Consider the following 70619-nt stretch of genomic DNA (forward strand, 5'->3'; position numbering starts at 1 on the left):
TTCTCCGAGTGACTGGCAGACCCTGCTTGGGAAGTGGCTCACCAGGGGGTGACCCCGGACCTAAACTGGGGACATGACCATCAGAATAGCATGATTTAGACGTGGCTTCTCTGCATTGCCCTGACACGTCTCAGTCTGCCTGAAAGGCTCTTGGCGTTAGCGTCGGGGTGGACGCGGACGACTCAGACCCCAGGGAAGGGGGAGGCGAGGCACTGACCGAGCATCTCGGGGCGGAGGTCTGGGGCAGCAATATTCGCAAAACTGCCGCCCCCCTCCCCACTCCTTGTCCCTGCTCAGCATGTCGGGGACACCCCATTCTGCCCACTGACCCAGGCCCTGAGCTCCTGGAAGTCATCCCGGGTCCCACAGGGCTATCATGGGGTCCATGGGACAAGGGTTCGGTTCCCCCTTGGAACCCGGTGTTCTCCTCCCGCCACTCCGGCCTCTCCGACCCCTGCTGCTGGGCCTCCGGGCGCCCCCGTGTCTGCAGGGAGCAACTCTGCCCCGGCCCGCCTGCTGCTCGCTGGGCATCCGGGAGTCCAGCAGCCCCTCATTCCGGGCCGCAGCCCCTTCCCTGGGCACCCACCCATCTCCTGGGCACCTGTCGGTGCGGTTGCCTCTAGGGCCGGTGCCCTGGACCCTACATGCCTGGATGCCCGTGCGTCTGCGGGGGTACCTGGAGGCGCTCACACTTCCTCTGTCACTCCGCCCCAGCCGCGCCGTCTTCCTCTGAAACCCGAGGGCTCCTCGTGAGTCCCTGTTCCAGGCTTCTTCCCAACTCTCGCAGCACTTTGGATGCGGAGTCCAAGACCCGCTAGGTGGAGCGCTTCCCCCGGGGACCAAGGGTCGGTTTCAGGGATGGTTTCGGGGTCACGTCTGACAGGCGGGCTCCCCATCCTCCCTGAGGAAGGGCCTTGGCCCCTCTTGTAAATGAGCGGCCCAATCGGCCCACGCGTGTGCACAGGCGCAAGCACACACCCCACGCCCCACACGTGCAGACCGTACATACACACACGCACACATGTCTGCAGAGAGAGACACTTTCAGGCAGTGGAACTAATGTCTCCAGTGCATTTGTAAGCACTGAGTCCTGACTAATGGGCTTACCGCCCCCACAAAACCCCCATTAAGTAACGTCCAGCCCCTTCTGGTTCTGAAAAGCACGTGGTGCTTACGGGATGGGAGTTGGTGACCAGCCAGGGCAGAGCAGAGGCCACGCAGCCGCTTCGCTGAGCACTCGGGCTCCTGGCCGCGAGTCTCCCCAGAGTCACACCTAGCACCTGGGGGGCGGTGTCGGGTGTGAAGTCAGGCAGCCACGACCCCAGGTGACTTAGGAAGGAGGAAGACAGGCAGCGAGACTGTGGGAAGTGGGAGGGGCCGCACCAAGGCTACAAACCCGCGTGTGAGCCTTCCGGGGGGGGCGGGGAGGAGGATGTAGGAAGGCACTTTTCAAACAGGTGTGCTCTGCTCTGCAGTCCTAGGACGGAAAATCAGCGTGTAACAGATCTGAAGCGAAGCGGCCTGGAGGCCAATGCCCGCCCCCTGGCCCTTAGCAGCCGGCGGCCTGGCCTGTGTCTCCACTGCCCCCACCCCGCCCCGCAGGGCCGACTGCTCTGGGGTTAAGCGAGCAGGGCGGAGGGCGCCGCGCCGCCGGGCTCACACGGCACCCCCGGCAACCTGCCTGCGTCGTCTCCCCCCTCCGCAGACGCCCGACCCGGGTCTCCCTCCCCGCCTAGCAGACCAGGCGGCATCCCGCGCTCCCCGCCCTGGAGGAGGACGGACGCGCCCGCTCCGTCTCCCCCTCCGAGGCCCCCGGTGCTTTGTTCCGGCCTTGAAACCTCTGCCCGGTGGGGCACCAGCGGGGCAGGGGGCGTCACGGAGGTGCCCACTGAGCGCCGACCCGAGGCCGGCGCCTCCGCCTGCTTCCTGCACCGCGGCACAGACGGTGACCGCCACCCCGCTACGCACCGCCTACACAGCCCCCAAGTGCAAGGGCCTCCTGTGCTTCTGCGAACACACAGCAGTCACTGTTAATCGGGAACGAAGTAAAATGCAGGATTTAGGGAGCGTCCGCCGGAACGCGGGCCGGTAGCCAGCGAGGGCGGGCTGACGCCCTGGGTGTGTCGAGTCGCCCGCTGTCCACGAGGGGGCGGGCCCCGCTAAGGGCCCGCGGGAACGGAAGCCGGGAGAGCGAAGCAGGGCGCCTTCCCAGCGGCGCCGGCAGGGGTCTCTGCGCGACCACACATGCCGGCGCCGCGCCGGGGCGGGCAAGCCCGCGGCCGCGCGCCTCCGCCCGGCTCCAGGAGCGCGGCGCTCCCCCGGGACGGACGGGACGCCGAGGAGCTGGGTGTCCTTGACCGCGAGGGACCGGCGGCCGTGCTGCAGCCACCCAGACGGAAAGGGGGCGCGGAAACCACGTAACTAGAAACGAGATTTCGAGCACAAGTGACTGGACGCGAAGTGCATCTCACTGGAAGCTGCCCCCATGTTAAGCTGGGTTTTCCGTTTGGTGCTAAATACGCACCAAACGGGGCGCTTCCTACATGGACAGCACTGGAGCTGGACAGACACAGCCCTGCGGCTGGGGGCGCAGCCGCTGCTGCCCTGGGAACACGTGGGAAGGACCGGGCTCTGTCACACAGCACCAGGACACCTGACAGCACCCTTCCCCGGGGGTTTGCACACACACTCACACACACTCATGCTCACACTCACCTCGCTGAGCGGACACACTCGTGTGCATTGAGGTGGACGTGAGTTACAGCCACGTCCCCAGAGGAAAGGGACCCTCCCTGTGATGCAACTCAGAATAGAGGAGCAGAGTTCTCCACCCGCTGACGGTTCCCCTTTTATACGGGGAAGCGTTTGTTCCCAGATCATCCTAAAACAAATAGGGGAAGAGTATTCAACATAATCCGCAGGTGGAGAAACCCAGGTACTAAAGGAAACATTCATTTCTCTTTTAGCGGTTGGTTGACTTTATCTGAAGCTGAATTGGATTATGAATTAGGACTACAAATACAAATACACACACACACACACACACACACACACCTGCATACAAATACAGATGCACACAAAAGCATGAGGACATCACATGTCATTCGAACTTCAAAGTCACACCCAAGAACCACTTTGTTACTATCTAAATAGTTAAATTATTAGTTCTGCCCTATAATGTTCTCCAGACATCACAGTCAAACCCACCGCATTCCACGACTGCATATCTTTCCAGGGAGGTCATCCCTCCCCCGCCTGCTCTGGGCGATGGAGCCACAAACAAGCAGAAAAGACAGATTCCCTGTCTCTGTGAAGCCCTGGGTTCTCCTGGGGCTGGACACGCTGTATTTCCTAACTTGGCTGTCAGTATCCGCCCGGCCTCTCGCATCCTCAGTACCTCTGTGTCCACAAATCTCTGTGCCAAGAAAACAAGCCTGAGGTGCAGTCCCTAATCTCATGAATCTGACCCGTCCCCTCTTTGGCAAGGCGAGAATATGTCTTTCACGGGAAAGACCAGGGCCAGGAGAAATCCTACCAGCACAGGGACCTGCGGGGAAGGCCGGCCGTCCTGCGAGGTCACAGACCTTTCGTTTACCAAGTTGTCCACAGACCATCCTTGTCAGCCTCTTCAGAAACCAGAAACCTGCACCCCTCCTCCACCAGGGCTGACATCTCAGGACCAGCGCCTGCCCTCACCAGCCCAGCGAGCCTGACTATATCAACCCAGGACTGGCATCTTCCACGACAAAACCCACTTGGGTTTGCTTTGCCCAAATGAAACACTTAGGCCGAGATCCTGCCTTGGCACAGGTTTCTGTCCCCAGGAAGGAGCATCTTGAGTCAGCAACCCAGGCCAGCTTCTCCACATGGCCCCTCTGCCTTGTGGGGCAAGAACCTTCATCTCATCTGAGCAGGGCCCTTGCTGCTAGCCTGTGGGTGGGGACCTGAAGGCCCTTCACTTGTCCCTAACAGCATCCTGGTGTCACCCACCCAGGGCTCTGAGCTGAGCCCCTCCTGGGAGCAGAGCAGACCTCACACAGGCCTCTAGAGACTGAGAACAGCACAGACCTGCATGATGACACACCTCAGACAGGACCCCCAATGCTGTCCCCTCAGGCCAGCAGGCATGGGAACATGTTCTGACTCTGACTCCTGTCTGTGTGATGAGCTCCCCTGGACATGCATCCTTAATCCAAATCCAAGGGTTTTTCCAAGAGTAGTGAATGACTGTTAAACATGAATTGTTCAAATACACTTTAGCAGGTGATCTTGTGTTGTAATTACCATCAAAGAAACACCAAAATGTCCTCCACTCCTCACTGCTGTGAACAGACTCCGTGGGGAGCAAAAGGGAGAAATGAGAGCCCCGGGCACCTGCGTTTTCTCAAGTGGGTCGCATCTCTAACAAGAAGTGCCTTCTGCAGGAAGCAGGCAGGCGGGACAAGGCAGGCTGCCGCTCCAGTAAACTGGGCGGATCCGCGCGAGCCCTGGGGACACCAGGCGTGGAAATCTTGCTCTGAGTTGTACCCTCCAGGGTACAGTTTGGGGAGGATTCCCACGCATATTCATATGAGCCTACAAATTCTGTTCCTTTTAGCATAGAGATGCATCTAAATTCCTTTCTCTGGCGTTTAAATTAGTGACTTTGGGGAGGTGAAAAAAAATAGGACCATTGAAATGAGCCAGGAAGCCTGGCGCCCGCCCTCCCCAGCTCACTCCTCCCCCCTCCCGCACCCCCAGATCAGGGAGCTGTGCAGCCCGACATGCGCTTCCCTCCTACAAGTCTTGACTTCGCACTGTTATTTTTTCATTTTTTTTTTCTCCCAGCACCTGTTAGAATCAAGGGCAGGGCTGTCTGATTGCAAATTTGTTCCTTCCTTAATCTTTAAGCCAAAGTGAGGGAGGAAAAGTCTGGAAGGGACAGAGATGCTTGAAAATACGGTTGAAACTTCATCTTTTAAGTGAGCCCCCTTGGTGTCTTTTAAGATTTAATACCCCAGAGACGAAATCAAAGTATTTTTGCTGGTTACTAGACTAGCTCAGAACTTGAACCAAGCAGTACTCAAAGCTGCGTCGTTTCATTAAAAACCCCAGACAGACACCCAGGTGAGTTTTGACGACTTTATGCTGAAGCAACACCGCCGCATAAAAGCAGATAAATACCGACATCGTTGCCTCTAAAGGCCCCTTCACGCTTTTTCTCCATAAAAATACATCGCGATGCGGGAGAAGAGACAGGCCCTTATAGATGCCTTTGTGGCCAGCTCTCCGCCTTCCCGGTGACATCAACCCCTCCTTCCTTCTCATCTCTGCAGTGGCCCGGTTCTCCCCACAAGCGGGTCTTTCAGGGGCTACAAAGCGTTTCTTTCAAGCACCATGGCTAATATGGTGACAGGACCGCTTCATTTCCAGAGGAAGTGCCGCCCCCGGCTGTGCCGGGCCTCTGGGCGTGAGCGGGTCCCCAGCGTGTGGCGCCGGGAAGCCCCCTGCGGGGACCACTCCTCACTCACTGGGCTTTGTCTTGGCCGCTACCTTCCTTTTCCAAAAGCCAGGAGTTAATTGTCCCGTCCCCGTGCGAGCAAAATCTCTCCAAACCCCAGGGGCTGGCCGGGATCCGGGGGACCCCCTCTCCTCCCCAGCGCGCACGGAGCCCACATCTGGAAGCCATGCCCGGTCCGACGGATCCAGCTCTCTCCCTCCGAGAGCGCGAACGACCGGCGAGCTCAAGAAGGAAAACGGCCTCTCTTGAAAATGCTTAAGCACTCTTCCTCCTCGCCACTGAAATCCGGAGAACTACCCATTCTGAACCAGAATAATTTAGTCTGACAACAGATTCTTCCTCTGTTCACAGCTGTCCCAGAGGGAGGAGCTGAAATCTGAACCTCTCGGCTGTGATTGGACCCTTCTTGCAAAAGGGAGGAAAAAAAGGCCTCCCCACCACCGCGGGCTCAGTCCGCGAGGAGCCCGCGACCTGGCGGCGCCGTGCGCGCACCTGCCGGGGCCGCGATGCTGTAGGACCGCGCGCCCCGCGCCCCCGCGCCCCGCGCCCCGCGCCCCTCGCCGCCGGCAGGATGCCGCGCTCCTTCCTGGTCAAGAAGCATTTCAACGCCTCCAAGAAGCCCAACTATGGCGAGCTGGACACACACACAGGTAAACAGGGACCTTTATCTGCCCGTAAATAGACAAATACTGGTGTCCGCTGCAGCTCAGCTTCGGTTCCGAAAGAGCGAGAGGCTGAGCTGTCTGCTGCTAAACGGCGGCCGGAAAGAGCGGGCGTTCCTTTGATCATCTAGGCCGTTTTAATTCAAAACTTTTCAAACTCCTAACTGGCAAGGACGACTCCGTTCTACTCTTGCAACGTCATTTTCTGAAGCGTGTGCGTACTTGCATAATGAGTACGTGGAGGATGAGTGAGGCGATGCGTAAAGGGTGAATTGTTGCCTTTTTTTTTTTTTTCATGTACTAAGGCCCCCTTCCTTTAGAAAGCAGCTTGATTCACGCACATCTTTGTGCTCACGGTCGTTAAGTCCTGCCAGCAGCCCACGCAGAAAATGGAAGCAACTTTTCCGTATCTTACAAAAGGGTGGGAGGCTCCCCCTCGCCTGGGACGGCGAAGGCGCGGGCCCGGGCGCGCTCGCTGACCGCAGGGCCAGGCCGGCCCCTGGGACCCTCCGCAGACGTGCCTTAAGCACAAGGACCGCCAGCACTGGGGGAGGGAAGGGAATGCTCTCCCCGCGCGCGTCCTCCCCACGAGCGCGCCCCCCGGTCCTCAAGTCCTGTGCGCGTTGCCCAGTCGCCTCCTAGGGTGTTTCCACGTTGTGTTTCACCTTGCTCTCCTCCCGCCCCACCCCACCCCGCAGTGATCGTTTCCCCGTACCTCTACGAGAGCTACTCCGTGCCCGTCATCCCGCAGCCGGAGATCCTCAGCTCGGGAGCCTACAGCCCCATCACCGTGTGGGCCGCCGCCGCCCCGTTCCACGGCCCGCCGCCCAGCGGCCTGTCTCCTCTATCCGGATACCCCTCATCCCTGGGGCGCGTGAGTCCCCCTCCTCCGTCTGACACCTCGTCCAAGGACCACAGCGGCTCGGAAAGCCCCATTAGCGATGAAGAGGAAAGACTACAGTCCAAGCTCTCAGACCCTCACGCCATTGAAGCTGAAAAGTTTCAGTGCAATTTATGCAACAAAACCTACTCCACCTTCTCGGGGCTGGGCAAGCACAAGCAGCTGCACTGCGGCGCCCAGGCCAGGAAGTCCTTCAGCTGCAGATACTGCGACAAGGAGTACGTCAGCCTGGGCGCCCTTAAGATGCACATTCGGACCCACACCTTGCCTTGTGTCTGCAAGATCTGTGGCAAGGCGTTCTCCAGGCCCTGGCTGCTGCAAGGACACATTAGAACGCACACTGGTAAGAGGAAAACGGGGACGGGGCGTTGCTGTCCGACAGGAGGAAGCTCGGGGCTGCCTGTCCTGTCTGCATGAAGCAGCGACACAGTGCTTTCCATGATGGGTGACCATCTGTAGCTTCTTCCTGCCGACTCAGAAAGTGGTCGGGGCACGAAGGGCTGGCTCACAGCCTCTGCCCCAGAGGCCGCAAGCAGCACTGAGGCTTTGGGAGGTAGACTCGGAGGGTTTGGTCTCAAAGATCAGTTAGAAAGTCAGGAAGGCAGTCCGGGAACGTGGCTTCTGTGAAGCAGCTCCCTGAAGTCAGCAATACATGCGTGGCTAGCTGAACTGAGGGTGCAGACAGGCAGATGAAGGGGACACCTGTCACCCCCCAGCGAGCTGGGTGGCAAGGCTGAATTTGCTTCTGATGGTCGGTCTGGTTTGGGTTTTGCTGCTGAATTTTCTATTCCTAGCACAAAATCACCCTGCAGGGTGTCAAGGCATCTGTCCAGCCTCGCTTATAACACGGCAGGAGGGGAAAGGAGAAATGCTGGGAAGCTCGGGGAGGAGCTTGCCCTCAGCTGCACCTGCCAGTGCTCTACCAGTGAAGCCCCAGAGCTGCAGGAATTATTTCTGCGTGACTGGCAGCAGGCAGAATATTCTCTCTCTTTTTTTAAAATTTGCTGTTTTTAAGGCAAAGTGCAAATTTATCTTAAAGGGCCAGACGTTGAAATAAGAACGCACTCTGGGGAAATGTAATCAAGTTTTGCTGTTTCTCATTCTTTTGGCAAAATGTAGCTGTTACTCATAAATGTGACCTGGCTTTTTGTTTCCTCTGAAAGCACTGACCGTCTTTCTCTCTCCATCCCCCGCCCCGCCCCCAGGGGAGAAGCCTTTCTCCTGCCCTCACTGCAGCAGGGCGTTTGCAGACAGGTCAAATCTGAGGGCCCACCTGCAGACACACTCGGACGTCAAGAAATACCAGTGCAAAAACTGCTCCAAAACCTTCTCCAGAATGTCCCTGCTGCACAAGCACGAGGAGTCTGGCTGCTGTGTGGCACACTGAGTGACACAGCCAGTGTTTACTCGAACACAAGGCATTTCTTCACTCCGCCTCCAAACAACAAGTAAAAGTCCAAAGGCATTTTCTCTTGTGCTTACCGACCAAACAGTACGTACACACACACACACACACACGTACACACACGCACACGCTGCGCAAGCACGGAATCCATGCATTTAGAGTTAATCCTTTCCATGTGAAGTTTAAAATTACTATCTATTTCCTGACAGCTAGATCGAGGGGATAAAAGACAAGGATCTTTGTCTTCAGAGATGAAGCAAAAAGCACATCACATCTTCTTCTCAAGAAAGAACGCAAAGATTTACACTGCTGCCAAATCATTTCAACGGAAAGTGTTGCCTCGAATGGAGTTTGTGATCAGATTTCCCATGGGAAGAGAATTCGACCAGACACTCTCTCAGGTGCCTTACAGAGTGTTCCAAGTTTACTTTATCACATGTGTGATGTCTGGTCACCATCCTTGAACGAAAGCCTGGTTTGATTACCCACCCGTGATGCTTTAAACTGTATTTTTTTTAAGACAGAGGGAGAACAAGTTTTACAAAAAACACAGGAGAATGTATTAAACGTGTTTTTTGTCCTTTCTTCGCCAATACACATTCAGTGCCTTGAGGGATACGAGGAAGACTAGCTTTGAACATTCCTGGTGCATACTCCGTGTCTTCCTTTTTTTTGATGGATTTTTTAATGATTTCTATTTTTTTTTTTTTTGCAATTAACTAAAGATGGGACTATGTGCAACAAAGGATTTTTTAGAAAATGTGTCATGTACTTAAACTATGTGAAATGCAGACCACAAATGCAACTCACACAGCCCCTTCCAAGTGCCTTTCTAAGGAACGGCAGCGTTGACGAGTCGGTGTAAATTCATGTTTATTTTTCTATGATTGAATGAGTTTTGTGTGACAGTGAGATGTTGTCTAGAGCTGCCGCCTACATACAACCTAAAGACTTGTGAAATCAATGTCTCTTTTTTAAAAAGCAATTTTCAAGGTTCTTTTTTTTACAATAAACATTTTTGATTTAAAAATCTCTCGTTTGTATATGACTTTCAGAGACTTGACTGACTTTATGATGAGTGCCAAACTGTTATACAAAGAATTGTCTCTTTTGTTCATAAGAGAAAAAGTGAATAGTGTTTACCATGAATATCAAGTGTTATTTTTTGATAGATTAGAATAAGCAGCCCGTATTTTTTCTTTACTCTTAAGATAATACTGTTACAGTCAGAAAGGCAACATCAGAATAGGAGTTTGTTAGCATATCTCTGTAACAAGAATCACGCTTTCTGAATGCTAAAAATATTCACATTGTTAATAGTCAAGAATGCTTTTCAAAACTTTTTTGGGGTAGGTAATTAGATCTGTTTGTTTTGATGGAGGGACTGGGGATTGAACCCAGGACCCTGCACACGCTAAGCACACACTCCACCACCGAGCTGTACCTTCTGCTTATTTTTATTTATTTATTATGTTTGCTATGAAATCAAATTCCTCTCACTTGTTGTAATGAGTGCTTATCATATAGGCCACTAGAACAGCTGAAGGTTTTGAAAAAATGTCAGGTAATAGGAAAAATAGAAAATCTGCATGAAGTGTTCAGGGAAAAATGGATTTATTATCAATTACACAAGTTGGAAAATTAAACTGTGAAAAGAAAACCCCGTATCTAGTGACTGATACAAAAAGAAGCAGTCTGATGGGTGCAGGGCTCAGGGAGAGAACATCAAGGTGGTTCTGATGGCACCTGGAAGAGGCCCCCACCCAGACCCCACGTGCACCTGATGAAGCAGCGGAGCCAGCCAGTCCACACAGCAGCACATGCTCCCTGGACGCGGTGAACTCACTCACAGGTACATGTGCGGTTGTGGGCACTGTGACAGCCACCGATCTGTGCATTTAAATCCAGATTCCACACTCACGTGATGACAGCTCCGCCACTCCGAATCACTTCTCTCTGGTTGGCTCAGGACTTGCAGAATCATTTTGCCTTCCAATGTTCTTGTGATACAAATGGAAGCCAGAGCTGGCATCTCAGATTAGTTGCGGGCCACAAGCAAACCAGGGCCATTCCCTCAACGCTCACACGCACTCCTCTGTGTGTTACATCTCAGTTTTAGCCGACGTAGAAAGCAGGTATGCTATTTAACTGAAAAAAAACACCCTTCAATTGAATATTCTACATCTAACTTTCTTTTCACATCTCAGGACATATACCTCAAAGGCAAAATTATTTGGAAAGCAGTTTATAAATGTAAAAGAAATGGCTTGTCTGGGGCACTCTAAAGTCATAAAAAGACCACTTTAGTTGGTGCATTTGGTGTACAAATGATGCCTGGAAGTTTGCAGCCCAGGTGATACATGGAAATACCCCCACAAGGGCCCGTGTGAGTGAGTCAGCAACCCTGCAGTGACCTGGCTGGTTCTCCCAGGGACCACGTCTGCTCACGTTCCTTCTCTCATCTGTGCATCTGCAGGCAAGTCCGAAGTGCAAACATAATTTTCTAAAAAGAAAAATCTCTTCATTTGTCTAATTTCCTAAAGAAGAATCGGTGGCAATATTTTTGCAATGTATTTCCGCTTTGTCCTCACCGTTCTCGGTGTATTTGTGATACAAATATTTTATTTTCACATGGTACATCACATGTTGAGATTTTGTCTAAACACAGCTCAGTGATTTCTTAGACTTCAGCATTTTCACAAGGCTTTTGACTACATGTCCTATAGCACATAAGACCTGGCTTGGATGTCACATAGTTTAAATACTTTTCCAGATTCACTCTTTCTGGGAGCTTTATATCATTTACAATGGGGCGTTTATCTTACAATGTGGCAGGTTTTTTGGGGTTTTTTTTTTTTTTGATACCTTTCTTTTTCACTGGACAGAGCGTCTTAACATATAAGTTCCTGGTACCCAGGCACGTCCTCTGGAACACACACATCCACAAATGTTTGCTGAATGAATAAATGGAGAAAATAAGAGAAATTAGTGAAAAATAGCTTGCAGGTCTAAAATAAATTCCACATATTCCCCTTTATTGCAAAGAGTCTTGATAATTTTTGAGAAAAGCAAATTCACTGGTGTCTCCCAACTTAGTGATGACAGCCTCCCACGAATAGGTAAGATGCTCAGAATGTGAATAAAGGCAAATCCAGGGCAGGTGAACCAGGTGTGATAGACACTCTGAGAGCCGGAGCTCTGAAAACTGGTTTTAATAACAGATCCACGTTCTAATAAGCATTCTCAGTAGCCTTAATTTGTTTCCTATAATACGAGACAGGGCGGCATTGTAGGAAAAGCACCAGCTTTTAAATTCAACATACGTGTTCATATTACTGGCTTTACATCCTTAAGCAGCTTACGTAACCCCTCGGGGCCCGGTCCCTGAAGTGTAAACGAGGAACAGCCCCAGCGGCACAATGCGGGACGGGCGGGTCCCCGCACTGCCGGCCGGCACGCCGTGGCACCCGGGGCGCGACGCTGTATTCTACCGGAGCTACGCCTGCCCCCGGGTCGCCTCGGCTGGCCACGGCTTCTCCGCAGCTGGTCTTTCCGGTTAGAGATACTGAAGACAGCAGAGGCCCTGAGCTGCAAAATGGAAGCCCAAACCCGAATCCTTCCTGCTTCGCCCCCTGCAGGGGAAGGGAGGGCCTGGGACGCGCAGGCTGCAGCGCGGCGGAGGGGAGATCGCGTGCCCTGAGATTAAACGGTTAACAGCCGAGGGGTTCACTTAGGAAGCAGCACAACTCGGGGGTTACGCAGCACGTGTAGCAGTCTGCAGAGCCGCTCCAGCGCCGTCCTGGAAACCCGTTGGCCCTGCTTCCTCCAGGGCCGCGCCCAGCAGGACCCGCTCCCCCGGCTCCCCCGCGCCCCCCCCCCGGGGGGGGCGCGCCAGCCCCTTCCTCTCTCGCCGGAGCTGGAAAGCAGCTGGTCTCCATCCTCTGTCCATTAACACTTCGTCTTCTGAAGACCACCGTGGCTCCCTCGCACCCCCGCAGCCCTCGCCCGGCTTTTATCTTCCGAGACGGAGTCCTCCAAGCAGAACGGCCGCTCCTCTCACCACCAGAGACGTGGGCACCGCGGGGTAACGAGGCAACTACAACCTGTGCGACGTCTAAGGCTGCTCCGGCCAGGGTTCGCATCCCAGGGGGTGTCCCTCGTTTAGACGTGGGAAACGTTCTGGACAAAACTAAGCTGAGCGTTGTCATCACGCCTCTTCGTCCTTCTCGCCTTTTCACCAAAGGCAGGCGAGACGCAGCAGCACCGCCTCGCCGGGACGGCCCGCGAGGAGGCAAGGCCCGCGGGGCAGCCGTCCGCGGTAAAGGCGGGCCGTCCACGGCCAAGGGCAGGGCCGCGGGGACGGCCAGAGCGACCCCCGCGGCCTGCAGGACGCTCAGAGGAACGCCGGCCCCCCCGGGGCGCCCGCGGGGGTCCCAGCCGCACGTGGGGGGCCGGGCGCCTCTGGTCCCCGCAGCCGGGCCTTCCAGAAAATGCGCAGCGGCGACCGGGGGGCGCTTTGAGTTTTCACCCACTCGCTTTCCTGGACAACCGCCGAGGGGCGGCCAGGACGGTGGGCAAAGACAGACGGCCTCCTCCAGGGGTCATTCGGGGCTGGAATTCGCCCCCACCCCGAGCCCGGAAGGGCTTCTTCCACCGCGTGCTTAGGAGGTGGCCGCAGCTGGTTCTCAGGGGCGAGAAGGAAAGACGGGGATTAGGTGAAAACGCGACACGTTCTTTTAACAAGGCAGTGAGTGGTAATTACGTTTCTCATGAGTCCCAGCTCCGGCCCGTCTCTCCATCGGATGTGCTGGGGCTAGGCCCTCCGTGATGGGGTCAGTCTTCTACTTAGATTTGGCAGAAAGGAGACAGGTCACCACTTGGCCACACTCAGCCTCGCTGAGCTGCAGGCCTGAGGTGGTCAGTCCCCCGTCTGTCAAAGCCCACATGCACAGGGTCACCTGTGGGCCTTGCTGGCGTCTCGGTGCGGTGGGTCCGGGGCAGGGCCTGGGAGTCTGCATTTCTACCCGGTTCGCCGGTGACCCGTGTACCGCTGATCCTGAAACCTCGCCCATGTAGCCCAGCCGTGAGCCTAGCTCAGTTCTGGCCCTGTCCCACACCCCCCACACCCGCAACACAGCCGCGAGCTAAGGGCGGTGGAGACCAGGCCACACAAAATTCCACCAAAGCAGCTCCTCCGCTCCTGACCGCCTGCCCCCATCCCCTGACCTGTGTGAGCCCTGATCTGCACAACGGGGGACTGGGCTGTGCTTCAGTGTTTGCACGTCTGCTCTAATTTTCCAAGCACGCCTCCTGTCTTCCTCAATCCTCATCCACTTTTTGGGGCCAGAAACATACCAGCTCTTTCTACTCACCCCACAGAGGGGGACCTGCTCGCTGCAGAGATGCTTCTAAATGTGATTTCACCCCAAAGGGAGAAAAACCAGCCACACTGTCGCAGCTGGCTGTGAGGTGTCCCTGCCGAGAGGCAGGGTTCAGCGCCCAGCCCCTCAGGACCCGGAGGCTCCCCTGGGAGTCAGGTGGGCTCCTAACTGGGCAGCCCCTGGCTTCCTCCCGAGATGCTCGTCGCCCCTTCGGGAGCAGCCGTGCAGATTTCCCTGCTTGGTTACCCTGTATCATTTTAAAATACGGGACACTCTGCTAAGTGGAATTCAGTCTTAGTGGGTGTATTTTTTCTCTAGTTCCCAGGCTACTTTCACTGTGTCACTTCAGTTTAATTATGTGTTACTTATTAATGTTTATGTAAAGTTGCAAACAAGCTTTCCTAGGAGAAGATTATTCTCTCTGAATTGATGACAAGTAAGTCTTCCCTCTCTTTTAAATGTTTTTATCTCATAATACCTAAACTTAGCCCAAACACAATAAAAGGATAAGAGACAATTATATTGAGCATCATTTTACTTCACAAGCACATTGTTGAGTAAATAATATGTAATAATATACAATTGACCCTTGAACGGCTCACATCTGAACTGTGCAGGTCCATTTATATGCGGATTTTTTTCACTGCTAGATGCACAGTTGGTTGAATCCACAGATACAGAGGCCAACTGTAAAGTTACACAGATTTTCAACAGCGGGGGATTGGGCACCCCTAAACCCTGCCTGCATTGCACAAAGACCAGCTGCAGGTGTAACGAAGGGGTCTCTATTTCTTGTATTAAGTAACTTTTGGTGAGATTTCACATTGTCGACAGTGTACTGATCACTTTGTGTTCTCTTATCTTATAGAGTGAACTTATTTTAAAACCATGTTTGTCAAAACAAATAAAATGGAGGCCACCACATCTTAAGCCGACAGAATCTAAATGAAGTAAAGGTTTGAGGTATAACCAGGCGAATTCTGTGGGAATTAGCTAACGAAGTAGGGGAGGAATGGGGTCAGGGTTGGGGTCAACACAGTTAAACATGCCACAAAGCATCACCACGTGCTAATGGTGGACGGGTGTGGACGTCCTTTCTAAGCAGCCATCAGTCGGGTCCCACCTGCTTAACCCGGGCACCTGGGTGTCTTCCTGGCCATGGAGCTGCCTGTTTCTGCCCTTCTCCTGGTGGTGTTTGTCCAGGGTGTGCTTTGGATAAAGACATTCCCCTGAGCACAGGCCTGAACACACACATGGGCCCCACAGAAGCACCGATGGCCACTGGTCCCTCTCGCTGTCCCCCACAGCGTGGGGAGGACTATGTCCCAGGTCCGCCTCAGCCCAGCAGGGACTGGAGACCCTTCCAGCCCTGGGGTGAGCTGAAGAGAGGCAGGCAGAGAGAAGCCGGGCCAGTCTCTCCCCAGCCCCAGGGGTGAGGTGGACAGAGGCAGCCTTGCTCCAAGGACAGTCCAGGGGCCATGGGGGCAGGGAGCCCAGGCTGCTCTCTGACCTGAAGAGCATAGGAGTCAGCCGGAGGGTGGGCGGGGACTCAGCTGGCTGGGTCCCACCCCCAGAACTGGGGACTAGACGGCGGTCAGGAGTCTGCGTTTCTCACAGGCGCCCAGGTGAGGCTGGTACAGGTGGTCGGGGACCAGCTGTGAGGGAGGCCATCGCAGCAGAGGAGGTGGGGCCACGGCGTGCTGAGTCACAACTCCTGGACAAGTTCAGACGCCCCTCTCTTCCTCACTCTCTCGGTTGCATCCTGCCCTTGGCCAGGCAATCACCGTTCTAGGTGCCCAGTGGAAAGAAGTATTGAGAAACCTCTCGGGGAAACACTTAAAAGGAAACGGCATATGCTTGTCTTGAATGATCCCAAATTCTTCATAAATTCCTTTAACAAAACAGCTCACAGCACAGGGGTTTCAAAGAGTTTGAAATTAAGCTGAAAAAAAATAAAAAAAAAAACGCTATAAAATCCAGAGGGGAAGGAAGGCAGTTGGGGTCGGGGGGCTTCTATGCACGATAAAAACCGTTTTACACAAGGAAAGAGGTGAAGATTTCATAATTTATAAAGTCAGATCGGGTGAGGATCCAGGCCTTTTATTTTCACATATTAGGGTTTTAAGTCATTTTCCTGGGTTTATAAGCTGAAATGAAGGAACCTGTTTGCAGTAGCCGGGCTCTTACTGGTGGGATGGGCACGGACCAGCCACAGGTCTCCCTCCCTGCACCCGGCCAGGCAGGCCCCGCTCGGATTCTGTGTTTTAAATCAAAGACGTAAAAGGATCTTTTGTGTTACTGCCTTCCTGAGGCAATAAAAAAAAAGGCAATAAAAAAGAATTAGAAGAAAAGACGATTCTAAAAGGTAACTTTTTGATTTTTACAGTTTAGGAAAATCTGGAGGACTCCAGGGGAGCTGCTGCCCTGGGGCTGGCCACCCGGGCCGGCGGGAGCCTCTCCAGGCCAGCTCCCTCCTGCACCCCTGCCAAGCCCCAGCAGCCCAGGTAACTTTCCAGGGAGGTGTCCTGACTGACTTGAAAGGCAGACACTCTCTTTTTGCAATTTCAAATCTTAAACAAGAAAGGCGCTGCCTTTTCACTTGTCCAGAAATCACTGTCTGGTGACACACACGCTAATGAGAGGGTTTTCTGGAAAGAATGGACAGCAGCCGCCACAGGGTAATCCAGGCCGTCCGGGTCCTGCGGTCCCAGCGCCCAGCCTGGTGGGGAGGGCAGAGCTCCACCACCCAGCTGACCGGGCTCCCACAATGGCTTCAAGTCCAGCCAAGGTGAGGGAGCCCTGCTCAGCCCCCTGCCCCCTACTGAGTCCAGGAGGGCAAGGAGCCCAGGCCACAGTGTGGCACACAGAGTGGATTGACATTTTTTTCCTTAAAGTTGAACACAGTTTTCGATCTGTGCACACCAGCACTCCGAAGAGAGCCAAAAATGTACTTTTTAGCCAATGAAAGCATGATTTTTTCCTTGTCTGTTAGGAAAGTGCCTTCCTCCTCCTTCCATCAGCCTGTGTCACCTGCTCCTTGTCACCATTTAATACAAAATCCCCTGCGACGCATATGATCAGAGATCAACTGCGTCACCATCATGGATGAAAGCCTGTAGCTGACGCCCCACGAGCACCGATGTTTCCCCCCGAGCAATGTCAGGAGCTGGAGAAACAGGATGATGCTTCTCAGATTCACAAACCACAAAATATACAGAAAGCTCTTCATCCAGTGAGTTTGGCAAGAACTTGGAAAAGCTTCACCTTCAGTACAAAGCCTTTATACAGTGTGCCCACTTACTTGTAAGAATATGTTACTTCTGAAATTAGGAAAGAAATAAACATTTTAAACAATCAAAGGACAGAACACTTATCTCCTGCTTTGTAACCAACTTTGACTCCTAATGCTGAGTTTTCTCCCTGGTACGTTGCCTCTTATCCAGGTCTGTGTCAAAGATAAAGTAACTTCTAAAACCAAAGTAATTTTCATTCCATCAGGAGGATTAAAATGATACCCAGCAGGAAAGCACTCTGAAGCCGAGTCGGGAAGGGAGATGAGAAGCAGATTCTCACTGATTTTCTCACAAATACAGTTGCCACTGACACCATGAATTCCTCCATGAGCTCCCCCGTGACTGAGCCACACAGAGGCAGCAAGTCGCTAGCGTGCTGACCCTTCAGTCGAGAGCAGAGGAGTGTGTGGTGGCCATGGGCACTGGTGACAACTCCGCCAGGATCAGAAAGCCATTATTCGCTGAGGTGCCAGGAGAGCCCAGCGGGAGAAGGCGCGGGCAGGGCTGGCCTCGCCCACCACCAGAAGGCTCTTGCTTTCCTGAGACGGACGACGTGTCCCCTGCGGGCCTCGTGCTATACCTGGCCCTTCTCCCAAGTCCAGCACACTCTTCGCGCTTGCAGCTGAGCTGGTATCAGCAGCAAGTCCACTTGGACCTCGATTACGACGCTCCTCGGTGACCGTTCCGGCTTCTTCCTGTCAGCCGACCCAGTTCATCCAGCAACGCCCCGAACCACCAGCCCTCACGGTTTACAGCAGCGGAGAGAAAAGGTGTGGCCTGTGCCCACTCAGGTGCCGGTTCTACTCTCTTTCCCACAAAAAGTTAAAAAATAAAACTCCTCCTGGCTGTTGGATTTGGACTAGCCGGTGCTGGGCGTTTTCAGCCACGAACCCCACCTCACACAGGGGGCCCAGCCCCAGCGTCCTCTACGGAGGACAGAAAAGAAGAACTCAGTAACCAGATCAAACTGTCTATCCCGTTTCTATTTGGCCAAAAGAGCTTTTATGTCCAGTAATTACAAGATTATATTTTGTCATGTTCCCCGTGTTTTGTTTCATTCACTTGCCAACACAAATAACCTTTACTAAGTGTAAGTAAAGAGACCCCAGGAAACTGACTTTCCTACCCCAGAAACACCACGGCCAGTTCATCCACCACACTGGGTAATTCATTTCGCACTGGGTTGTTTGTGCCCCGACACATAGGGAGAGGGTAGGAAACCCTGGAACCCAGGATCAGCGAATCTCAGAAAATTCAAAAATCGTGGAGGAACATTCAGATCACTCTGATCCAAACCCTGATCTCACTGAGTAGGGCTCTCGATACGGTGGCGGCTTTAGGCTCAGACCCTGACGAATGAGGAAAAGCCGCGGGCCCAAGAAAAGGGCAACGTGGGCTTGCGGGCAGGCATTCGTGCCTGCTGGGCTTTCGTGGGAACGCCCCACCCGACCTCCAGCCGGGGTGAGGGCTGGCTTTGTGTCTTTCTCTAACGCGGCCAGATGCAGCGACGTAGACTAACTGTGTGCTCAGCATCTGACACCGAAGGCCACTTCTGATCATGTCAGGATACTACCCAAACCCACGAGCTTTTGCTGATTCCTCAACAAACAGACAGCTTATTTTATATTTTCGCACACTCCAGAAACGCTGAACAATTGTAGTTTCCTGAACAAACGGAGCCCTTGAGCAGCCTCCAGGGCGGGCTCCACTTTGCGTCCATCCGGCTCGTTCCTCCCCCCGTTCCCGGAGTCTCGGTTCAGCTGCCCCCTCCTCCACAAAGCCCCGCCACCCCCCACCCGCCCTGCACGGGCTCTCGCCCCTCCCGCACCCGCGCCCGCACGCGGTCCCCTCACACTCGTCTGCCGGCGCGGCCCCTCCTCACTGGACTGCGAGCGCCTCCGTAAGAGTGGAGACTGGGGTCGCTCTTTACCTCCCAGTGCCCTGCCTACTCCTGGGACCCTGGGACGAGCAGAAAGTGTTCCCAAGTGAATGACTATTGTGTCCCAAGTAGACATGACCTGGTTGATGGTGGGAGCCACCTGACTTGTCGCTGCGGTACGGCGTTCTCCGACACACACCGCGCGGCGCAGGGCGCGGCGGGCGGGACACGGACGCATCATCCTGCCGCTTCCCGCAGCCATCGGGCCAGCCGCCCCTGCATCGCCGCCCCCTGAGAGCCTCAGGCTCTGGCCACCATCCCCGCCCCGCCCCCCGCAGAAGAGTGTCATGATGACGCAACACAAGTGACTCGAACAAAAGCCGCACCTCCAGCACTGTGACGCCTCTGTCCCACCCCGTCTCCCTGCCCTTCTCTCTCCCCTGTGTGCTGGGGGAGGGCATGCGGGGGATGTCCTGTGGGGTGGGGCGGGGTGGGGCCCTCGATGTTTCTCATAGGTTCCCTCCCGGACTCCCTGTGGTCTTGAGAACCAGCTTTCAGAATGATTCACCCACCACCAGATGCTCTGGATGGCTGAGGGCTCTTCAGACCCTTAACGGTTCCACAAAGAAGCCAGCTGCCTGGGGTCCGCGTCTGACGACATCCAGGGAGAAACGTGGCCCCCCCTCAGATCCTCTGCTTGTGCATCAGTTCAAGTCACTGTCCGCAGTCCTGGGGCGTGTGAGTGTCTGTGTGTGGGGGTCGCAGACACACATCCCTGTGCAGCATCTTTTCGGCCGGCAGCCGTGATGCAATGTTCAGCCTTTGAAAATCCCTACTTGGAACATTAGAAACATCTGGAGAAACCACATTTCCATGTTGAAATAAAGATAAGTTGTCATTTCTGCTACTCATTTTGAATTTCTCCCACAGCCTGATGAGAGGGTTTTGCCCAGAGCAAGTTATAGAGTATGTAACTAAAAAAGAAAAAAAATTTTTTTAAGGAAAAAACAGATTTGGGGGAGGGTACAGCTCAGTGGTGAAGCATGTGCTTAGCATGCACGAGGTCCTGGGTTCAATCTCCAGTATCTCCATTAAAACAAACAAGCAAACAAACAAACGTAATTACTACCCCCAAAAGAATTTAAAAGAAAAAACCAGATCTTGTAGCATTCGACCAGGAGTGTTCGACCTGCTCCTGGACAACTCAGGCTGGGAGGGCTGAAGCCCAGTGCGGGCGGGGCCCACACGGGCACGTTCGCCAGCCGCTGTTGATTTCCCTGGCACTGAATTCCAGTAATAATTTAGACCTCTGCCTCATAGTGTGTGTATTTGGCCTGGAAATTTAGGCCAATGCGGTAGAAACCCAAGGTTGCAGGCTGATGTTACTTTCACACTTGATGGTCCATCTTCTTGGGTCTGTAATCAAAACTCACCGCTTCTGTCGTGCCCTCCCCGTCCAGAGACAGCGGTGCGTCTGGCCCGCGGGCGCCGCGAGCCGAAGCTCTGCCCGGGACAGCCTGGTGCCTGCTAGCGAGCTCCACGGGCGTTCATCCATCAGCCGACAGAGTCACCTTCATCGTTCTGACATTCTGTCCAGCACCTCAGTGGTCTCTGGCTGAGAGGGAGCCCTTTCATTTGCTGTGGTTCCAGTGCACTTGTGGGAAAAAGTATCAGGCGATTCTGGCTTTCGGATTTCATGCTGGAGTCTGGATACGCGGTTTCATTCCAAAAATACCATCAGAAGTCTGAGGAGACGCCAAGCCGGGGAAAAAACGGCTGACACTGAGATTCAGTCCTGAGCGTCCACAAATATTTCTAGAATCTTTTTTTGTTTTTTGTTGTTTTGGGGGGGGGGGTGTCCAGGAAGCTTTTCTTCAAAGAAAAGCTGAGTCACGGAAGAGCCAGCTCCGTGTGAGGAATGGGTGAGAAGACTCTCCCAGAAGCAGGCCCAGACCCTGCTTCTCCTCCAGGGAGCTCACTGGGGCAGGCTGGACACAGCGCCCGGTTCCCAAACTGTGTTCCAGAAAGCGGGCATCTCTCAGACGTCTCTCCTGGTCAGAGGTCTGCGATGCTACGGCTCAAATCTCCCCAGTTTTCCTTCCTGTGTTGGAAGATTCCAGGAGTCTGACACCCGAGAACTGGACACCCCGGGGGTCTCTGGGTCGCAGCACTGCCAGACGAGACCCTCCCGGGGGCCCCCAGACACGGTCTCTGGGCAAAGCAACACCCTGGCTGATCTGACCACTGTCTGCAGGGAGAGGGGTCCTGGGGAGGAGGGAGGAGGGAGGAGGTGGAGAACCCGGGGCCCACGTGACGTCACAGAGGATGTGAGGAGCCCAGGGACCGCGTTTACGTTGGGTCGTTGCCCAGATGAGGTCAGTCAGAGGAAACGCCGGTCTCCTCTCTCTCTGTGACCAGGAATCCAGTGCAGAACGTCTGCCGACATCCTCCTGCGGCCTCCGGATCCCGCGCAGAGTGACAGAGGGCGTCAACCCAGTGACGGGCGCCCCGCTCCTGGGAAAAAGTATTTCCCAAGGAATCCGAATATCCAGGCACCAGTGGCTTCAACTTCCTTGTAAATACGTGCACTTTAAGGATTTCTGAGAAACGACACACAGAACAAAGTGAAAGGAGAACTCGAGACGTCATCCTACGGCTCAGAGATGGCGCTAAACCTATGGCGTAAAGTAAACAAAACGGTCTTTGTAATCCAGCCTGTCACACAGATTAACTGGTTTTTTTTTTCTTTTTCTTCTCAGTTTTTCTCTTTTTTCCCCCCTTTTTCCTATGGAATGGGTGAAATGCTTTGGGTAAACAGGTAAACCAAAAGATCACTCTGAGCCGTGACCTCAGCTCTCCACTGTCCCCCTGTTTTCCACGTCCTGAAATTTTCCATTCGACTTGGGTGGCTGATTTCACATTTTTTCCTGGACCTCTGCGCCCTGTGGGGTTTGGGACACCACCAAAGACAGGAGCGAGCCGACACCTGCCCACGGTCTCTGGGCTCCTGCCCGGCTGCCGCACAAAACGGCGGGGGGTGGGGTGGGGGGGAGGATGCCCGGGGGACGAGCTGGAGGGGGAGGGACGGCCTGGGAGACTTTGACGGGAAGAGGAATTTCACGCCAAGGCGCGTCCTCAGACACCACGGAGAGGGCTCACGCTCAGCCTCCTCTCCTCACAGGCAGGCTTCCACTCCTTAGAAGGGAAAAGGACAGAGAAATTCAAGTCTGTCTGTGTATTTATAAGGAAACAGAAGCATTTTAGAACTGGAAATAGACTGGTGGGTACCTGGATTGACTTAGAAATATATTTTACCTTCCACAAAAAGACCTGAGCCGGAGGTAAGGTGCCTGCTAAAATCCTAATTGCAAAAGCAAATAAAAGTACCTCCCTGGGGCAGTTTCCCGTCGCCCTCCCAGATGTACATGTAACAGGGAGTCCCAGTCCCCGTGGGGCGGCCGCGCCGCCTGGGAGACGCATTTCTACACCTGAACTCGACTCTTAGAAAAGTGCTCAGAAACGAAGGCTGCACGGGAGGCGACCCCGTCACCATGCAAGAGCTCGGCAAGTTGTTCTCTGAAGACTCCTGTTGCTACCGGTGTTTCCACAGGACCGTGGCGGTTCTGACGTTCCAACACAGCTCTCTTCTTTTAGGAAATTACTGGCTAAGGAGTGGACCCAGCCAGCTCACCGGCATCTGCATTAACAGGTGGGACGTCTCCCCTGGTGACGCTCCCTTTGAAAGGTGCCCCGAGGGCCACGGTTCCACCAAGGAGAGAAAAACTCAGCTTCACAGGTAAGTCTGTCACCATCGTCACCGTGTCCCCTCTTCCCGTCGCGTTCTAACTCCGAGCGAGCCCTTCCTGACTCCCTGGGATGTTCAACCGGCATGATGCTCACCAGGCACCGATGTTCGGAGGTCGTCCTGCGTCTCATTCACCGCCTTCGGTGAGCTCTGCTCGCAGCGCAGAGGGTCAGACCCCGCACAGAGCCACACCTGGCGCCTCAGGAGCCTGTCTGCACGCGGCGTGTCCTACGCGGCACCATGCGTGACACGGGCTAGGTCCTAGACCCTGCACAGCAGAGGACGGTCGAAGCTCAACACCCTGACGGCAGAATTCGTCTCTGCGAGTCATTAAGAGGAAGCTGGGTTCTACCTGCATTTTCTACGGAAACAGACCAAACAGCCCTCCTGACACTGTCACCCTTAATTTACACACCGCTGACTTGATGGAAAGATTACCCAACGCATACCTAATCTGCACTTTATAATGTGCATTTTTCAACATAAACAGCTGCAGGATGAACGTCCAGTAACGATTCCCTTTTTAAGAAGAGACAAAAAGGTAGTGGACCCGTCCTCATGCCTGTCTTTTCGTCTGATTTCGAACCACGCATCCCAGCGAGCCTCTCCTGAGCGAAAAGCAAGAGCGGGCAGCGGGGCTGCAAGGGGGCAGAGCCTCTGCACCTGGGCAGCGACTCCGCTCAGAGGGACTCCAGACGGTGGGTCCGTGTCTGAGGGCGTCCCCTGGCCCTGACCTCAGTCCGGTTTGAATCTGCACCGCTGGGCCTTACGGGAGCCCCTGTCCCCCTCGCCGGCATCGCCGCCACATTAGCACCACGCACGGAGCTTTATGACGCAGCAGCCCTTGCGCCTCAGTTTCACTGAGAAATAACTGGCGTGTATCATGGGATACGGTCAAGGTGCCTGGCATGACGGTGCGATTTACATACAAGCGAGAGGTTTGGCTAACACCCGTCTTCTCACGTAGTTACCGTAGAAAGGAAAGAAGGAAAGAGGAAAGATCCTTTGTCCTTGCGATGAGAACCCTTGGATTTACTCTGTCAGCAGCTTCCACGTGTAGCGGGCAGCAGCGTCCACCCCGTTCCCCACGCTGCACGTTACAGCCCGCGACCCTGCCGACCTTCTCACTGGAAGTTTGCGCCTCCGGCCGCCTCCATTCCGCTGCCCACCCCAGCCTCTGTAACCACAAATTTGATCTCTTTTTCTGTGAGTTTGGTGCTTTGTTTTGTTTTAAGATTCCGTAGTCAAGCGGGATCATAGGTAACCTGTCTTTCTCCGTTTGACGTCTTTCACTTCGATGAAGTCCTCACGGTCCATCCACGTTGCTGCAAATGCAAGACTTGCTTCTTCCTTACGGCTGAGCAGCGTTCCTTCTGTGCACACCTCCTCCTCTCTGTCTGTTCATCCACCACCGGACACTGAGGCTGTTTCCACGTCTGGGCTGTTGTAACCAGTGTGCAGGGAGCACAGGTAAGCAGACATCTTTTGAGTGAGAGTTTCCGTTTCTTTTGGATGTGTTCCCAAGGTAGACTTGCTGGACCATACAGAAAGTTTTATTTTTAAGTTCTTGAGGAACCTCTGTGCTGTCTTCCACAGCGGCTGCACCAGTTGAGGGTCTCACCGCTGGAACGGCGGTCACGGGAAGCCGGGGTGAACACGGCGGGTGGGGGTGTGTGTGCAGACACGGAGCCCCTCTCCCCGAGGCTGACGGTCAGCACGTGGAACAGACAGGATTAGCACCCCGTGACGGCCAGGCGTCCTTCCGCCGCACCCGGGGGCCCTGCTCACAACGGCCACGTTGTTCCCGGCTCTCCTCTGAGCCCTGGGTGAAGGGGCAGCCTGTGGGCGCTGCTGACCTGGTCCCAGCATTCACATCGCCTCTCCAACAATCCAAAAAGGGGCTTTTCACAGTCTTCAGGGGCAGACAGCCTTGAAAACGGCGAGGAAAGCAGGGACCATCCAAGCTGGGATGACTGTCCCCAGGAAAGACGGAGTCAGCGAGCTCTCAGGTGGGCACCAAGGGGCACGAGATGTGGGGGCCACCTGTCCATGTGCAGCGGTCACATCACAGTACAGAATTAACAGTCACCGTGCTGACCGTCAAGCAAGGTGTTCAGTGCGCTTTGGCAAAACCGCCTGCCTTCTCCTCGTGAAGCCCTAGGAAGGGAGCTGCTGTTGTTTCCGTTACTCAGAGGGGAGAGCGGAGCGCAGACGAAACCACTTGCCTGCCACCGAGCAGGACCTGGTCCCCCGCAGGACCCCAGGCTGTCCGCCCACCCCAGGAGGCAGGAGCCCGGAGATGCAGCTCACAGATGTGTGCCCAGCTCCTCCCACTGCTGCCCGGAGCCCCGAGGAGGACGGTGGCAGCCCAGGACCAGGGTATCCCCCGACCTCCTTCCTCAAACCCAGCCCACGTCCGCGGACCTCCTCCCTGCTTGCATGCTTACTTTGTGCAAGTGTGCAGAATATTCTAACTCTGCAGGTACACACTAAGGATACCTGTTTCTCTTCAGCCACCAAAAGAAAAGCTCTGGGGGCCCAGGACAGGCAGAAGAGAGCAGGGTCTGGGGGCCGTGGGGTCTCTGGTGGGATGTGAAGCCGGGACACGTACTCTGAGATTCCCAGAGGCCGGTGGGGAAGCTGTTCCCTCTGCTGCACCCGCAGACCTGTCCTCCTGCCCCGCCAGCCCAGATTGCCACAGACACCCCAAGACTGGTCTGAAGCCAGCTGCCCACCAGGCCAGGCAGGGCAGCATCCCCAGGGCTGCTGGAAGGATCTCTCTGGTGACAGCACCCTCACAGCCCTGCCCAGGTGCCACCGCACTCCCCTCAGCTCGTCAGCCGCCGACTGCTCAGAGGAAAGTGCGGGACGGCTTCCCTGCAACACAGGTTCCACCCTCACCTCCCCCGCACCGTCCTGACCGCACAGACCGTGGGCGCTGACCCGCGAGCCTGGCCCACCACCTGCCCCGGCCTTCCTCCACCGCCGCGGTCCCCCACCACTCAGCTGGGGCATCATCGCCTGGAGTCCCTCTGGACTGCCCCCCGAGCCCAGAACAGGTCCGCTCGGCTGTGTGCCGTCCATCAGGTTCAGGGCTGAGATGAAGTGGACTCGCCTGTGATTGGGAGCTGTCAGCCGGAGAGCCCATGTTTCAGAGTGTGCTTGACTGATCCCTGGGGGCTGAGGTCTAGAATGCACCAACGTAGCTCACTTTTGACTATTGCCTAAAAATAGGAAGAAAACTAGAAAGAGAAGTTACAAATGGAAATCATAAAGCTGGAAGTACCACGGGGAGAGTGAAGCCAGGCCGACTGGGCTCAGGAGCAGCGTGGAGCCGTCGGCCGGAGGACCGCTGGACTCGGGCCAGCGGGCAGCACCGCTCTGCCTGCGCGGAGGAGGGAGAGCCGGCAGGATGGGGTGGAGAGCGTCTCGGGGCCAACGATCACCAGGGCCCCCAAGGAGAGAAGGGACAGGGCTGGGAGAGTCTCAAGGAAGTAACCGAGCAAGTGTCCCAGAGGCGGGACGTGAAAGCCATCAGCCTCGGTCTTCAGAAAGCTAAGAGAACCTGAAACTGGAGGAGCCGTGGAAAGCCAGCCAGGACGCCTCACGTGAACCTGCAGAAAAGCCAAAGCGAAAGCAAAGGGAGAAGAGCTAGCAGCCACCAGAGAGAAACGCCGATTTGCCTGAAAATGGATCTCTCACCTGAAGGCATCGTGGCCGAGAGAGGGGAGCCGGAAACTGGCAAAATGTCCCTCAGGAACGAGGCGGGCTGGGACGAAACCTCAGCGCAAGTGTTGCCAGCAAGCCAGCCCCTCCAGGACGGACCCTGAACGTTCTTCAGGCAGAAGGGAAATGGCATGAAGGAAGGCTCGGAACTTCAGAAGCAAGACGGGAACCTTAGGATGGGTGAGAGTCGGGGTGGACCGAGCAGACTGTTCCTCTTGGGATTTACCTGGGTCACACTTCACGGTCGCGGCGGGCTTTATAAAACCGCCTGGTGTGCTGAAGGGACACCTCAGAGAACTGCGCCGAGTGAGGCACATGTGTCTTCTGTCCAGCACAGGAACTGGGTTCAGTGTCTCGTAGCAACTACAGTGGAAAAGAGCATGGACAGGAGTGTACGTGCGTGTGTGTGTGTGACTGAAACATGATGCTGGGCACCAGAAAGCAACACAACACTGTGAACTGACTGTGCTTAAATGTCAAAAAGATTTTTAAAAAGAGAATAAGCAAATTACAAATACTGCAAAAGGAAAACGCGAGCGCGTCGAGGGAGGGAGGCGATGCCCGGCTCCCACCCCTCGCGGGAATCCGTGCGACGCGGCTCCTGCAGACCGAGACTCGCACCCACGCGGCGACTCCTGCCGCGACCGCTGAGGAAGGCGCACAGAGCCGCAGCCTGGGAGGCTGTGGGAAGAAGCCAGGAGGCACTGACCAACATTAAGAACACTTTCTCCGTCAAAGATGCTGTGAGACGCAAGAAGAGACAGGCTTCCAATCTGGGGAAAACACTGGATACAGAGGATTAGTGCCTCGAGTCCATGGGGCGCCCTCAACAGCAGGAACACAGCTGAGCCGGTCAGACCGTCGGTGGAAGGCGCGGACAGCCCCTCCAGGGAAGAGGACTTACGGACGGCACGCATGCACGTGAGATGCTCGACTTCTCTAGCTGTTACGGAAATGAACCCACAGGGAGGTGTCCCCACACACGTGCTGGATCAGCTAGAACGAAGGACAGCACGGAATGCCGTGGGTGTGGAGAAGCCGGGTCATCCCACATCCTCTTAGGAAACGGCACAGCCGGCTCCCCCGTGCCCGCAGCCGCACTCTGGGGCATTTAACTTGGAGGAATGGAAACTTGTGTCCCACGAGATCTGACCGACCCTGAATGTCTACAGCAACTTCGTGTGCAGTTGCCCCAAACAGGAGCCACCTGACGTCCCCCGGCGGGCGCCGTTTGATACAGCGCGGGCCGTCCCCCCGGGGGCTCTGCTCAGCACTGGGAGAGACGGGCGCCGGGGCGCACGCGGAGCCGCCGGGCCGGGGGTGTGCGGAGGGACAAGGGCTGCTCAGCCGGCCGCACGCTGTGGGATTCCGTCCCTCAGCACCGGGAAAGGGCAGGTTCACGGAGGCGGAGAGCAGCCAGGGGCCGCGAGGACAGGGCGGGCCAGGCGAGGGCGAGCACTCCGGTAGAGCCGCCTTGGGGGTCGGGGGGGTGTCTTGTCATGAGGAGCCTCTGTCTCCCCGTCTGGTCAGAACCCTGGCTGCGGGAACACTGCTTCGGTCCTGCGAGGGTCAGCACTGGAAGAAACAAGCAAAAGGCACCAGGAACTTCATTATTATTTATAAGCGCAGGAGAATCTACAAGGAAATAAAATATTTAGGGAAAAAATTAGACCCGAATTTAATCCCAACGTAATAAAATTAATGAACAAAACAGAGACACCTGGCTCACATTTACACCTTCCGTTTCAACGTGAGAGCTTAAATTAACGTTCAGGCTGGCAGCAGACAGCGACAATGCACTCGACGGCCGTTCAGGAAGCTACATTTTGTTCGTGGTTTTTTATCACAATACCCCACCCCCTCGGGCGACGTCCCACATGAACATCACACTATAGGACAGCACCTGTAACAAGGACGGAAGCAGCTAAGCGTGATAAGAACAAAACTGGGGTTCGAATTTCTTTTTCACTGGAGAAACACTTTAAATAAAGTAAGAAATTTAAACTGATTTGATTTGGAAAATATGTGTCTTTTCAGTAAGATCCGGGCTTTAAAGCAAAAGTAAGGTTTCACTTAAAGGACTTTTCTCCTTTTTGGCCCCAGGCATTTAATTAGAAGCACAATTCACCACGTGTGGCAACTTCGGTCCCAAATGTGCTATTTCTTTAAGCATCACACGTACGGGAGGGTCTGGCTGGTTGACGATAAACCGAGGTAACGTTCAGGATACTTTTGTTTGCAGACAGAAACGGAGAACTTAAGAAGATAATTGGAATGATAGAGTTTCACTCGCATCTAAGGCTAAAGCTTGGCTATATTCACTCCCCCAGCATCACTGTCACCTTTGGGTGACGGGGACGGAGTGAAGGCTCCCTCAGGTCAGCTCGGCACCTGCTGGCCAGGGAGCTTCAGGCCGGGGGCTGAGCAGACAGGGCACAGCGGACGCTCAGGTCCCTGCATCTCAACTCATGTAAACCATCTGTCCCCCACGTCTAAGCGCACTTCCATCTCCCAGCCAGCCCCACCATCAATTTGAAGACCGTGGCTACACTGATTTCAAAGAACAGACTGGATGTGTCTACTTAATGGATTTTTTTTTCTAAACTGAACAGCGAGCCTATTAATCCAAACTCTTGTGGGTAAAAAAAAAAAAAAAAAAATCGCAGTGCAACGGTTACCATTGACTCTTACTCTTAACCCAGGAGAACTCCAGCGCCCGAGAACCACCCATAACCAGCTGTGTGCAAACCCAACTTGGCGATGGCGAGTCCCACTGATTAACCAGGATCACACCAAGGAAGTTTCCTAAACTTTCCAGCCAGATTTAACATGAAAAAAAGAAGAGACATAGCACACCCTGGCAGTGTAGCATCAATATTATTTTTTAAACAATTTAGGATTTGTCTCTTTATCTCCACTCCCAAATGCATTAACTTGGAACCAAAATGATTAAACCTTCGAGAGTGACACATAATCTAAAAATAAGAGAAATGGGGGTGATCTGTAATCACAGGCATCGAGGAATTTCTTCTTGCGTTTTCAGCACACACTGACTTTGAAGAAAGGGCAGGGGCCCCTAAGGAGCATTTTCAGGTTTAGACCCACCAGCTGTTCCATTAGGGACTCGTTCTCGCTATTTTCGTAGGAGCAAATCATTTAGTCTTCAGGATAAAGGATATTTTTGCCTCCTCCAGGCCACTCCGTGACTTTCCGTCCCTGCGCCCCGCCCCCCACGGCCAGTTTCCCTGCTCCACGTTACCACATGGTACCACCTTGCCCAGTGCCAGGCGAGGTGTCTGGATGCCCACGTCGGTTCGGCCCCATCTCAGTGTGACAGGACCTGCTAGGGGAAGCGGCCGAGATCCCGGTGCTGCCGGCGGTCACTTGCTGCTCCCGGCGTTTGGAAAGCAGCCTTGCTTTTTGAACCTACAGATCAATAATCAGATGCAGACATGGGCTCCAGGACCGTCTTCTGGTATTTGCCGTTGAGCACACAATTCCTTTACGCATAGGACGTTCACTTGGACCCTGGCTTCGGGGCCTGGGAGCCCGACCTCCCCCAGCACGAGCGACAAGACAGCCCAGCGAGGAAGCAGCCCACACGCTGGGTCCTGACGAGGATGGACAGTTGCCAAGACCCCCACAAGCTGTAAAGAATGCTCCTTCTCCTTTTATTCTTCCTACCTATTCCTCAAAGGCGGGCGGTGGCGGTGACCCGACCAGGAGGGACCCTGACGCCTCACGTGGCCCCCGGGCCAGGCGGGCGTCCGGCAGCAGTGACCACGGCTGGCACAGTAAGATCTCAACAACAGGCTTCTGGCGAGCGTTACTAATAAGAACAAGTATTAATATCAGTGATTTCATTTCGCAGCACATTCCGATCACAGCCAGTCTAGGACCCGTCTGCACCTCTACCATTTCATACGTCAAAGAAAACACACCTGCGCTGAACTGGCATCTTGCTGGAGAATGGCACCTGACAAAACTTATTTATGGGACCAATTTTCGTTTTCGTTCTCAGATGCCACATGTCTCGGCTCGAGCCCTCGGGGGTCAGGCACTCTGTTCTGACACGCGAGCCCCCTGACTTGTACACCCATCACCCCAGGCCCTGCTGTCGCATGGGGTTCTCCGTGTGTCTGTCTGTGTCCAGGCTTCCCTCTTCTTACAAAGACACCGGTCATGTTGGATGAGACCCCCTCTGAACTTGGTCGCTTCTGCAAAGACCTTGTTCCCAACAAGGCCAGACCACTGGGGCCCAGGCTGGGCGCGTGCTTGTCCTCCTGGCCTCACAAGTCTCTGGGCCTGGCCAGCATGCAAAGCGGGCCCTGTCTTGGATGGGGAGCTCAGCAGGTCCTGCGGGGAACCCCTGAGGCACCCCCCACTGCTGTTTCCACCGTGACAGACCCATCTCACCCGGTAAGTGCCCTGGGCTATGCAGCCCCGTGGGAACGTGGTGGTCGCCTCCAGGCCGTTCCTGTCCCGAGGCCCCCCCGCCCACGTGCAGGCCTCCGCCCAGGAGGTTGGAGACCCCGGACTGGCTGCCGGCCACAGAGCCTGCACCTGCCCGGGGAGCCGCTCCGGCGTCCTCGCCCTCGTGCGCCCTGGGAGCCGGAGGAGGGCTTCTCGCAGGCAGCGTGCTGCTGGGCGCTGTGCTGTATCCTTTCCCGCCAGCTTCTGTCTGTTCTGGCACATGCAGGGCCACCGAGGGCTGTCAGCGGCAGGCAGGGCTTGGGTGGGCCGTGTCGCCACGTGCTTGTCTGGGTCCTCACTCTCCTTCCTTGGTTTTCATGTTCTTGCCTTTCTGTGGGTCACATGCACACTTTCAGGATCCAGTGCTTTTGAGTCAACATGTCCAGAGGAGCCCCCAGCCCTCCCAGCCTGAAGTCAGTGCCACCAGGAGCCCCATCACGGGCCCCCTTCCCCTGCGGCTGCTTCCAGGATCTGGACCTGGGAGCCCTCGGAGAGGGCCTGGCCTCCAGGACTCCGGTCTGGTCCCCCCTGCCCGCCCCCGCCCCTGCTGGCGGGGTGCAGAGGGGTGGGCTCCCCGGGACCCAGGTCACTGGAGGCAGCCGGGAACCCGATCTCCCCCTCCCAGGATTAGACCTGAGCCTACTGGCGGACCTGGGAACACAGCCACTGCCAATAACATCATTTCCACGAGAAAACGAAATCTGCCTTTGAAACAACCAACTTACAAACCAGCTGTATGATCACCACGTGGCCCTAAACTGCGAAGTCCCTCCGCTGACAGCTGCGTGAGTAACAAGTTCGTCCCAGCAAAGCTGCTGCTTAGGAAATACCGCTGTTGAGAAGAGGACCCGCCCGGAGGAGCAGGCGTCCTGCACACTTTCCTCTCTGGCTCTTGTGTGTCTGTGGGACCGCGTCCCCATGCCCCCAGGCCCCTCCCCGCTCTCGAGCTGGGGAGTCCGCTGCTCCGTGCGGACCTGAACACCCAGAAGGAGCCGGCTCACAGACAGCAGAGCTGAGCGTTCGTGTGTCTGTCCGGCAGGAACACAGAGGCAGGCTTGAGTGTGTCTGGAAATATCAAGTCCCCTGACTGGTAATTTAAAAAAAGAGAGAAAAAAGAAAGCTGGACTTGAATATCCGTGTGAAGATCTTGCCCTGCAAACCCTACACATCGTCGTCCATGAAGGAACCACATGTGACGTGGTCCCGGGTCTGCTGGGCCTCACGTGGCGGGAGCCGAACCACAGAAAACAAAAGTGGCCGCAGAGCCACTGATGTCAAAGCAAAGGGGAGGATGAGGTCATGGCACCTGCGTTTGTCTGCTGAGCTGAGACCGGCTTACTCCTCCGGGACCTGGGGTGCTTTGCGGGGACAGGTGAGAGTCCACTGAACACAGTTCTCCCTACTGAGGTCAGAGCGCACAGATAGCATATGACCTCACCTCTCCTAAGGAGCCAAAAAATAGCACACGTCAGCTTATTTACAGAAACAGACTCACAGACACAGGAAACAAACACGGTTTCCAAAGGGGAGGGGGAGGGCGGATCAATCAGGAGTGGGGGATTAGCAGATACAAACTACTGTGTGCAAAGCGGATAAACAACAAGGGCCTGCTGTAGAGCACAGGGAGCTAGATTTAATTTCATGCAATGACATACAATGGAAAAGAATCTGAGAAATGTTCACATGCACACATGTATATGTGCAGCCGAATTGCTTTGCTGGACACCTGACACTAACGTTCCCAGTCGACTACCCTTCAAGAGAATTCTTTTTTCAAACCCAGACCTTTGAACATTGTATCAGAGCTTCCTAGAGCCAGCCTGCTTTTACAAGCAGCAGACCCAGTACAAAGCATGAGGAAGTTAACTTTAATCTTAATCAAGAAGAAACACAGAAGATGACCACAGTCTTCTAGCTCTTAAGGTGTCAGAGGTGAAGAGAATGCATGCTAGTTCTAGAAATGTCCTGATTCCCCAGCAGGAAGGGAACTCCGTCAGGTGGACACGGGCGTGAGTCAGAGGGCCTGTCCCGCCCCCGCTCTGCGCGGCCCGTGACCTCCCACCGTGACAGGCACTGGCATCCTGGCCCACCTGCCCCCTGCCCCCTCCGGGGGCTCTTGCAGAACCCAAGTAAAGGCGTGTCTGTAAGGAGGGCGCCCGTGGTCCTCAGGCATCGGTGGGTTTCTTTCTAACACAAAGTTTAATTTTAGCGTCACTGCTTAGAAAATAATTTCGAAGCAGCATATGGACCCAGCTGTTTCTGTTTGGTGTAGTTTTGAACTTGAAGTGAATTACATCTTCCTTTAAAAGGAGGCCACTTTCTCCCTCTCTGTGAAAGCAGAAGTCAAATAATTACAAATTGATAATAAACATGCCCGAACTTTCTTCTCCGACCGAAACCCCAGGCCTCTGTCTGTGACCCCTACTCGCACTGGGTCTCCCATTTCTTAGGAGACAACTTTCATCTGTTCCAAAGTATGAACTTAATGCATAAACACCGTTTGGGTTTTAACACTCTGTTTAGTTTGATGAACAAGAAGAAGAAGGAAAAAAGAAAGAAAGAAAATGCTACCAAAATCGAACGGTCACACTCCAGGCAGAACAAGGTTTGCTATAAGGCGACCTATTGGCTCGGTAACGTTGGAAAGGAAAGTGGACGTCTCACAGTTCACTGTCAGGGCAGAGAGTGTGGGGCTTTGGCCTGTTTTCCAGCATTAGAAGATCATGATATATAGTGACCTTTAAATGTGTGGCAATGCTGTCCAAGGGGTTTTTGCAATAATGAGAATGTTCTGGAATCAGTGCTGACCAGCATAGTGGCCACGACACACGTACACACTGACCACACGACATGTGGCTGGTCCACTAGGAGCTGAACTGTCCATGTGACTCAGCTTTAAGTCCTTCAGAATTAAACAGCCCCTGCGGTCAGCGCTGTGTTGGGCAGTTCAGCTGCAGAGAAGACTGGGCAACAGAAGGGATTAAAGTCTGCACGACAAGTAACAGACCTGCGCAGGAGAGAGCACAGGGGGAGGCGGGGGCCGCAGGGCGGACGGAGGAGGGTCACACTGGCAAAGACCTCTTGACACCGGCCCCCGATGGCCACGGAGGGCGCCCTGAAGCACGTCCCTGGGGATGGGGTTTTAACCACGCAGGGCTTCCCCGGCAAACCGAGGTGTTGGAAGGAAGTCACACACGAGGGAAGCCCTGACAACTGCCAGGCAGACAGGCAGGTGAGCGAGAGGTCAGGATCGCCTGGGGGTTAAAGAAGTCCCGCAGGGTGGACACCCGTCACAACGCGTCTGTCCAAACCCAGAGGCTGCGCACCAGAGAGCGGGCCCTGGAGTGAGCCGCAGACCCGGGTCTCACGATGCGTCAGTGTGGTTCAGGGACTGTGACAGACCTGCCACCTGGGGGGTGCTGACCATGGGCGGGGGGTGAGCAGGACGCAGGAGGGGCGTGGGAAATCTCGGCTTCTTCCTCTCAGTTCTGCGGTGAACTTAGGGCTGTCCTGAAACATAAGGTCTGTTAGGAAAACGTCTCAGAGGGTTAAGAAGGAGGGGACCAAGATGTGGCGCGAGGGGTTCCAGAGAGCAGACGGAGCAGTCTGAGTCCCGTGTGGGGGCAGAGGGGCGAGGCGTGCACTGGAAGTGGGGGGCAGGGGGGCTGGAAGGTGGGAGAGAGAAGTGGGATGGCTCCCTTGTAACCATTTGAAAGCATGGAGGTCAGTCTGCTGAGAGAGATGTGTCTAACGTACGGGCTGCAGGGGCATTTGTGGAAAGCGACATCGTCTTTCATGACAGTGGGAACAGCCTGCTGTCTGAGGGGCTGGTGTGTTACTGCTCACTTAGCAAGTGACCGATGGCACAGCACTCTTCGATCAAGGAGCCACCCCGTGGTCCAGACTGTCCGTCCTCTCACCGCCTCAGCCCCCCACCGCTCCCCCAGCCCCTCTGTTTCACAGCTGCCGGCGCAGCAGTAACCAGGCCCCCGTCCCTGCCGGGCAGCGTGGGCAGCAGCTTCTCAGAGACAGAGCGTCTGACGGTGGAAAGGTTACGGCCGGTGGGGGACGCTGAGCCTGGTGTGGACGCCGGTGGGCGTGGCATCTCAGTGCGAGGACTGTCGGGAAAATGGCCGAGGACGTGACGGGGTGGGTCCCACCGTGGGCTTGGCCTCCACACCTCTCACTTACAGCCCCCGGGGGCCGTGAGGCTGTGGAGCCCCTCCCAGCGAGGGGCCCTGGCTTCCAGGGAGCAGGCGTCAGGAGAAGAGACGGAAACCCGCAGACCCTCCAACAGGCCTGCGCGAAACCGACTTTTTATGCTGACGTCGTCTGAAATTTTTTAAACCGTCATCAGGCTCCACTCGGACAGACGCTGGTCCTTTCCAGAGAGCTCACTGAATCTCCACCTCGTCATGGCCCGAGCCGGCCTTGCAGGGACAGTGAGGCCAGGCTGAGCCAACGCCCTGGCGCCCAGCCCTCACCTCCCTGCAGGGCAGGCCCCCCACCCCACCCAGCACGGGCCAGGGTGACGCTGTGCTCAGGAATGCGGCACCTGTGATGGCAGAGCAGAGAAGAGCGGTCACCTGTCCCAGCCTGATCCACCCAGGTAGGAGGGGGTGTGTGGTCACGGCTGGGACGTGGCTTTGGCCTGGGGACCCAAGCGGGAAGCTGGCACCTGCGGGAGGAATGCGGTGCAGGCCCCAGCCTGCCAGCTCCTCCGGCAAAGGGCCCTCCTCTTCCCCGAACCTCCTGCCTGGTCGCTGATGCTGCCACAGGACAATGACCCCTGCTGTTATTTGAGCACTGATGCCGCAAGGTCTGTTGAGAAAGTCCTGCTCTGTTACCCACAAGGAATCTGAGCCTTAAGGCTCCATCTTTCCTCCTCAGAGAAACAGTCAGGGATGCAAAGGGTTAAAGCAGGAAGAGGGTGCAGCTGTGGCACTGCAGCTGCCTCGGCTGGGCGCTTCCGCCCAGGGTCCCCTCATATGTAAACAGCATGCGGGAAGAAAATATATACGGACCCACATGCGCACACATACATACATGCTCACATACACATGCTCACATATACACCCATGTATACGTGCATACACAATGCACACATATACACACACGTGCAACACACACGCACATGCAGATATATACACAACATACATACACACAGGCATACAGACACACACACACATGCACATGCACACACGTACACATTAGGTACACACACACTCCTATGGCCTCGCCCAGCCCCACACGAGTCTCCAGAAGGTGCCTGACTTGTGTGCAGTGGGAGGCACAGAGGGACTGAAGGACACTGGTGGGGTCACCCACCCAGAGCCAGGGTGGGGGCGGTCTAGGGGGGCACTTGTCCTTCTCGGCCCCACAGGCAGGGCTCAGGGGTGGAGGCCCGGGAGGGTGCTGCCCCGACGGTGCTGCTGGCGGAGCCCCGGCCCCGCCCCGCCATCAACATCACCTTTGCGTGAACCTCAGCGTTGCTCTCACATCCCACTTTTTCTCCGCAATTCATTGAACAAATCATTACAGTGGTAAAATGTCAAATGCTGTTTTCCTTGGCAGCTACAGAGCCTGGGGGAGAAAGTGCACTCCTGTCACTCTCTTGAGAGCTGGCAGGGGAACCGGAACGTTAAAGACATCAAGACGGCAAGACTCGGCGAGCGGATTTGAAGTACAGCCGCGTCCAGGGCGCTGTCCGCTGGGAGGGACGCTCCCCGTCCCCAGACGGCGTGCCCACCGTGCCTTCCCTCACCAGCACGGCTCCCTGGGAAGCCCGCCCTCTGCACGTCAGAAGCCCTTCTGTCGCCGGGGCCACCCCGAGAACAGGCTTGAAATCGGCTGGAGGCAGTGGGTCAGGGGAGGAGGCTGGATGTGGTCTCAGGGGAGCAGACAGAGGAAGCTGGGCACGGCTCAGACCCAGCTCTGGCAGCCACAGCGGGACCTGCAGGCCTGGACCTCAGGACAGTGCCATCTCCAGAGCATCTCAAGGGCTCCCCAGCTCCCTGCCGACCCCAGGGTCTTGGAGCTGAAGTTCCCAAGGGGCCCAAAGCTCCACACGCTGGATTAAAACCAAGATGACAGTGATTCGGGACACCCGGTCATCAGCCCGGCTCACTGAGTGAAGATGGTGAACATCCAGGCTGGGGCTCCGGCCGGGCCCCTGGCGGGGAGGAAGAAGGAGGCGGGCTTTCCCATCGTCCACGTCTTGGCCGGCGGAGGGTCAGCACGGGCCAACCGTCACATAGCGGTGGGGAATTCTGAGAGCATCTTTCTGCCTGGGGCCTGGGGCTCTGGAAACGGCTGCCTGTCAGGGTGCCCAGCACCCAGTTCACACACAAACCCCACTGGGAGCTCAAAGAGCCACCATGTCTGCTTCCAGCTGCACCAGAACAAGCTAGGGGTTCAGAACAACAGACGTGTAGCTCACAGTGATGGAGGTGGGAGTCCCGCTCATGTCCCACTGGCTGAGTCTGGGGCGGCCGAGCTGCATGGAGACGCCAGCTCCTACACTCCCAGGGTCTGGGGACCGTCACACCAGGAACCAAACACGCACTTGTGCAGACTCGTAGCCCTTGCTTTTAACGTCTGCGTCGTACCAAAAAATCCCAATACACCTTGTGCTCACCAAAACTCGCCCACAATGTGAGAAACACCAGGGATTCTCTTAAGAGAGTAATGTGTTTGCTACCAGGTCATCAAAACAACTTTTAAAAAGAAAGATCCAATTTTTTTCCTTTCCCAAATATGGGGCTTTCTCTGCTGGTGACCCCAGCCTCCTCCTTTTGGAGCTGCTATCAAAATATTAATGAATATTTACATCAAACAGTGGAAAGAGAACGCTGGCCCCGCATGTGAGCAGTGGACCAGGAGTCCCCAGGACTGTCCACATCTGTGCCTCAGGCAGCGAGCGGCTCGGGAGCAAAGGAAGGGCAAGGCCCTGAGGGGGCTGCCACCAAGAGAAAACTGTTCTGCCTTGAAGCGCTCCAAGCAGGGGCTGGAGAGGGTGACAGCCCTCCGTGGGCGGGGGGACAGCAGTGCCCCGGCCCCGGCTGGAAGCTCGCAGCGGCAAGCCCCGGAGCTCTGCTCAGGAAGTCTCTACGTCGCCGCGTTTCGTTACATTTCAGGCGAAGAGATACCACTGGTTCCAGTCACTTCCCATCACAAGACTCCACTCTCATCCTCGTCAGCTTCTCCAAGGCAGGAAAGGGCGAGAGGAAAGAAAACGGAGCAGGAAAACATGCCGCTGGTTCACCTCAGGTCTTGTGTCCGTAGCGGAGGGTCCGCAGCTGGGAGACCATCAAAGCGGTGTCCGCCTTCACACAAGCTGGATTTGAATGTGTATTTAAAGACTGAGGAAGGGGGTTTTTTGGCGTCGACCTTACATGGTCCACACGGATTTTGCCCCCGTAGTAGATTTCCGTCATTGCAAGAACCCACGGGTAGGAGCTAAAAAGTAAGACCTTACCCACCCGGAGCTGCTAGAAACCAGTCTGCAACTTAATTCTTCTTCTCTCCCCGTTTTTTAAAACCTGAAATAGAGTTGACTTACAGCACTGTGCTAGTTTCTGGTGTTCGGCACGGTGGCTCAGTTACTACATCACCACACACACTCTCTTTTTCACCGCCGGTCACTATTACACGACAGAAGGAGGCTCAGACATAGAACCCAGACGCGCGGTTACTGGGGGCGAGGGTGGGGCGGGGGGGTAAACTGGGAGTTTGGGGCCTGCGGATACTGACTTAGCTCCTTCTAATCCACATCCTCTTATGTGAATTGTTTCTCTTCGAGGTGACCATCCAGACAAGACACGCACACACAGATGGACAACAGCAGTGGCAGTGGTCTGGAGGCAGGGTTCTCTCTGCCGAGAGCCGGGGGATCTCTGGTGTAGACTGTGTGCTTTCCTCCCCCACACCTGGGCCCCCCTCGCCCGCACACCTGCTGACCTGAAGCCCCGGTCTCTCCGCCCACTTGGAGGGGGCTGTGGGCTGTTCTGCCTCCGTCCCCACCCACCTCCCACCCTGGGAATTCACTGAGGTCCCGTGTTTGCCAGGAGCCCATCCGCGGCCAGCGCCCCCTTCCCACTGTCCCCTCCCTCGGGGTGTGGAGGTGGGAGCATGCCATCCCCCCGACTTCAAACCCTGTTCCCGAACCTTCCGTGTCTCACTTTGTGCCACAGTTTCCATTCCTTTTGGCAGCTAAGACGGCTCATACATAACGAAGTGAATGCAGGGCTTCCCTGACTCCAGGAGGAGAACGGAGCAGGAAAAATAACTTGCAGTGTCGATGTATTCGTGTTAACTTTATCCTGCAGTCCTCCAGGTAAACGTCACGTTGGCACCGTTCATCCCAGGGGAGTACTAACCGTGTGCAGTGAGAATTCGTTCCAACCAGCACATCTTATCTTTCAGGGCAACTGAATTTTAGATTATTCGTATGCACATCTCTCCCAGTTTCCTCTGAGCAGGCGTTAACATGTCGGACGGACAGAATGTCAGATCTGCATGTATTGAACGTCTAGTCTGTAAACCTACTAAGTCAAGCAGAATCATCTAATAACGTTAGCACACGCTGTCCCCACATACGAAGCGTTTTTTAAAATACAAATGCACACTGAACGTCAGCGTCATCCGTGACTAGCTCTAGATGGACGGCACAGGGTGGACTTTGGACAAAGCTGTTGTTAAGTGGACGATCTTCTCCCCTTATGAGGAGCTCATACCTCAACAGACTCACCAGAAGTTACAAATACCCTGGGTCAAAAGTGCCTTCAGCTCTCCTGACCTCCCAAGCATCGCAGCTCGGCCCAGCCCACCCGACCCGTGCTCAGAGCACTCGGAAGAGACTGGGGGTGGCCGCCCAGCGTCACAAGCCGTGTCTACTGTATCGCTGCCCGGGGAAGGGGCAAAATTCAAACTTCAACGTCTGGTTTCCACTGACTGTGGATCATCTTCACACCATCTAAAGTCAAAAACATCCTAAGTCAGACCACCTCAAGTCGGGGACTGTCTGCAGCGACATGACTACTGAACGTGTCTGCAGCCCAGGCTCAGTCATCACCGGACAGCCCCCCAGAATGAAGGCAGAGGCGGCGCCCACGACGGGCCTCACTGGGTCTCACGTGGACTTCCATCCTGGCTGCTGGAGGCTGTCACCTTCTGCACTTTTCAGATGAGGACACAGAGGGGTAGATGAGGCTGGAAACATGTTCAAGTCCCACAGAGAGTGAAGGGGAAGCTCGCCACGTCCAGGCCCTGAAGTGTTAATGCCAGGAGGGGAGCTGCCCTGCCGTCCAGGGTCCAGGGGAGGCTGTGCTGCTGGGTGGCGGGGCGGCCAGTGAGACCAGCCGCTCTCTCCTGAGCCGTGAGCGCCCGGAAGGGGGCCCCAGGCCCGTGTAGGCCTCTCTCTGCGTGCACGTCTTCGCCGGCGGCTTCTTGCAGGAGGAGCCCGATGCTGCCGTCCGCTGGGTCCGTCTGACTTGCCCCGCACGCTGCTGCTCTCCTTAGGGCTGGGTCCTTCACAGCAGCGGGCCAGACACTAAGAGATGTGTCGGGAGAGGGTCGTTAGTAGCGAGGTACTCTGTCCTGAAACAAATACATCACCGTCGGCTGTGGCAAAAAGCCGGGGTTCCGCTTAGAACACAAGCAGGTCAGCCCCACTGACTCATCGGCCAAGCACAGGGCACCTCCTGACGGCTGCTGGGCTGCAGGGGCACCGCCCCGGGTGGGGGACTCCCGAAGCCCAGGTGTGCACGGAAAACATCCTGGGAGGGAAAAGCCCAGACGTGCCTCCCTGCCAAACAGAGCAGGGCCCTGAGCGAGCCCAGGCCCGGCCATATCTGGTCTCCGCTTCCAGAAAGCACGCGATCACCTTGAACAGGCGCGTCTCGGGGCAGGCCGAACGTGGAAACTGAAACAAGCCTGAATCTCCGGAGCTCGTCATGCAGACTCGAATCCGGCCACCAAGGAGGTAAGGCGTCCAGTTTGAGGCCGGCCACACCCGCAGCGGGGCTGGCAGTGACCCTCAGACACTCAGAAGCCCCCACGCTTTTCTCCTGCTGGGAGTCACCGGACTGGGAACCCCCCCCCCCAGGTGTCACCCTGGACTCAGGAAAGGGCAGGATGCCTGGCTGTTTCAATATGAAGGTGCGGGTGCCCCCAGTGTTCTTAAACAGCTGCTCATAAGTCCAGTCTCTCTCGAGACACACCAAGCTCCTTATGGGCCAGGATTCTAATGTTTACTGTCTTCAGGGGTGAATGCAGGGCTGAGAGCAGATGCCCCCAGATGCTCATGTAACTGAATCAAACAGTGGAGTTTGGGCCTCCTCTGCAAGCCTGAACCAGAGAGGGCAGCCATGGGGGAGAGGACACACAGCTTTGCAGCAGTGGTTCTCGATGAAGGTTAAGAAACCCAGACCCCCGCCTGTTCCCCAGTGCAGGGACCCAGGTGTACGCCCAGCGCTTAAGAATCATGTGACACGACCTCCTTTCAGAATGAGGGTGGCAGGAGCGTCGCCCTGGGGAGAACAGAGAACAGGGACTTTAGAGAAGATAACACAGAGTGTGCGCGCGCATGCACACACACACACACACACACACACACACACAAATACACACGACACACACACACACACGACACACACACACATGCCACACACACACACACGACGCTGCCTGTGTGCCTGGGGTTTCCTTCCCTCCCGGGTCGAGCTGCGTGGCTGCCACGGTCACAGAGGGAAACCTGCAAACCTCCCGCCGCGCTCTGTACGCGGATGGGGACAGCGCTCTCCAGGGAGCCCTCAGCTTGCTCCTTGCGCCCAACCCCGCAAGACACGTCACGCCTGCCCGGTGGACGGCGCGCGTCCAGGTTTGCGGAACGGCCGCTCAGAGCAGATGTCTGTTCTTTCCCTTTTGTCTCTCGGTTCGGTTAGTTACCACGTCTTGGCACGTCGTCTACCTCGGCACCGAGAAAGGAGTCAGTGCTTTGTTAGATGACTGGAAGCCGACACGCTGCTTTTCCTTAGAACGGTGAGGCTTTCTGACTGGCCTTTAAAAGGAAAAATGTACAGGAATGAAACCGTCACATTATTCCGCATTTTGCTCACACCAGTTGATACGGTAAAGTTTATCTTCTTCCTCAAATAAATGACCCAGATGCTGCCAGACTCTGTATCAACAGACACTACCTTTCCTGAGCCGGAGAAGAGACTGCATTCTGCAACACGTGTGCTCACGGTAACAGGTGCCCGAGCGTTCTGGCCAGAGCTGCAGCCCCCGAGAGGAAAGACAGAGGGGGCACCGCCAGTGCTGCCCCTACCGCCTGCGGCCCTTCCCCGTGGGCCTGCGTGTCAGACATCCTCTCGGGTGGGCAAGACCACGTGACTGTTCCACCCTATGAGTCACAAGTCCCAGCCAAACACGTAGCTGCCAACGCAGGACCTTCCAGGGGTCTTTCTCCCTGTGACCCCCCGCCGACCGCTTTCAGGATGGTGCTGGCCCCAGCAGCCTGGCTCTGAAGGGCCCGAGCGGCAGAGCCCCTCCTTGCAGAACTGCCCGGCGCGCAGCCTGTCCGAGGGTGAGCTGCTGCATCCCGAGCTGCGGCCTTGGCCGGCGACTGGTCCCCGCAGCACAGCCGGCCTTGCGCCCCCAGCTCCTCCTCGCGCCGGGTCAGCCGGGCAGCTCCCCAGCCTGGTCTTCAGCCTCTCAGCTCCGTCCCAGGTCCGGTGAAAATGTGCATCATCTTACCCGTCTCCCTTCCCAAAGCCCCCGGCGCGCCCCAGGCACACAGACGCAGCCCGCCCGCCCGACGGCGGAGGGGCGGTCCTCACAGCCCACGTCCCCTCAGATCCCAGACGGGCCTCCATCCACCCCGCCTCTAGCCCAGGCGAATGCAGGCCAATCGCTCCTCCAAGTCCGTCTACTAGTGGATGAGAAATAAGACGGAAGCACACAAAGCAGACAACAGGAATCAAACTTGAAGTCAAACCAGCTGAGTCCTCAAAATTATGTCACACAATCTGGCCCACAATTGAGTAAAACCGATGCCTTTAGCACACCTGATGCTCAGTAAACACTCCGTGAATAGATGAAACACAGAAGGAGCAGGTCGAGGTTCTGACGCACTCCCTCAGTCTTCTCCCCAGGGCTTGCTTTCTGGAAGAACTCCCACCGGACTGAGTCACGGCCGGGGGTGGAGATGGCTGCCTGTCTGACTGTCTGTCTGTCTGCCTGCCAGGAAGCCTGAGGAGCTTCGATCTCAAGGATCTTACGTCGCATGTGCTGAACCCGCTGCTTTTTCCAGGGTTAACCAGAGAGAACTCTTTCTGGGCAGCAAACGCCTTTGCAAACTACATGTGTAGAATAGAGTTTACAAGTTATTGAAAACAATCCATTTGGAAATGTCTCAGCTGCTATTTTGTTTAAAGACGGAGCACTCAGACTGAAATCAAGTCTGAACTCAATCTAAACATCCTCCAACAGGGAGCTGTCGCCCCCGCCCACCGCCTTTCCTCCCAGTGCCGCGAGCACAGAGGACCAGACGCAGAGCCGCCCGCAGGCAGCACGGGGCTCCGTCACCAGCCCCAGCCCCAGCGTGGCGGTGGCCCTGCTGCCCTGAGGGGGACGCAGGGTCCTGCCGCCGGCCCCCCAGAAGCGGCCCCGAGGTGGGGATCTAAGTGCATGGAGTTTACTTGGGATGTGATCCCAAAACACCCTGAGAAAGTGCAAAGTCAAGACAGAAAAAAGAGCTAAGTCAACAAAAGAGGATGGTGGTCCCGCGGCCAGGGGGGCTCCCCTCAGTGCAGACCCGGGGGGCCAGCCCAGCACCACCTCCGCCTCCCCGAGGGGAGCCCTGAGAAACGGGCAGGGCGTCTGCGTGCCTGCGTCTTTGTAACTCAAGTCTCCTTTCAAGAAAAAAAAAAAAAACTCGGGGTCAGTGGTACGGTGCATACCTAGCGGGCACGGGGTCCTGGGTTCAGCCCCCAGGACCTCCTCCACTGAATAAGTAAATAGACCTAATTACCCCTCCTCGCTCCCCCAGAAACCTCAGCCTTGCTGGAAGGATTCTCACGTCCGTCTGCCAGCGTCCCGCCCTGGACGTGTCCCCGAGGGTCACCGTGCTCGCTGACAGAGGTGGACAGGAGGGCGGGGCGGGGCTGCTCTGCGTGCCTGGCAGGACAGCGGGACCCGGCTCGCTCGCTGCCCCGCAGGGGGGCTGCCCGTGCCCTCGCCTGGCTGCGGCCACGGGTCCCTGTTTGCTCCTATTCATCACCTTCCGAGGATGCACTTGCCCCCTTTGATTTGGGGCCGCCTGCTCTTCCACTGGGCTGTGTAAAGCAGCGTGAGGACCCCACGATGTTCCTGGCGCGTCTCCTCGGCTCTGCGGGCTCGCACGGGTGAGGAAAAGCGGGCGGAACTCAATGTCCACAACGAGTGTAGCCAGAAGTCGGGCGGGCATAGCGTCCACCTTGCAGACCGAGGGACAGGCTCCCAGCAGCGAGCAAAGGGCTTCAGTCCCAGAGCCGGGCAGGGCCCCAGCGGGGGCTGCGCGACCGTCCACGTACTGCTCATTTCTTCCCAGTTTTAGGAAACACAAATCTTCTCAAAGAATAGAAAACAGAGACCAGCGATCACCTCGTTTTCTGAGACCATCGTGAATCTCACACCAACGCCGGACAAGCGCACCACCGAAACGGAGGTTTCCAGACCAGTCTCTCCCCGGACGGACATAAAGGTTTTACACAATGTACTAGCGAGTAAACCCAGTGTTACAAAAAGCAGAATGCTTGTGCAAACTTAAAAATGCTTGTTTTCTCTGCGGCGTCAAGTTAGGTTTCTCAGTGCAGGACGAGCTACTGGGGGCGAGCAGGCTGCTTCCTCGGTCAGAGCGGCCAATGATGGAGCCGTCACTGAGATCCCTGCACCCACTTTTCCAGCGCATTTAAAATACGGCCGTCTCCATTCTCCCTCTTTCAACTGCTCTCGAATGTCCCGTGACACATCTCCAGTCTTGGCCGCATTCTCCGCCAGGCCCCAGGCGGGCTGGGCCTGAAAGAGATCAGAACCCAGTGAGTGAATCCGGGGACACCCCTGCGCGTCCGACGTGGGGGAGCTCCTGCAATGATCTCGGTGCCCCTTCTTTGAAGACGGCACCATCTGTGGCAGGTGAGTTTTTCCCACATCCACCTCAGATTTTTCACCGTGTCCTCAAAATCTGTGCCCACTGATACGAGTCTCTGCTCCGTCTGCTTGTTCTGATGAAGCTCTGGGCTCCTCTCCCCTCTCCTGTGGCTGAGCTCAACTCCTCCCCGCCTGTCCCTCCAAAACAGGTGAGCCGGCGCCCCCCGCCCCGCCCCCCGTGTCTAAGGACCAGCCCTGACGGCTGGTCAGGGGCTTGTCCGTAGCTCAGACAGGAGCCCACTCGGCCTCGTGGAGGCACACGGGTCCCGGGCTAGTCAGCCTCGCACGTTGTTAACTGTGTCGGAAATGCTCTAAAATGCAGGACGCACCTTTTTTCAGCAGGAGGAAGGAACTGACGCGCTGAGGAGCCGCGGTTTTCCAAGGGCTCCTGGAAACGCCACGCTCAGGTGGCAAACAATCCGTCAGGCTAATTAGAAGAAGCCTGAGGTCTTTCCCAGGGGGAGCACCCGGCAGGCCGCGCTCCACACAGGTCCCTGTCCTTCATTGCCACGATGAAAACCACTAAAGCAGGGTTTTTACCATAAAACACGACACTGAGACTGTCCTCGGGGGCGTCCCCGTTGTCCACTACAGTTAGACTTTTATTCATAAACACACACACTGTTCTGAGACGTCTTGGGCAAGTCAGTGAGCCCCGGGGCGTGCAAATGCGTTCACCCTGCCACGCGATCCCTGCTCACTGACAGCTGAATGGGTTGTCCTGAGGGCAAGCCTTCCGTGCACGCGGTCCCGGCTGACAAGCTGCGCCTCTGTTATGCCCCTACACCAGGTATGAATCTCAGTCACATCACTCAAGTTCCCACTTTAACGTGACTATAAACCACCCGTGACCTGTCGGGGCCCCTGCACGCAGAAACCCGCGAGAAATCACGGCAAGCCCAGGGGAATCCTCACGCTCGTGGGTCAGGAGACGGCGGAGAGCGCAAACACGGAGGTCGCAGCCGCCGCCTCGGGGCTGACGCAAACCCACGGAAGCGCTTGCGACGCACGTGTGATTAAGACGACTGTTTCCAAGACGCCCTCCATCCTAAGTCTAAAACGTAACATGCTCCCATTGAAAACCGGGTGGGGCAACTTTGAAATTGGGTGAATCCCCTCAAAAACCAAAGAAACAAGAAAAATTCTGGGGAAAAAGGAATAAAGTGGGCGCTGATGCTTCCAGAACATAATCAGGGAATAAAGCCATGACGATTAGATGGCGCGGGCCTCAGGCAACAGCGACCAGGCAGAGCAACGGGGCAGAGTCAGAACTCCTGGTGCAGACCCCAGCACACCTGTGAACGTCGTGTGTCATACCGGAATCACTTCACGCTGTAGGAGAAGAATGAAGGTCACTCAGTGACCGACGTTACGACGAACGAGTCGTCACCTGGGGGAGAAAATGCAGAATTCACACCAAGGACACGAGATGAATCAGCCACGTCGGCCACGAGCGAAGATGGAAAAGGACTATGAGGAACATGGAGAGAACTGTTTTCTCACATCAGAGGAGCAAAGGCGTCGGTAGCTATGAGACACACTCAGAAGCCGTGCACAGGATTAACACGCTTTGTTACATAAAAATGAAGCGCTCATGTCGAAACATCGTAAGTGAGAAGCAAAGGCAGAGGGCAGGCTGGAAAAAAAAAACACTTGATCCACAGAGAAAAGGCCTGTTTCCTAACGCATAGAGATTCCATAAACTCATGGAAAATAAGCCAAAGACATAACAGTTGACAAAAGATGACAGTCAAGCAGTTCCTAAACACACGAAAAAGAGCTCAGTTCCCTGTGAGACTGGGTGCAAAGGAAAGCCGCATGGAAATTCAACTTTTCACCTCCCAGCTGACAACAAAGGTCAAAGGCCCGACGGGACGCGGCTTGGCTGGGCGTCCAGGCTGTTGGCGAGAATGCATGTCGCCCACCGTCTGCAGGGCAGAGACATCAGCCCCCATCACAACGCGCAGACCCGCTGAGCCCGAGACCCCGCTTGCAGGTTCATTTTGCGGATGCGTCTGTACCACGGGGGCGGGAACGTGTCAGGGTGGAAACACTGGTCGTAGCTACAAGATTGGAGAACACCTGACTGTTCTCGGAGAGGGAATGTTTATTGCATTGTGTTACATCCAGAAGATGGAGTATCTCACAGCTGTGGAGGGTGAACATCTAGATGCACAGATGGGAGACGCTCCAGGAAATGGTGAAACAGGAAGAGAGCTGAGAACAGGGTTTCAGGAACACGTGAATAGACAGCTACCTTGCAAATCCTAAAACACCTGCTTTAAAGGCGACACCTTTTAGTGCACGTGCTGCATAAAACAGCCAGGAACAAACAAGGAGAGTTGCCACCCCGGCAGCAGAGCTCATGGGTGACAGCCGTTTACTAACTTGACAGTGGTCACCAGAGGTCAGACACTCTCCAGGTTCCGGGTCACTTAGAGGAAGACAAGCCCACCCCTCGTGCCACCAGGGGAGCACGGCTGCGTCTCCGGCTGCCCCGCCGGCTCCGTTTGCTCCTGTGATGTCCTCTGATCTTGTGGCTCCAGGTGCCACCTGAACATCCACAGCCCCCATACCTTTACCTCCAGCCCGGCCTGCTCCCCCAAAGCCCAGACTTAGGAACCCACTTGCCACCTTCACTTGGATGCTGTGTTAGACCCCAAGGGCTGTGGTGGCAGGTACACAGACAGGCAGCTCAAACAACGGAAATGTACCCTCAGTCCCGCAGCTGGAAGTTCCCAGGGAACATGTTGGGGGCTGGTTCCTCCAAGGGCACAGGGACAAACCTGCATTCCGGGGCTTTGCTGGTGTCCTTGGCGTCCCTGGTTTGTAGGAGACCTCACTGTCACGTGGCTTCCCCCATGTGGACATCCGTGTCCAAAGGTCTCCTTTATAAGCACCCCCTTACAATGGAACATCTCACCTCCACTGATGACATCTACAGGGGCCCCACCCCCAAATACCATCACAGTCTGAAGTCCTGGGAATGAGGACGGCAGTGCAGGAATTTCTGGGGGCACAACTCAACCCAAAGCAGGTGCCTCTCAAAAACACAAGGTTGCACGTCCCACACCAACCTCCACTCCTGCTTCTCAATGGGGGCAATTCTCCTCCCAGAGCAAAACCACCGCGGAGCTGGCCTGCGCCCCCTGTGACGAGGTGCAAAGGGGCAGGCTGTTGTGAGACATCGAAACAGCTGAGCAGCCACCGAAGCTCGGACTCTGTCTTAATTTCCTTCTCAGGATGTGTCTGGGATGCTGGGAAAGCCACATGAAGTGGGGAGGAGCCCGCGTTCCACCTGCGACCCTGCGGGGAGCTGGTCCCCGGGGAGCTCACCCTGTAGCTCATAAAGCAACGTCTGTGTAAATGTTACGTTTTACAACCTCTCCATTTCACCTTAGAAAGTATTTATTTAGGTGGTTCCCATACCTCGGCTGTCGTGACTAATTCTGTAAGGAACACGGGGTACAGGCCTCTCTGCAAGACGGTGTTTTCATTTCCTTTGGATAAATGCGCAGGAGTGCGATTGCTGGGTCACATGGAAGTTCTGTTTTTGGGTTTTTGAGGAACCTCCAACTGGTTTCCAATGTCCAGGCGGGCGCTGGCAGCGGCAGTGCTGGGATGCGGCCGCGGGGAGGGCCCGGGGCAGGAGGGAGAGCCGGCCCCCCGGGGGCACGCAGCGCACAAGAGGCCCCGGAAACCTTGGGATGAGCAGAGGGAAGGCTCTTCCAGGAAAATGAAAGGCCTTGGACGGCAGAGGGAAATGCGAACCGGAAGTCGCAGGATGTGAAGTGACCAACAACCTCCTAGTCTCCTGGGCACGCCTGCCCAGGCGGGAGCGCGTCCAGGTCACAGGCTGGCTCCCCTCCTCCTGTCGGTGACCACAGCCCGACGTCCCACACCACACTGCCAGCGGCACACATCAGCTCCGTGAACAAGTGTGCCTCCGGGCAAACCCCCTTCTAATGGCTTACTACCCTTCAAAAAACGCAGTGACGACTTATGCTCAATTCCACTAACACACTTTATGAAATAATTCGGTTACTGCAGTACCACTGAGCCCGTCACCACCGGCCGGTGGTCCCTGGAGGAGGGCGCACATCTGCACCTGCTGCCCGGCGGGGGTGGGCGGAGCTCTGGCGCTCTCACCCGACCGTCTGGTCCCAGGCCCTCCAAACGCTCATTAAAGCAGAGCAACAGGAGGCAAACCCTTCCAAAGGCTGATCATTCCAATCTCGTGTCTGATTTTGCAACTCAGTGTGGATTGTTTTCCTCAGACCTCTGCTGTGTTTTGCCCTTGGAGTCAGCCATTCACACTGCTGTGTAAATTATATGAATTAAGAATCACTTGGCTGCATTCCAGTCTGGGAACCTAGTGTCAGGGCATCGTTTAAAAGCCTGCGTTAGGGCTGGAGCCACGACCTGCAAACATGCCTGGCAGTTGGTTCAGGCCCTTTCTTGCCGCGTTACGAGGGTAATTACCTGCAGGAGGGCGAGGAAGGCGGGATGCCAGGTGGCCTGACGGCTTCTCTCCAAGGACGCCTCCAAGAGCACAGGAGGTCTGGACCACTGGGCACGGCGAACGTGTGAGGACGGACACTGCTGGACGCACAGGGCAGCGTCACCCAGGAGCAGGGCACGTCCTGAACAGCAGACAGTCAATAGGTCAGCAAACTGCTAGGAACTTTAAGTCCAAAACTGCAAGCAGTACCTCAGGCGATGCCAGAGTTCCTCTGCAATCAGCGGACTCCTACGTTTCCTGGAATAGCATCATTTTAGGAAAGTTAGGAAGGGATCACCTGTTTCTTGTCATTTTTAATTACATTTCCAACTTCCAAAATGCTTCCAACTGCAAATTAGAAGAAAGGTGAGTCCCCAGACTCCAGTCTGGGGTCTCTGAGCATCTGCGGAGCACCCTGCATGCCTTTAATGCAGGGAGTCCCAGCAGCTCATGGAAGGGTGTGGGGCTGGCGTGCATTTTTCACAAAAAGGGCTTTCAAGATGAACAGAAGAAGCGCCTCCAAGACCACACCGCCCTGCAGAGCTCAGCGGCAGAGACAGCAATCAGTCCATGCTGTCTTCAGTGGAAGGCTGAGTGCTATTTCTGAAGTGGAATATTCTATTTCTGAAAAACTAGGACAGATTTCCAGGGCAACTGAAGAAAGAGCCTCAGCCCGGGGTTTCCTATCTCAGTATGAAAACGGAAGTGCAAGCTAGGGACCCGCTGTCCCCCTCACCTCTCGTTGGTCCCTAAATGCGTGCACGTTTCCCGTGCGACAGCAGTGGCCAGTCCCCCACACTTAGTAGCGGATAAACTACTAATCTGTGCCCGTGAAATGCCTCACAGTTTGCAGAACACAATTTAGAGCATCTTGACTGCACAGCGTGATGTCAGCCGGGTCCTGCAGGGATTTGGAAGAAGATGCCGGTGGATCAGACCATCGCCACTGTTGGCGACAAGCCTCCCTGTGGTCTCCCAGGGAGACCGTCTGCGCTCACTGTGAGTGATGGACGGACACAGCCCCACCTTTCAAACCCACGGCCGCCCTCTCGCCCCTATTCCCCACCCCTGCCCGCCCGCCCCACTCCCTCTCAGCAAGGATTGCCCAGGACAAGCAGCGCTCGCTCGTTGTCACCCTCACCCCCTCCAAACGGCTGACCCTCCAGAGCAGTCTCCCCTTTTCAGCATCGTGCCTCCTATCCACCGGGTAGAAGAGGTGGGCGGACTCACCACGTAGCCCTGCGAGGCCGGCCTCCCCTGACAGTGGGGGCCCAGGGACGACAGAGGGTTTGGACTGCGGGCACTGAGAGGTACCGGCAGGGGACAGACAGGGTCGGACAAGTCTCACTTTTCATATAATGAATCAATGAATTCCTAGGTTTGCCAACTAATCAGAATCTTGCTGAGTATTGAAATACATTAAGTGTACCAGCACGGAGTTGTATCTGCCTTGTACACAGTAGGTGCTTAATAACTGTTGAATGGATGGTTGAGTCTGCACTCCAGTGTCGAAGTCCTCGGTGGTGGTGGTCTGAGCGATGGTGCCCTCACGGCCACTGCATGTGCAGCACACAGCAGGCACTCAATGGATGCTCAGGATCTGAGAGAAGCCCCTCCCACCACGCCCACAGGGACGACCACAGTCCAGACGTCACCCGCACGTCAGACCGTCTGCACCAGCACCTTCTGCCGACGGTGCTGTCCACCCCGAGCCTCAAAGTCCTGGGAGCTGTGGGAGCCCAGGGGCCTGGACGCGCTGCTCTCTTCTTCTCTGACGGCAAGATATCGCCCAGTGTTTCCCGATAACGTCTGATAACACCCACCTCGAGGGACCAGGAGAAGTAGTGTCCGTCGTACCACAGAGACTGGGCGTGGCTTTACCGACGGCCGGTCACTTACACCCAACAGAGAACCTCGCAGAAGGCGTCCAGCAGGAGAACCACGGCAGGCCCCGCTTGCCCGGCACGGCCACGTCCACCCGTACTGTAACTATTATTATTTAAGAACGAGGATTAAATTACAGTCTTTGAGCAGAATTTTCAACAGTTTCAAAAAATGGAGGTGGTAAAGGTTTCCATGACTCCTGGGTTTAGCTGCTCAGACCTTTAAAGAGAAAAGCCGTAGAAAGCTGGGGCTGAGGGGTGGAGGGAAGGCCATTTCCGCAGAAACCAAGGTTGCATTTTCCGGAGACACTGAGCCCCGCAAACAGCAGCAGGAGAGGGCCCACCTGCTTCCTGCCTGCACACAGGCCTATTCACAGCCGGGCCCTTCCCCAGCGAGTGAGCCCGAGGGGCTGGGGCCCTGCTGAGCCCACGCCCACAGAGGGGAGGCGGCCCGGCTGCAGGTGCAGCGCCCGCGGCGCCTGTGGCTTTGCGGTGTCTGAGCTTCTAGGTACCAGTGGCTTCCCATCTGCCTGCTGACCCGAGTGGCCGGGAGCAAGGGCCAGCATCACCCGGGGACACTGGGCAGTCCACACCTGGGGGCACTGGGACCTGCCATTCAACCTGCCCACGCGCGCAGAAGAGCAGACGGAGGCCCAAGAACGTCCATGCACCGGCTCCCGCCTTGCCCTCCCACCTCCTCGGGGAAGCCTGCATTCCCCTGGGGAAGTCACACCGCCACCTCCTTGGGCCCCATCTGAGCCCGCTGTCCTGGGGAACCTAGACGCTGACCCAACTGTCCATCCCCCCAAGCCTCCTGCATCCCAGGTGACAGCCCCACACTGAAGCCATGGCTGGCGGGTCCCGGGTTAAAACACAGACGGCTGTCACTCCACGGCCGCAGACGGGCAACCAGGCGCAGGGCGCAGGAGGGCGTTGACACCTGTCTAAGACCCCCTTTGCTGGATGTGGCGCATTCTTCACCCTGAAAAGGAGGCGGTGCGAGCCCTGCGCAGGGGTGACCTCCAAGTTCCTCTGCTGCTGGGCCCCAGCCAGTCTCATCCCCAACCCCCACCCCCAGGGCAGGCCTCCGCGAGGTCAGAGGTCAGGTCCTGAGGCTGCAGACCCGGAGGTCCCGCCAGCCCGGCAGAGCCCTCCTCCCTGATACCCTGAGCACCAGCCAGCCTGGGACGTGTAATTCTGGGCTGTGTGACATCCAGTGCCCTGCATGCACCTCCTCGGCTGGCCGGGAGGACGTTCCCACGGCAGGAGGGGTGCCGGGGGCCGTGGGAATTCTTCCTAAATGGGGGCCTCCGGCTTGCTGGGGGTCTGCTCCTCTCCACCCCGCCCCTCCTGGTCAGTGGCTGCCCCGTCTCTCCACCAGCACCTGGGTGAGGCTATGAAAAAGCACAGCTTCTAGCAATAACGCGACGTGACTGACATCCAAGTCACACCGCACACTTTAAACCCCACTTCCCATAGTCAAGACTCCAGTCCCAAACTGGCAGGCGTGCCTGGGCCTGGACGGTGAGCCGTGTCCCCAGCCCCCTGTTCCTGTTGCATTTGCCCCTGAGCCAGGGGCCTCCGTCCATTCAAGGTGGAGCGTTCGCACCCAGGGCCCCTCGCGGGGATGCCCACGGGGTGAGACTTCATGTCCGGGTGAGACCAAGGTGCCAACGTAGCTAGAAAGCGTGGGGAAAGACCCCGTCCTCCCTCAGCCCCAAGCAGAGGGTGGCCCTCCCGAGAGAGAGACGGTGCCTCAGGGCCTCCAGTCCTGGGAGGGAGCCCAGGGAGGCGGGGGAGCGACAGGCCTGAGTCAGGAGCTCGGGACGGGCTCTCCTGTCACTGAGTTCAGTGACACTGACTGACAGATGGGAAGATGGCTGGGGGTCACCAACACCCCCAGCAACCCTGGCTCGAGTCAGGGGCCTGGATCCCAGACTCGTCTGCCCGACCTGGGCCTCCCCACCCTGCTTCCCTGGGAGCCCCGCTGCCTGCGGCGGCAGGACGTCGGGAGGAGCCCAGACACCTCGAGCGGTGGTGGGGACCTTCTAGAGGAGACGGGCTGGACCTCAAAGTTCCTGGCCACCAACCTCCCCAAAGTTTGCAGCTGAGCTCTTCCCCAAATTAACACAAACCATCTGCCCTAAATAATGCGCTGCAGTGGTTTCCAGAATATCCACAGCTAAGTGACATGATAGAGGAAATTTAAATCATTGTTCCTTGACTGACCTGAGGGAAAAAAGCAGCTCAAGTTTGTCATTTAAACTTACTATTGCATGAAAGACACTTTTTTTCCTTTATTGCTTTTCCTAGCTGTGTCTGAGTAAGATCAAGTCTATTAGACCTCTGGGCATAATTTATGTGAAGTGGTGAGAAGTTAACCTGACTTTATGTATATTTGAAGAAAATGACTATAAAACTCGCTTAAAGTCAACTTAGTCATTAAAAATGTCATTAGTAGACTATGTATGTGTCCCTTTTCTTTCTAAACTTTGCTTTGCCAAGGTGCTCAGTGAGTACTTCTGAGTAAACAGACACCCAGCAGCCGACGGGGACGCACTGGCATAACTTTTCACAGACTCCACCCCACCTGGACCACTCTCCCCAAGAAGCATCCTCTGTCCGCTGCATGCTAATGGAAGTAAATTTTTAGGGAATACATTCCCTGAATCAAGTTCCTGTAGGAAAAATGTTTTGCAAAGAAAAATCTCTTTCTTGTCTTGAATTCTTTATTCAGTAACAAGGATATAAAAGTGATTACTTCCTAATTCAAAAACAAAAGAAAAAAATCAGAAAAAGACAATAAATATTTTAAAAGGAAGAAAAAAACTGAATGAGAGGTTATATTAATTCAGTCAGCCATTCAACAAAAATTAAATGTCTCCTATGTAAAGGATTCTGGGGATACAGGAACAAATAAATCATAATTTCTGCCTTCAGAAAGTTTATAATCTAACTGAGGAACTGAGGAAATAAGCGAGTAAACAGGAAATTAATTATAAGCGGGTGTAGGGGGGGCACGGACGACAGAGCTGACAGATGTGATGCCGGCCAGTGGGGGATGCCCACATCAACCTGAGCCCAGAAACAGCGATGGGCACTGCAACAGGAAGGTGACAAAGGGCACCTCACAGCCTGAGGGGTCAGGAGAGTCTCCTCCGGAGAGGGCACGCCCAACTCAGTTTGTGAGGGTGACTGCGATCAAGGAGAAAAGGTGAAGAGTGAACAGACCAGTAGAGGAAACAGAATGAACAGGCAGAGGGGCAGGGGGGCTCCAGGCAGCCAGGTCCACGAGCCAGCGGGGCAGAGGCCATCCCAGGGCTGTTGGCCTGGAGGTGTTCTCGGGAGAAAGCTTGGGGAGGTCCAGGATCAGCGAGGACTGGTGAGGAGGACAGACGGAAGGGCTAAAATCTGCTGGAAGGAAGCTCAGTTGTGCTGCTGTGGTCCCGGGCAGACTGGACTAAAGCTGGGTGAGGACTGGATGAGACAGGAAAGGAAGGAGACATGTGAGGGAGCTTACAGAGGACGCAGAGCTGAGTTTTCTGCACTTCACATAAAGTAGTAAGATGCTGATCCCAGGAAACTGTTCCAAGGCACATGTGTGTGACAACCAGGGCAAGGAATGTTAAAGCAATGCAAAGAGAAACCATCCAAAACACTATAAGCAAATCAGCAGAGTCCTAAAAAACAACACGCATTCCACAGGAAGACAAGCAAAACTAAGCAGAGGAAGACGGACCAAGAGAAACGACGAGAAAAAAGCAGAATGGCAGATGCACGTGCTATCACGCCAGTAAGTACCTTGTTGTGAACAATCTGCTACTCCACTGAACAGACAGGTTATCAGAGCAGATAAAAACACACGTCCCAGCTAAGGCTGCTTAGAAAATCCCCTCATTCAACAACACACGTAGGTTAAAAGCAAAAGAATGGGGAAAGATATGCCACAGAAACATCATTTTTAAAAAAAAAGCAGGAGTTACTACATTATTAACAGATAAAATTGACTTCAAAGCAAAGAGAATTACTAGAGGCTGAGAGGGATGTTAAGGGACATCAGGGAAATAAAAGAAGTGAAAGTCAGACAGAGTGAGAAAGAAGGAACAACCCCGTGCCTATCTGGAGACAACACGGTTGTCCACACAAGGAATCCCAGAGAGTTTACCAAGAAAACAACAGCGACCCATAACAAAGAAGCAAGCTCGAGAGGATCACAGAATATAAGAGCAACACACAGAAGTCGATCACCTCTCTTTCCACGTGTGATAAAGATGAATGTGTGGAAGCCCAAGTTAAGAACACAGTGGTATTTACAATTGCCCAAAAGAAAACGAACCACTCAGGCACACACTTGACGGAATGTGTGCAGGGTCCATATACTGAAAATTGCAAAGTGTTGATGAAGGAAATGAAGGAACATCTAAACAAGTGGTGAGACATACCATGTTCATGGATAGGAAGACACACCATGGCAAAGATGTCAATGGCCCCTAAACGTACATAAAAACAAATAGATAGAAGTGTTATGTGCAAATTCATATTATTTATATGTTAATAGATTATGTAACTATTACATAAATATAAACACACACTCGTATGTATGGGTTAAATGTAGGTCCGAGTAATTCCTACCAAGATCCCAGCAAGGATTTCTGCAGACACAGACAAGCGAATAAGGCTATGGATCAGGAGACGCCACCCTGACCCTGAGGAGCAGAGTGGGAGGAGCTGCTTTACCCACGTCAAGCCTCCCTCCACCGCTGCAGTAACCAGGACCGCACGGCGCCAGTGGAATGGACACAGAGACCAGGGGAACTGAAGCGGGAACCGAGAAGTGCACCCACACAGATGTGCAGGATTTATTTTTGGCAAAAGCACAAAAACATCTCAATGGCAGACAACTTTTTCAACAAATGGTGCTGGAGCCACTGGACACCCATGTGCAGAAATGACCAACCTTGACCTGAAGCTGACCCCTCACACAAAAATGAGCTCCAAATGGATCATGAGATTAAATGTTAAAGGCAAACGTATAAAACCTTTAGGAAAAGACAGAGAAATTTTGGGACTTGGGCTAGTCAGGAAAGGATTAGACTGACACAAAAGCACCATCTATCAAGGAAAAAAACTGGTAACTCGGCCACATTAAAATTACAGGCGTTTTATGAAAACCCACGTGAAGAGAATAAAATGATAATGTAAAGGCCGGGAAGAAATGTTTACACACAGCTGACACAGGACTGTACCCAGAAAATATATATATATATATATATATATATATTTTTTTTTTTTTAAGCAGTGGTCCTGGGGATTTAACCCAGGACCGTGCACATGCTAAGCATGTGCTCTACCACTGAGCTATGCCTTACCCCCAGAATATATTTTTTTAAAAAACTGTCAAAACGCAACAATAAAAGCAAACGATTTAAACTGTGTGGGTAAAAGATACGAACAGACATCTCACTGACAACGTCTACAGACGGTTAGTAAGCACATCCCAGCCTTCAGGGAAACGCAAATTCAATCCTCGATGAGATGCAGCTGCCAGAGGGGCCAAGGTGGAAAAGATGACTGCACCAAGTTCCGAAGAAGGTGCTTCCGTCACACTGTTAGTGGAATGTGAGACGGTGCGGCTCCCTGAGAATGGTCCGTCAGTTTCTTACAAAACCAGGCATTCACCCACCTGACAACCCGTTTACACATCCGTCTTCATAGCACTTAAAGTCTGCGAACGGTCTCCAGGGTTGGGGCCCAGAGGTGGGGGTGCAGAGGAGATGGGTGCCACACAGGCTCTGCAAGACAGGGCGTACGGCTCTGCGACCTCAGTGGGGGTGGGGGTGGGGGTGGGAAACTGGACCGGAGACAAGACTGCCCAGGTCCCAGGACACACACAAGGGCACCGGGCGAAGCCGGGGGTCTGCGTCAGACCGGTGAGTGTTTCAGTGTCACTGTCCCAGTTGTGAAGAGACTGCAGGTTTCCAAAATGTCCACATCGGGGGGTGGGGGCGCAGACAAGGGCAGAGAGGATCTCTCTGGACCGTTTCTCGCAGCCAGATCTGAGTCGGTGACTATCTCTATAAAATTCCAATCAAAGCAAAAAACATGTTCGCTTTCGCTAACTAACGTGTAACTAAGGAAACGAGATTTATAGACGACACGTGTGAAGCCCTGTGAGGGGCTGTTCCCGAGTGGGCGGGACCGCAGCTGGGGGAGCGGGCGGAGTCCTGGAGGAGGCAGCTGCCTCTTGGCGGGTGACCCTGGGCAACAGGGATTAAAGCTCAGCTGGAGGGACCGTTCTCAGCTGTCTCACTCTTCTGCATCAGAGCTGGCGAGGGTTCCGGGCTCCGGCAGCATCTGGTCTCTATTTACTTCCACTTTGCCCGAGTTACTAAGGGAGAGGCTGCGGACTGCTGTCCAGAGAAACTCCAGGGGCAGGAGTTCTCAGGCCTTGAGAACATCGTCCAGGGTCCTGAGTCGGACACGGTGATGTTCTCGGGACCAGACAAGGAGCCTGGTCAGGAGGGAGACCGCGAAGGCCGCCGTCGACCAGAGGGGGTTTTGACACTCTTGCTCAGAAACCCCCACCTTTCGTCGAGCGGTTAGTAAACGTCGGTGGGGAACAGACCACGTGGGGAAGGCGAACGTGATTCCTGCGCCTCCTTCCTCAGAAGCGTTTCCCTCAGGTTCTCGTGAAAACTGGGAAAGACACATGAATAAACCTAAATTTAACCAAACGTAGATATTTTATAACATCTTCCAGATAATATTGAGGAAGTATTTTAAGCCAAATCAAAAAAAGAAAGAAAGAAATCACAGGCAAATGAGGGTATTTCCCTCCCACCACCATCTTCCTCCTCCTCTCACTAGTCATTGTTCACAAAGATCATCTCAAAACACCCCCAGACTTTCTGTTTAGAACGTGTTTGGTTCACACCAGTTGGAAGGTGTCTCATTCAGCAGATCCGATCAGTCAGAATTTGCACGACTCTGCAGGGCTCGCACGCAAGGGAACCGCGGGCTCTGGAAGCAGCTCCTCAGTCTGGGGCACGACGGCTCACCGCCCCTTCATTCGCTTGTTCACTGCGCCGTCCCCGCGGCCGGCTTGTCGCCGACGCACGCCACGGAAAGGCGATGGTGACGGCTCAGGTCTCCGCCGCTGAAAACGGCAGCATTCCCACAGACTGCCCCTTCAGGCCGAGGGCCAAGCGTTCGTTTCCAGCAATTCTGATGCCGTGTCTCCCGGGCCCAGGGAGGACCGTGCGCTGGGGAGGAGGGAGGGGGCCGACAGCTGCTGGCCCAGCTCTCCTGCTGCGGCCCCCCTTCAGGCCTGAGCCCGCTGGGGCCCAGCTCCCCCCTTCAGTGGCAGAAGTCGTGCCATCCTTCCCTGCATCTGCCCCCCCAGTGTTCCTCGCACGGGGGCTCTGGGACTCTACAACAAGATCTGCACTTGGAATCTGACGTATTACACAACTAAGTTAGCGTACATTTAACTGAGTCTCTCAGAAAACTACCCCAGTGTTACTGCATTTTAAATTGTAATTACAGCTATTAAATAAAAGTCTCTTCAGAGATGTCCTTGCTCCGGCGATCACGATGGTCCCTCCCCATCCCTGCTCTAAAGGGAAGAAGAAGGCTGCAGCCTCACTGCCACCAGGAGCTGTCCCAGGACGCAGACAGAACCAGCCAGCTGAGCTCGGTCCCGGGGCAGGTGCAGCGAGGGGAACACAAGACGAGGCTCGGTGACAGCTCTGTCCTGGGGCTCCGCTGAGCCAGGCAGGGAGGGCTTCCGGGAAGCCAGTGTGAGGCGGGCACCCTGGCACCTGCCGGTCAAGTCATCTTAAATGATGCCATACGCAAATCCAAGGAGGGGACCTGCTATCCAAGGGTCTGCGTGAACTGAGTGCCTGTTTAAGGGCAGATTTCTCCCAAAGTTCTGGTCCATATGTGGCTGGCCCATCCCAACCTGCAGGGCCTTTAGACCCACCCCTCCATCCTCCAGACTCAGGACCCAGCAGCACCGTCTGACTCCCCTCCCTCTGACAGCACGGAAACCCTGCCTTTATGGTCAGCAGCATCTGGGGTCCGTCTACTTACTACAACCTCCGCTTTGGTACAACCAACGTCGTCTGTCTTGCTACGAGTTCTTGAGCCGTAAACTGCCTCCCTCCATTCACACCTGCCCCTTCAGTGCTCTCAGGAGGGGCTTGAGAAACTCTGTGTCACGGGGCACAGTGTGGTTTTCCCATTGAGGCCAGAGCCAAAATGAGATGTTCATAGAATAAGTGGTGAAATCCAGGTGAAGTCTATGGTTTACTTAACCCTATGGGACCAATGCTGATTTTGTCATTTTGAGAAATGCAGCATACTCATGGAATACGTTAACATTAGGGGAAGTGGGGTGAAGGGTTCATAGGAACGCCCTGTACTTTCCTTTGGAACTCCTCTGTAAATCTAAAATGATCCAAAATAAAAGTTCTAAAATATGACAGACTTTAATACCACAGCCCCCTCCTGTACCTCCACCACCAGGCACGCTCCTGCCTCGGGGCCTTTGCACGTGACACCCCGCCCCCAAATGCTCACATGGTTGTGTGACCATCCGAACTTCCCCTAGGTCTTCACTCAGTCAGTCTTCCTGGCCAGCCTGTCTGAACAGCACCCCACCTCCTCCGCGTCTTCCTCCCTCTGTCTCACTTTTCTTCATGGCACGTGTCACGTGCTTTGCATGTTCTTACCCGTGACGGTTACTGCCTGTCTCACCTACCAGGACAGCTCCTCTGTCGAGGCAGATCTGTTCGTCTTGCTCACAGACTCCCGGGGTCGAGCACAGCACCTGCGCTTAGACGCCACGTTCTGTGAACGAAGGAAGGAAGGAGGGACCGTGCGGGCTCAGCACTCTGTGCACTGAGCTTGTTATCACACTTCCGTGGGGAAAGCACCGTCTGACAACCGACATGGATCTGGAAATTCTGGGAAAGGAGGGATCACCTCCTAAGGTCAGGAAGTTAGCTGCCGGGATTCATGTGAAACCCCTCCTGGGGCCTCCAGCTGCTGGTTCCCACGGGAGGACCTTGGAATCACCACTGCATCGTCGCAAGAGGAAACCTGAACAGACTGAAAAATAACCCCTGTTCTCGGGGCCACGGAGACCAGAGGGTACAGGGCCCGGGGGCCGCGGGGAGCGGAGGGCACAGGGCCCAAGGGCCAGGTGGGCATGGGGGCCCTTCCCCGGAGCAGAGCCCCAGGGGCAGGCACCGCTGTGGGAGCCGGAGTGGGCGCGGCTGTGACTGGGGGAGCTGGGGGCTCCGTGTAGGCGGGCCTGGGAGTTCGCCCTCCTGGGGCCTTGCCTCCAGGAGCTGGACCGGGTTCCCACAGCACAAGTCAGAGAAGATCCCCTCGGCCCTCGGCCAGGAGAGGGAAAACATGTTGAAAAACACCAGAACACTCTGTTCTTCACAAGACCCGTTCTCGGGGAAAACTAGGTGACCAGAGCCTAACCAGCCAAGGTTTTATCGGAGACTAACCGAGCGGGGGGAGGGCAGTGCCCACAACCAGCCAGCTCCAGCCATCCTGTCCTTAAGGGGTGGGGGAATAAATACAGCCTGGGGAGCAAGAAATAAACCCGCCTTGTTCATGGTGACGTGATCATCTATGTGGAAAATCCGGGAGGAAAAAGGCATGGACCCCCGAATATATATATAAAACACGTGTCTCTCCTTCCAGCATGGGCTCTAAACTCTCGCACAAAGATCAGCCACCTGGACTTTCCTCTTTTTTCCTCTCTCAACATAGAAATCTCCAAGATAAAAATGCCAATTCTGAGATGCAAAAATTAAGGCTGCCTGGGGCACTTTGCAAGTATCGGGGAATAAATTATTCCTATTTAGACTCTGTGGCACAGAAAGAAATTTGACCTGATTCCTTTAAAAGAATGATTTCATAAAACTGATCCAAGTGTCTAGAAACTGCCAACCTACCCTTGAATCTGTTAGACCCTCTGAATGAACCCAGACAGGAGCACCGGGGAAAGAAGCTGGTTTGTGACACCTTCTGTGGCTTCAGGGACAGAAGTGACCTTGACATCTGCATCACAGAGATTCCTTAAAAAACTGAAAATAGACTTACCCTGTGATCCAGCAATCCCACTCCTGGGTACATATCCAGAGGAAGCTCTAATATGAAAAGACACATGCACCCCAGTGTTCACAGCAGCACTATTTACAATAGCCAAGACATATAAACAACCTAAATGCCCATCGAAGGATGACTGGATAAAGCTGTGGTATATTTATACAATGGAATACTACTCAGCCATAAAAAATGAAACCATAACGCCATTTGCAGCAGCATGGATGGACCTGGAGATTGTCATACTAAGTGAAATAAGTCAGACAGAGAAAAACACATCTCATAGGATGATATCACCTATGTGGAATCTAAACAAATAACACAAATGAACTTATTTATGAAACAGAAACAGATTCACAGACATAAAAAACAAACTGATGGTTATCAGTGGGGAAAGGAGGTGGGGAGGGATAATTTAGGAGTTTGGGATTAGCAGATACAAACTACTGTATAGAAAACAGATAAACAGCAAGGTCCTACTGCAGAGCACAGGGAACTGTATTCAATACCTTGTAACAGCCTGTGATGGAAAAGACTATGTGCACAACTGAACCCCTGTGCTGTGCACCAGAAAGCAGCACAGTGCTGTAAACCAGCCGTAGCTCAATTAAAAAAATAAGGCTTCATTTGCTCTTCTGTCTTTCTCCGTCCTTCTCCAATATTCCTCAAAGCCGACTGTAATTAGCTGGAGAAAGCCACGCAAAGCTGCCTGGGATCAAGCACTCCTCCCTCCCAGACGTAGACGCCTCCTCACACACGGAAAGAAAAGAAAACGGATGGAAGCGCCTCCGCCACGCTGAACTAGCTCACCAGCACTGTGGGTCCAAGGGGCAAAAACAGACCAGATGCGGGCAGGCTTGGAAAGGGCGCCAGCTGGAGAGGACGGTGGCCTGGGGCCGCTGCCGTGGAGGACACTGCCTGCGTTTTCCTTAACACGCAAGCTTGAGTCGAAGGCAGGGCCCAGGACAGTCCCAGGAGAGGCTCCCGGCCTGCCCACACGCAGCCCTCCTCCCCCTGGGCTCCGCCCGCCAGGCCTGTCCTGAACTCCCCCTGGCGTCCCCGTGTCACTGCCATTCCTGACATCCCAGACCCCAGACCCCAGACCCTGCCGCCACCCACATCCCGCTCTTCCTTGGAAGCTGGCCTCCTGCCTGCAGCGCCCATCAGACAGCCCTTCCTCACTGAGGCCTGGCGGCGGGGCCCGCTCTCCCCAATGTGTCCGCAGTGTCCAGGCTGGCGAACACAGATGCAAGGGCTCTGTGGGGTCCAACACTGTGCGTGGAGGACAGAACACAGGTCTTTGGAAGATGCTCGACTCCCCCATCCCACCCCTTCCCGCAGCCCCTCCTCCTCCTGACCCCAGGACAGCTCTCCGAGGGTCCTCCCCTGTCTTTCTCTCCCCTCCTGGTAGGCTGTTCAGTGACCCTACAGCAACCAGGTACAGCCCCAGGGCGCAGAGGAAAGGGCGCCAGCCCTGGACCCCGACGCCTCTGGGCGGTTCTGCCTCTGGAAGGTGCCTCTCTCCCAAAACACCAGCCTTCTTCTGCCCCAAACTCCATGCAGAGATGGAATCTTCACACTGCAAATTACAAGCCTATCCAAATGCTGGGATTTGCATTCAGACCGACTCATCCCCGAATTGTCAGGCGTGAGCCAGGCCCTGGAGCGGCTCCAAGGGGACTCGGGCAGCACCCTCAGGGCTGTGCTGCCCCAAAGTCCCACCCCAGCCCAATCCCAACCAGCGCCAGTCAGATGGGCCCACTCTGGCCAGGGGTGCCCACCTCCCCAGAGTGAACCCCCCAGCCAGGGGCAGCCAGGCCAGTCCAGATGCAGATGTGGGAGCCGGGCTGGGGCTGCTCACCTGCTCCAGCCCAACCCGGGCTGATTCTGTCCACCTCCTGGCCCCAGCCCAGCGCCCACTGCACCTGACGTGCAGGGTTTATCCCGGCCCTTCCCAGGCCAGCCTGCACATCACTCCTCTGCTCTTGTTCTCTGGAATAACTTGTGCTTCCCTCTGGTATTTTGGAAAATCACACGAAGAAGTCCCAAACGGGTCATTTAAAGTGAGTATTGTCCTAGTCGTCCAAGCTCTTTGCTTTGAAAACAGATCAATAACCTGGAAGAACAGAATGCCTTTTGGCCCCACTGGGCCTTACGGCCAGGGCAGCATCTGTACTGAGTCAGGGGGAAGGCCTGCATGTCTCCCCACCTCACCCCGTCAGCCCCACCCACCTGCCCCCTCACCCCCGTCAGCCCTGCCCACCTGCCCACCCCCACCTCACCCCCCACACCTGCCCACATCCATATTTCTCCTCCATCTGCTCTGCCACCTGCTGTGAGTCTGTGACCCTTCCTGTGGGCGGCCCACCTGTTGGTTCCTGACTGTGCCTTCTGTTCCCCACTCCCCCTGGGTCACGGCAGGATTATTTTCGGGCTGACTCATCTGCCCCGCTGTCTGGCAGCCATCCGCCCTGGCCCAGCTCCACTGGGAAGCAACTTCCACTCAGGGATCTGGGGGCCGGCCCCGCCCACGCACCCCGGGGCCCCACCCTGACGCGGGGCTGCCGGCCCTTCGGGGGACCCTGCACCTGCTTCGGGCTGTACCCGGGTCAGCTGTCCGCCCATCTGCTCTGAAGCCCCAGTGTGCTCGCCGTGGAATCGCTCCCTCTGTCACAGCGTATGGTCCCCAAGGCCATGGCTCAGACCCAAGTTCACAACCACGTGGCCTTTAATGTCCTGTGAACCAAGACAAAGTGTGGAGCTTTAGGACCTACACCAGCCTGTGCACGCGACCGGCAGAGTCCCCGAGGCAGGGCCTGGGCCGCCATCCGGGTGTGACTGTGTGGACCGAGGAGGGACCTGGGGCAGGCTCTGCAGGGAGGGGTGGCGCAGCGAGGGGAGAGACGCAGTACAAACGATCAGATACCAGGGACATGGTAGTTCTATTTTTTATTTGATTTTTTCCAGTTTTATCGAGAAATAATTGACCTGCATCCCTGTGTAAGTTTAGGGTGTCCGGCGTGAGGCTGTGACTTACATACGTCGTGAAATGATCATCGCAGTAAACGTAGTGAACATTCATCCTCTCGCGTAGATACGAAAGTTAAAATACGCATCTTCCCTGCTGGTGAGGGCTCCTGGGACGTCCTCTCTCCACAGCCTTCCCACAGGCAGGACAGCAGCGCCAGCGCCAGTCCCGTCAGCACCTCACGCCCCGGCACTTCCGTATCCTGTGGCTGGAGGCGGGGACCTGTGACCACCTTCCCTCAGTTACCCTCCCCTCCCCCCCACCTCTGGTAACCACAGATTTAACCCCTTTTCCTATCAGTGTTGTGGGTTTTACACGTTATGTTTGTAGATTCTGTCTAAGGAGATCATACAGTGTTTGCCTTTCTCTCTGACTCATTTCACTTACTTTCACATGGTCCCCTCAAGGGCCATCCGTGTTGCTGCAGGTGGCAATGCTTCCTTTTTCTCCCGGCTGAGTAACATTCCATTGCACGTACACACCGCATCTCCTTCACCCACCCGTCCATCGGCGGGCACCTGGGTTGCTTCCACGTCTCGGCTGTGGCAGACAGAGCTGCAGGGAGTGTGGGGGTGCAGACAGCTAGTGTTTTCATCTCCTTTGGATAAACACCCAGAAGTGGTAGCTCTATTTTTAATTTTTTGAAGAATCTCCATACTGTTTCCCTTGGTGGCTGCACCAAATTACATCCCCACCAACAGTGCACAAGGGTTCCCTTTTCCCCACACCCTCGGCGACTCTCCTTGCTTGCTGTCTTTTTGACGACAGCCGTTCAGACAGATGCGAGGCGATGCCTCACTGCGGTCCTGATCTGCGTGTCCCTGATGCTCAGGGGTGCTGAGCACTGCTTCAGGTAACTGTTGGCCATCTGTGCGTCTTCTCTGGGAAAAGTACCTGTTCAGCTCCTCCACCCACTCTTTGATTGGATTGTTTGTTTTTCGCTATTGAGTTGCATGAATTCTTCGTGTGCTGGATATTAACCCTTATCAGAAGTGTGGTTTGCAGATTTTTTTTCCCTTTCCATAGGTTATATTTTCGCTGTGACGGTTCCCTTTGTGGGCAGAAGCCTTGTAGTTCGATGTAGTCCAACTTGTTTATTTTGTATCTGCTTGCTTGTGGTTTAGGTGGGATTTCCAAGAAATCATTATCAAGACCCATGTGAAGGAGATTTTTTCCCATGTTTTTTTCTATAAGTTTCACAGTTTCAAATCTTACACTGAAGTCTTCAATCCATTGTGAGATAATTTTTGTGCACTTCCATTCTTTTACATGTGAGTGTCCAGCTTCCCCAGCACCGTTTACTGAAGAGACTGTCTTTCCTCCAGTGCATATGCGTGGCTCCCTTGTCAAATACTAGCTGACTTTACAGGCTTGGGTTTATTTCTGGGCTTTTGATACTGTCCCAGGATTATTTTAAAGTAAAATACATAAATTCCAGAGGATTTCTCACTTCCAACACGATTTAGGGCAGACGATGTAAGAAAACTTCTAATGAGCTGATGGAATAATGGTGAATACTTCCCTGCCATAATAGGAACATAGAGGCAGTCACTACACTCTTTGGTCTTTTTTATTAAAGAGCAAGTGCATGATTTTACCTCATTTCTCTGCTTCCCCGATGGCTCACGTGGGGAAGAGGAGGGCTCACCGAGGTCCCCGTGTGTTTTTGGAAAATCCCAGGCCCCCTTCTCAGTCACTGGGACCCAGGACAGGGGCACTGGGACCCAGGTACAGCGCTGTGACCCCACAGGACGCCTGTCCTCTGCACGTCAACCAGCAGAACATCTTGTTCATGTCTGCACTGAACCCAGAGTCACCTCGCTGCCTCGCTTTCCACGGGCTCACAAAAGCCAAGCTCAGCCAATCCCAAGAACGGAACAAGCATGATGGGTTTCTTCGCCCCAAACAGAGACCCTGGCACACCCAGCAGGACTGCCACCCGGCCCCGGGCACACGCAGCCCCAGCTGACTCCTGGCTGTCTCGCCACTGGTGCCGAGAGCTGCAGGCTCCCGGGAGGGTGAAAGAATGCTCTAGAATGCACGGGCAGTCACAGCTGGAGAAGTCATTGAAATGCAATATCAGCCCCCAAATGGTCATCAGTTACTCTTTGAGACTTATGAATGGTTAAAGAAATGGAATCCACCTTCAGGAAATAATGTTTCTTTCTGTCTCATCCTATCCCATCCTCCCCTAGAGGCTGTGCGGTGGTGGAAAACCAGGGCTGTGGCCATGAGCGGCCCGCAGCATCCCTGAGAGCCGCGGGAGGAGGAAGGGTCCCAGCGGCGCGGGGCTTCAGAGGGGAAGCCAGAGGAATGGAGGCCGTGTCGGCATGTGGGGCCAGGAGCCCCACTTCCTGACTGCGGTCCACCTGACAGTCCCTACGTCCAAGGAACATGTGACAAGCTCCACCCCTGCTCCTGCGCCTTCGCCCCACAAGCACCTGTGGAGTCCCGGTCACGTGCCAGGTGTCCAGCCAGGTGCTGGACAAACACACCCACGGAAACACATGGTCTGCTCTCTTGCAACCAAAGCAGCAGGAAAAATCACCTCTCTATGACCCAAAGAATATTCTCTACAAATGTGATGAATGTCTTGAAGAAAAGTAAAAGTCGCTGTGAGAGTATAACCAGGGCGCCCTCGCTGGCTGTGGGGAGGTCTGTGAAAGCCTTCCGGGACATCCTCGGGGGAGCAGGGGAGGCGGCCAGGCTGGGAAGTGGCGCTGGGGAGGAAGCAGGCACTCCAAGAGGACAGGGGAGCTCGGGAAGACCCCAAGAGGGGCCTGGAAACAAGCACAGAACAAAGCCCAGAGTGGCTGGCGGGGCCACCAGGCACCGGTGGGCAGGGCTCTGCACCACCCACAGCGTCCACACCGGGAACGGGGCCCCGCCCAGCCTCATGCAGCAGAATGGCTGCAGTGAGCGCGGGATGGATGTGCACAACTCACATCATCAACACTGGGAATCGGGCAGTGGGACGGAGGGTAGTTATGTGTCTGTGAATCTGCACAACTCACATCGTCTACGCTGCAGTGACAGAGGATGGACAGGAGGCCAAGGAGCAGATTATGAGGGGCCCTCTCGCCCTTAGGAATGTGTTTAGCTGCAAAGACAGGACAAGAAAGCCAAGGAAAGTGGCCACACAAATCTGAACTTGCTTCTCCCAGGCAGATGGCCAGGTTGGGCTCGAGGGGCTGCCCCCCACCCCTGGCTCGTGCACCGGCGGCGCGCTGAGCTCTTCCTCCCGCCCCGAGACGGCTCTGCACCTCCAGGTAGCACTTCCTCGTTCCCGACCAGGAAGGGCTGGGGGGCCTGCCCTTTCCTCCCCGGAAACCTTTCCTCCTCGGGGAGGGACGGAGGGAGACGGCACGTGCGGGGGCAGCTGGCATCGCGTGTCTCCACGGCCTCACTTGGCCCAGTCGGGACCTGGGGCCTTAGAAGTCAAAGGTCTCAACCTGTCGTCCATCGAATATGGTCCCAAACAAGGCACATCACTAGCACACTTCTGACGAGTGTGCAGGCTTCCCGGAGAGGATGGGCACGGCTCTGGCCCCGAATCCAGCTCCCTCTGGTTGTGCAGATTCCTTGAGGACTTGAGGGAAGGGCCCACGTGCCTTCTTCCTTGCAGCCGGCGCCTCGTACCATGCTGGGCACTCATTTCGCATCTGTGCCCAGAGCAGGTGCGCACCATCTGCCAGCGGGCGCCGCGTCGGGTCCCAGAGTGGAGGCTCTTGGCGGTTCATCTAGACGCATCCCAGGGGCAGGTCAGTCTCACCAGAGATTCTGCCGGCACCACCCCTCCAGAAGGAGAGGCCCCTGACAGCCCGAGTGACAGCGTGCCAACAGTGACACAGCTCATGCTCTGTCAGTCCCTTAGAGCAGAGGGAGAGGGGCCAGTAAACCACACTCCACCAAGCTGCCGACCTCACGTTGCCTGGAGAACACGGAGACGTGAGGGACTTGCACAGTTCCCTTTCCTCTCTGCCACAAATGGCAGAATTTAAACTCATTCCAGGATGAGCGTGGCCGTTACACTGTGAGAAAGTGTATTCCGCAATAAACAGAGGCTACCAGGTCCTCATCTTGCCCTCCTGCTCCTTCCCCCAGAAGCCCCGACGAGTCTCCCCCAGGGCCGCCAAGTCGGCTTCACCTGCGAACGTTGGCAGAGAGATGACGGCCAGGGCTCCACGCCCGTAAACCCCGAGCCTGCGCAGAGGGTGAGTGCAACAGGCTGTGCGGGGCCACCGTTTCCTTTCTAATAGTCCATAAAACGTAAGTCTTACGTGTCTTGAGAAAACATGATGTCATAGCAGGTGACGCAGTGGGAGGTCGGTCTCTAAGCTCTGACCGTCCACTTCGCTGTCCCCAGCTGACTCTTCTGTTTGCAATGAGACCACAATTAAATGCAGGGTTCAGCTGCGAAGGTCAAGGATAAGCAAGCACTGTCTGAAAAGAAAATGACAAATCTACAGAAAGCCGGAGTAAAATCAGGTGAAGCCGCCCTGCATCAGGTAAATATGGCGAAAAATCAAGTCGGTAGCATCAAAGGAGAAACATAAAATACGGGGTTAGCTGCCATTAGTTGCTTGGGCAGAAACAGGTGGAAGACAGATCGCTGGTTTCCTGTCTCAAAGTGGCGATAATACTGGTGACAAGGCTGCGGAGTCCCTTGTCCTTGTCACCGTCACTGACTTGCAGGGTTGGGTAACTTACGCAGTCTCACGGTGCGGGGGAGGGGGCGGCTCTCTGAGAGGGCGCTGTCCACGCCAACCCCAGGGCCATCCTGCAATTGAACACCACCTTGCTCCCCAAAGGACAGAAGGAGAGACGCCCTTGCAGTCTTCTCCCCCCTCACTCCAACAGTGAGAATAACAAAGGGCAACGCTGAGCACGGGTGTCTTTCCGCTTGCACCCGCTTCAGTTCCTCTCGTCAGTGTCGCACGCTTTTCCGAGCGCAGGTCTTTTGCCCCCTTAGATTTATTCCTGGGGATTTTATTCCTGTTGATGCCACTGTAAATGGGACCGTTTTATTAATTTCTCCTTCTGACAGCTTGTCGATAGTGCATAGTGTATAGAACACATTTTAAACACGGGCAGAAAACCTGCATAGACGTGTTTCCACAGAAGACATCCGGGCGGCCACCGGGCGCAGGAAAAGAGAAAAGGAAGTCAAAGCCACGAGGTACCACCTCACCCCGGTCAGAACGGCTGTCACGGAGAGACAGCAACCGACCAGCGTGGCGAGGGTGCGGGGCAAGTGGACCCTGTGCCCTGCTGGTGGGAATGCAAATCGGTGCAGCCCCGTGGAAAACAGCGCGGAGGGTCCTCAGAAAGTTAAAAATGGAACTGCTATACAACTCAGCCATCCCAGGTCTGGGCATTTTTCTGAAGAAAACGAAACACTAATTAGAAAAGATACGTGCCCCTGACGTTCACAGAAGCCAAGACACGCGAGCAGCCTGCGGCGGCCACACCATCAAAAGCAGACAGTGGGGGTGGGCGCAGCCCAGCAGGGGTGCGCGTGCTCAGCACGCACGAGGTCCTGGGCTCGGCACCCAGCACCTCCATAAGAAAATGAACTGGGGAGTGTTCCTTCTACACTTTCCAGGGAGAGAATGTGAAGAATTGGTGTTAATTGTACTCTTGGTAAAATGTTTTGGTAGAATTCTCAGGTGAAACCATCTGGGCCTGGAGATTCGTTCCGGGGGTAGACATTTAATTACCAACTGAACCTCAATGACAGTCACGGGGCCATTCTGAATGTCCCCTCCCAGTCCACAGAGTGTGTGCTTTTGAAGGAGTTGGTCCATTTCCCGGAAGGTGTGTGTGTGTCTGTGTGTGTGTCTCTGTGTGTGTGTTGGTCTGTG

At 55.2% G+C, this 70619-nt stretch overlaps 1 protein-coding gene and 1 long non-coding RNA gene across 2 annotated transcripts; one reads left to right on the forward strand and one right to left on the reverse strand.

Annotated features, from left to right (window-relative positions):
• The first annotated feature begins 5935 nt into the window (after positions 1-5935).
• On the forward strand, positions 5936-9500 carry SNAI2 (snail family transcriptional repressor 2). The gene is made up of 3 exons (XM_032470037.1): positions 5936-6150; positions 6861-7406; positions 8269-9500. The coding sequence occupies exons 1-3, from the start codon at positions 6072-6074 to the stop codon at positions 8448-8450; spliced, it is 807 nt and encodes a 268-aa protein (XP_032325928.1). The 5' UTR covers positions 5936-6071; the 3' UTR covers positions 8451-9500.
• Positions 9501-14369: 4869 nt separating this feature from the next.
• LOC116660472 lies at positions 14370-51590 on the reverse strand. Its single transcript, XR_004316017.1, has 3 exons — positions 51540-51590; positions 49698-49974; positions 14370-15791 (listed from the first exon to the last, which is right to left on the reverse strand). It is a non-coding gene; the product is annotated as an uncharacterized LOC116660472 (long non-coding RNA).
• Between the last annotated feature and the right edge of the window lie 19029 nt (positions 51591-70619).

This window comes from Camelus ferus, chromosome 29, assembly GCF_009834535.1.
Source record: "Camelus ferus isolate YT-003-E chromosome 29, BCGSAC_Cfer_1.0, whole genome shotgun sequence".
Taxonomy (NCBI): Eukaryota; Metazoa; Chordata; class Mammalia; order Artiodactyla; family Camelidae; genus Camelus; species Camelus ferus.

Coding starts and splice junctions, on each gene's coding strand:
- SNAI2 (XM_032470037.1), top strand. CDS start 6,072: ATGCCGCGCTCCTTCCTGGTCAAGAAGCATTTCAACGCCTCCAAGAAG. Junction 6,151..6,860: donor CGAGCTGGACACACACACAG/GTAAACAGGGAC, acceptor CCCACCCCGCAG/TGATCGTTTCCCCGTACCTC. Junction 7,407..8,268: donor ACACATTAGAACGCACACTG/GTAAGAGGAAAA, acceptor CCCCGCCCCCAG/GGGAGAAGCCTTTCTCCTGC.